The sequence below is a fragment of the Lactuca sativa genome, chromosome 5, assembly GCF_002870075.4.
Source record: "Lactuca sativa cultivar Salinas chromosome 5, Lsat_Salinas_v11, whole genome shotgun sequence".
NCBI lineage: Eukaryota > Viridiplantae > Streptophyta > Magnoliopsida > Asterales > Asteraceae > Lactuca > Lactuca sativa.
This window is the reverse complement of record NC_056627.2, coordinates 271419787-271491875: the sequence shown is the minus strand read 5'-3', so window position 1 is coordinate 271491875 and position 72089 is coordinate 271419787. Positions and strand designations below refer to the sequence as shown.

Sequence of the window (72089 nt, the reverse complement as noted above, 5' to 3'; positions counted from 1 at the left end):
TAGATCCACTGTTTCACAATTACATCTAGACCAAACTAGATATATGCACTGATATCGGTAGGACGCGGAGAATCGGGTTTAATGTGGTCAAGCACATCATAAGCACATGCATGGATGTTAAAGAGTTCCATCCATGAGGCATAATGACCATCAGTTCGATCAAGAAGAATGGGGATCAAGTTCTTGATGTTGTTAACACTAAAAGCAGGATGAAAAGGTGTTCTAGGTGGGTTGGAAGATTCACCTATCATCGTATGAGAAGGTAAGGGCAGAAAAAAAAAATGTCGGCAGAAGAAGAAGATTTGTGGGGAAGAAGAGAGAATTAGGGTTCTGATACCATATAATAAAGTGAATATTGACTGTAATCTTTTCTACCTTCTCATTCATCATAACGTGAATATATATATATATATATATATATATATACACACACACACACACACACACACAATACATATGGAGATGAGATCCTTATAAATAAGGGAAAGATCAAAACCAAAGATAAGATAAATACAATAATGGAAATGATATCTTCTAATAATCTATTTCTCCTCTTCCTACCAGTCCTAAGTCCGCTCTCCTTGACCGTAATTGGAATTGTTCTATGAAAACTGAGTTTAATGCTTTACTTCACCAAAAGACATGGGATTTAGTACCTTGCCCACATAATGCTAATATCATTGGTTGTCACTAGATTTATTGACACAAGGTCAAATCAGATGGTTCTCTTGAAAGGTATAAGGCACGACTAGTTGTTAATGGTAAGTCTCAGGAGGTTGGTGTTAATTGTAGTGAAACATTCAGTCCCGTAGTCAAACCTACCACTATTAGAACAGTTCTCAGTCTGGCCTTAAGCAGAAATTGGTCAATTAATCAACTTGATGTCAAAAACGCTTTTCTTCATGGAACTCTCAAAGAAATAGTCTACATGCATCAATCACCTGGCTTTACTGATCCCTCATATCCAATTCATGTTTGCAAACACTGTAAGTCTTTGTATGGTTTAAAACAGGAACCACGCGCATGGTATCAACGGGTCTCCCATTACCTTCTCAACATCGGGTTTTTGTGTAGCAAAAGTGATAACTCTCTATTCATCTTACGCAGAAACAATGCGTATGCATATTTATTGGTTTATGTGGACGATATCATTCTTATAGCCTCCTCCCTCACACTCAAGGCTGCCATTATCTCTTCTCTTAAGTCGGAGTTTGACATGAATGATTTGGGAAAACTAACATATTTTTAGGTGTTTCAGTTACTTACTCCACAAGTGGTATGTTCCTTTCTCAACATAAATATGCTACTGAAATCATCAAACGAGCCAAAATGGAGAATTGTAAGCCTGTTGCTACCCCCTAGCACGAATTCTAAACTCAGTGCTTCTATGGATGAACCTATCATTGACCCCTCTGCCTATCGTTAACTTGTTGGTGCTTTGAAATATTTAACCTTCATGCGACCTGACATAGCTTACGCGGTTTAGCAAATCTGCCTCTCCATGCATGCGCCTAGAGATCCACATCTTAATGCATTAAAACAGATTATACGCTATTTGCAAGGAACTAAAGCTCTCGTATTACACTTATACTCATCCAAACCATCTCAACTCGTTGCTTATACTGAAGCCGATTGGGGTGGTTGACCCCATACTAGACGTTCTACTTCTGGTTATTACGTGTTCCTCGGTGACAATTTGGTATCTTGGTCTGCCAAACGTCAACCCATATTATCTTGTTCAAGTGTCGAGGTGGAATATAGGGGTGTTCCTAATGTAGTTGTATGTAACGTTCCAAAAATCACATGATAAAAATTTCATTGTTAATATAATCAAAACACTCAGCTGATCTTTATTTAAACATTTGGAAGTTTTTCAAATAAAACAATTATTATAGTGCATTCCCAAAATCACGAATTGTGGAAAACACGGGTGTATGTGCTGCGATCAAGCCAGGCCCTTCCCTTTCGAACCGGAAGTACCTGAAACCATAAACCACAAACTGTAAGCACAAAGCTTGGTGAGTTCCTCAAGATACCTCATACCATACATATCATATAACGGGACCCGCCCAAATGAGATACGGGCCCCACCCACACTCGCATAACGGGCCCCGATCAATGAGATATGGGTCCCACCCACACTCGAATAATAGGCCCCGCCCAATGAGATACGGGCCCAACCCACACTCGGATAAAAATGAGATACGGGCCCGACCTACACTCGCATAACGGGCCCCGCCTACTAAACATATAACCATATAATCATATAACATTCAAACACATGCGAAAATCACAAAGATAGTAGCATACTGTACAATCATCGCCCCCCCCCCCCCCCCCCTTAACATACAAATCATATATGCATAACCTAATACTAGCATACAAAATAGCCATCAGTCCCCGCCCAATAAGCATACAAAACACATACACATGCAAGAATCATACAGACATCTACCACTCTACATAGCAAGCCATAGGCCGACATTGGTGCCTTCGACCTGCTAAACATAGTGAGGAGACTCACCTCGACAGCTAAACCCACAAATAAATCTCTGACCACTGATCCGCTAGAATCCCCGAGATATCAAAAAAATAACAACCAATTAACAATTGAGATCCAAACTGAATCCAATCATCGACATAGATGGGGTAAAAAGACCATTTACCCCTCATCTAGTTTAGTCCAAGACTACGACCCAAACTCACAATCAAAGGCCTACAAACCAAATAATCAACCAAGGTCTACTGGTGGCCTAATTTTCCAAATTGAGCCAAACCCAAAAACACCCAATGGTCAACCCTAGTCAACTGCAAAAGTCAAGGTCAAGATCAACAGTCCATGTTGACCCAACTCGCCGTGTTGCCTTTTGGACATGTCGTGTTCTTCCATCATCCAGATAATCGGGAAATCCCTAGCCAACACGTCGTGCTTGCTTGAGATTCAACATCTTAACCAATAAGCACTTAATCCTTAAATACATGTCCCCAAAACATAGATATGACCTCCTTGAGCTAGATTATCATGTAAAGTTGCCAACTTTACGTCCATATATGACTAAATGAAGCTCTTAAGCTAAAAAGGGACTTAATAGGGGACATGAAGCATGCATGACACCATTCCCAACATAAAGCTTGCACCTTTATGCTCAAGGATACCAAAACAACTCCAGATCTGAAAGAACAAGCCCTTAAACAACTCAACTCATCCAAAGACCCTAAAAGGAGACAAAAAATTATAATAAACTAGCCATGAAGAGATCTAATCATACACAAGCCAAGATGCAAACTTGATACCTCAAAGAAATTGCAAGAAGTGGAGATTTTGGATCTATGATCTTCCTTCCAAGCTAAGCACCTTTAATCTTCAAAGCTTCCTTTGGAAATGAGAAAAATAATTACAAGAATCCACTCAAGGCTCAAGAACACCACCAAGAAAGCTTAAGGGACGAATTAGGGTTTAAGTGGCAATGGAGGCTGGTAAGGAGACCAGCCCTTGGGGTTTAAGGGGATTATATAGGGTGCAATTTAGGGTTTCCTTCCCAGCTGCCAATACGTTGTGTTTAGACACCAACACGTTGTGTTGGTCTTAATGAGAATCGTGCTTGCCTTAACTAGACACGTTGTGTTGGTTCCTCCAACACGCCATGTTCCAATCCCCAAAATAGGATTCATTCCCTACAATTGCTCCTCAAGATTCCGGGTGTTACATTTTCGAAGCTTGTTGGATGCGCAATCTACTTCTTGAACTTCAAACCCCTCTCACGACAGCTACCTTAGTTTATTGTGATAATGTCTCTTCCGTTTATCTTTTTGGTAACCCGGTGTAGCATCAACGGACAAAGCATATTGAAATGGATATACACTTTGTTCGTGATAAAGTAGCTTTTGGTCATATTAGAGTTCTTCATGTCCTTTTCTTACCAATATGTTGATATATTCACCAAGGGATTACCACGATAATTATTCTTGGATTTTAGATCCAGTTTGAGCATTCGTCCTCCTCCCGCTCCAACTGAGGGAGGCTATTTATAGATATGATTATATTTACCTTTGGTAGTTATATTTTGCCCAATTATAGGGATTCCTTGTATTGTATAAATATCAAGGTTCCAAAAATTGGGAACGTATGTCGGTTTATATATATATATATATATATATATATATATATATATATATATATATATATATATATATATATATATATATATATATATATATAAACCGGCATAAATACTTACCCTCACCATTCGTTAGTATTATTATGGAGAGGTTGCAACATATTAGTCATTTGATCACTTTATACTTTGTAGGTATATCTGGAATTCATTCTTTTCAAAAATATTATAAGGAAAATTTTGTTTATATCCTTGGAAATTTTAAATATTACATTTATATTTTTGCAAATTTTAAAATTATATATATATATATATATATATATATATATATATATATATATATATATATATATATATATATATATGTATATGGAAAAGTTCAATAGAGAACCATAATTATGGGTTCTTCAAGGAACCAATTTTTTTTTTCAATTTCTAGAGCTTATTCTTTATCGAAAAAAATCTAAAAATATCTAAATTCATATATTAACATTGTGAATGTGAAAAATATTTTTCGGATTTACCGTGTGAATCCGGATTCACGTTGTGAATTTTCGAAGATTCACATTGTGAATTTGACGTAAAAAAAAAATTCGAATTATATATCATTGGAAAAAGGATAAAAAAGTTATGAATTTCTGTATTTTTAGTTTTTTTTTTATAAAAAATAAGTTTTAAGAGTTGAAAAAAAAATTGGTTCCTTGGTTCCTTGGTTAATTATGGTTCTCTATTGAACCTCACCTTATATATATATATATATATATATATATATATATATATATATATATAGGGGAAAGTTCAATAGAGAACCATAATTATGGGTTCTTTAAGGAATCAAATCTTTTTTTTAATTTCTAGAGCTTATTCTTTATCGGAAAAAAAAATCTAAAAATATTTAAATTCATATATTAACATTGTGAATGTGAAAAATATTTTTATGATTCACCGTGTGAATCCGGATTCACGTTGTGAATTTTCGAAGATTCACATTGTGAATTTGACGTAAAAAAATATAAAAAAAATTGAATTTTATATCATTGGAAAAAGGATAAAAAGTCATGAATTTCTGTATTTTTAGTTCTTATAGGTAGTCAGTCTTTACTTCACTCGATCAGGTCATAGAAAGAAGTCCGAACTCAAAGCCAATTTTTGATAAAAAAATAAGTTCTAAAAGTTGAAACAAGATTGATTCTTTGGTTACATAGTTAAAAATGGTTCTCTATTGAACCTCTCTCTCTCTCTCTCTCTCTCTCTCTCTCTCTCTCTCTCTCTCTCTCTCTATATATATATATATATATATATATATATATATATATATATATATATATATATATATATATATATATATATATATATATATATATATATATATATGAAACTATAAAGCCCACATCTACATCCAAATTCAAATTTTAATTAGATTTAAACTAATTTAATATTAAAAGTTTTTCTAGAATTCAAAATTCCATATTATTATATAAAATACCCTTCCCAAATTAAAGATCAACATTAACCCAAATGCTTGCCAAATCTGAAACGGCCAAACCTATTATGTGTCTACATGGTTAAAAATGAAAAGTGAAATCTTTTGAAAAGGGACGAAGTTGTCAATGACTTCCAACTTTCAGCCTAGGTGGAAAGAGAGATGGGTTATAAAAAAGCTTGAACCTGGATTTCCAAAAAAACATGTGAGGTGAGGTTAGGTGAGGTGGAAGTTCAATCCCTATAATACCTAAAAGGGTCCCTCTTAAACTTGTGGGAAAATTTTCCCTTGAAATTTATATGGAAACTATGTTTGTCTTATAAAAAAGCTTGAACCTGGATTTCCAAAAAAAACATGGGCTATATATGTTTGCCTTATAAAAAAGCTTGAGCCTGGATTTCAAAAAAAACGGCCGAAGTCACTTAATAAGACAAACATATATATTGCCCCATGTTATATCTCTTATAACGATTATGACTTTTGTATCTATCTTATGTGATTTACTTTGCTTTTTATGTTACTTTCTCCTTTTTATACCATAATTTAATTTATTAAAAAAATCAATATCAATATATAAGATTAAACAATTGTTTCTATGATTAGCAGATTAGCATAATGAAGAAGAGGAGAATTGGGTTTAAGCTTCGACAGGGAAGAAATGGCACCAAGAAGTTTTATAATATTTAATTAGGTTTAATCTTAATTAAATTGGTTTAATGCTCACTTTTGAGTTGGGGAGGATATTTTAGTATATGAATTTTTTTTTCTTGATGAGTTTTTAATATTAAATTAATTTAAACCTAATTAAATTATGATTTTAGATATACATGTGAGTTTTATAGTTTGAGTATATATATGTGATTTTAGAATTTATAAGAATATAGATGTAATATTTAAAGTTTTCAAAGATACGAAAGAAATTCTCCTTTATAAGACAAATCTTTTTATGTGCTAACATTTATTATCTAAGGCTCATCGTCGAAAATAAGGATTTAAATAATAAAGGGTTTAGCACAAATTTGCACTTGCATCCCTACACACACAGACATCATTTCATAAACTTAGTAGGGTTAAAACAGTCAATTTAGAAGATAAGGGCATGGCGGTATTATTTATTGAAAAACAATATTTGGATTTAACTTGTAGAGATGTAATTAAATGGATCCAAATATCCGCAATATTTATCGAAATTTGATTTTATTCAAGTGATTGCAGGTATAGTAATAGATATGCTTATATAGGTATTTGTATAAGCATCATTAACATAATTGATAAAACTGTAAAACTACAAATATTTACGCATACATAATAACATGCATAATGCACAAGTATTTACGCATTGTTATTCAAACAAATTCAACACAAACCCTAAACTCGGGTTCTTTTTCAATCACATCATATTCCCTAACCCTGCGATACCCTCCAACCCCACTTCTCGATGACTTTCCGGTCACCCTTTTTGCCGCAGCACACAACACACCACCACCGCCAGTCGCCGCCACTGGCCCACCGGAAAAACAAGGTCGTGATGAAGATGATGTGTAGCCAAATTCAGCGTCATCATGGTGTTTCAGAAGCTCAGACAAAAGCAATACAAGAGAAGCCATAATCGCCTTTTTTATATTTTTTTTCACCACATAACTCTTTTCAATATGTGTACATATATACATGGAGAGTAGAAAGGTTAGCCCATAGTAATAATTAAATATGGTGGCTGATACTCTGTTGGCTACAGCTGTTTTTCTCTTTTTCTTCGGATACTAAAAATTCTAGCGGATTCTACTTAAAAATGGTGGCTGATAGTCTGATACCCATAATTTTTCTTCACTGAAAATTCAGTCGTATACTAATCAATTATCACAGACAGGAATATTCCTCCCATATCGCCATGCACATATTCCTCCCAATCAGGAATATCTGCATTTTCCGTAAACAAAGTTAGAGAAAAGATTCAATAATCTAAGACCATTTTACTCCCTTTTAACTGATATATGTACATCTGTGGTGAAAATTACTTGATTAGTTAAAACACACTTTCAACTGTTTGAGAATATAGACGACCAAAATCAATATATATATTTCGAATTATTTAAGAGAGCAAATTAATCAACATGACGTCGAACCTGAACCATAAACTCTGCTAAGTGCTAAATAGAATATGAAAAGAAAATCAGGAAGAGCCAAAAGTTACCTTGTTATCAAAACTTTTTATTATCATAATCACAAACTTGTGTTACATTTAATACAAATTTATGTACACTACAAGATTACCGTTACCTTCAAAGACATCGATTCAAGGTAGCCCTTCAAGACTCCAATTAACTATAACTGCTAATAAATATTGTACTTAATTAACATTGACCAAATTGCCCTTGTCTAGCTTAATAGCTTATATTTTTCAACATTCCCCCTTAATAGAGAAAAAACCGAGCTTTTATTTCAACTTCTTGAGATCACCAACCTTAGAGGTCTTGATGCGCATTTATGTTGCATGTTTTGCATAAGCAAACACCAAGATCTTTTCAACATCAAAGCGTCATGGGATTAATCTCAAACTTCATCTTCTTCATAGAACTTTTTGTTGTAATAAAGTAGATGGTAACAGGATTGTTCTTCGCTAAGAACAAAACAAACCCTTTCATTAATCCCCCACATCATCAAACTATTAAAAGATTTCAATCATTTGAAGGAATATTGTTGCAAGAAGAAGTAGTATAGAAGCAGATTGTTGTTCTACACCAAAAAAAAACACAAACTTTTCATCTCCCACGTAATCTTCATGCATCACGTATCTGAACACCATCAAACAAAAAACATTTCTTGCGCTTGTTTTTGCAATAATTAGCTTCAAACCACCACAAGATCTTTTCACTTGGTGTCATACTCATAAATCACACGTTGAACAAATAATCATCAATCTCATTTCTTTTTTTGCAATCATAGAAAATCAAGATTTCACCTTTTCTTCTTTTGCTATATCTTCGAAGCCCGGACATCTTTCATACCCCATGACCACGTGATATGATTCTTTTTTTGCCTACATCTTCGAATAAAGCACATACATCAAGATTCAAGATTTCACCTTTTTTCTCTTTTAAGTCACTTGTTGCAGGCCTTTCTTATGAGCCATAGACTTGATTCTTTACATTAATGTACATACAAGTTAGATTTTATCCAATTAAGATTAAAAAAAAAAAAAACAAATTAGATTTTTTTTTATGGATTATGAATTTGGATTTGTTGTATCTTTATTGGATCTTAACCGGTTTGGAAATGTGACATCGAGGATACTTTGTATAATCCTGTTTTTTTTTTCAATACTAATTAAACTCCAATCAGATATAGATTTCTATTAAATTTTATTTTAAAGGAAAATTAAAAATAACTATGAACACCAATACAAAAACATAAAACTAGGAAATGAGGTACAATTTTTATTTGTTGGTTAATTTGTCGTCATATTTGATATTTTCATTTTTTTTGTTGGACATGGTCTAACTCATCATTCTCTTTTTTTAGAAATATCGTCGTCTTTCTCATCCACTTTTATGGTTGGGAGTGATATCTCGAACATATGAAACTTCTTTTTCATGTATTTGTTGTTCGACCGATTCAAATTCGTTTCAAATTTGTCTTCAATGAAAACGACATGTTGTAAACTTTCTAGGACAGCCAAGTATTGTTCAAACAAATGCACTGCTTATATTGATTGGGAGATTAGTCTTGACCTTTGTGCCAATATTACCCTCCTACTAAGAGAAAATGTAAATTCTAAAGCTACCGTAAATAATTGGGTTATTAGTAAATCACAAGACATGGATTAGCGCTTATTTTCTTACAATCAAGCCAAAATATGTAGGTTCTTATGTTCTTCAATGGCATATGTGCTAAAAAAGTCATGCCATATAATTTCTCAATTTGCTAATTTGGGCAGAAGTTAGTTGTCATTTACTAATTTTCCCTTCTAAAATATTATAAAGTTGGATATTAATAAGTTTGTACTGGAGGCAGGATTATCATATTTCAATATGGGGGGTCTTAAATACGCCTATTTTTGCTGCTCGGGACCCAAATTAAGTAAATTAGATCGCTTTCTTGCTTGTGCCAACTTCATCAAACATCACCCATCTCTTGCAGCCACTGCACTCCCTCGTGAGTTATCGGACCACTCTCCAATCACTTTGATCTCTAGCGTTGTGGATTTTGGGCCATCCCCGTTCAAATTCTTTAATTCATGGCTTTTGGTGGAAGGAATTAATGAGGTTGTTACAACTGCATGGTCAGAGTTCAAAGGATATGGAACCGCTGATATGCAGTTAATGGCCAGACTTAGACATGTTAAATATGTTGTAAGAAATTGGAGGAACATGAAATTCAAAGAAGAAAACAAGGAGCTGATTGATCTTAAAGAGGAGAAAGCACGTATGGAGTTAGTTGCTGAGTCTCGACCTTTATCAGATGATGAGTTGAAGGCATTATGTAATGGTGCCCAAAGAATTCTGGAGCTTGAAAAGCTTAAATCGTTGGATCTCAGACAGAAAGCAAGGATCAGATGGACAATAGACGGAGATGAAAATTCGAAATTTTTTCACGGGGTCATTAACAGTAAAAATAAGAGGAATCGTATTCAGGGCTTATCAATAAATGGCAGGTGGACGACTGATGTTAACAGAAATAAAGACTGAAACATTGCGGTTTTATGAGGATAAATTCAAAGAACCTTGACCTTTTAGACCAAAGTTGGTCAGCTCACTCTTTCGCTCAATCTCTTCATCTGATGCTGCTGGAAGCTCCTATATCCATTGATGAGGTGAAAAATGCCATTTGGGCGTGTGGTGGTGATCGTGCCCCAGGTCCCGATGGATTTACTTTTCAATTCTTGAAAATGTATTGGAGTACCTTCTGTGATGGAATAATGGAATTCATAAGATACTTTGAAGCCCATGGGAAAGTTGCTAAAGGATGTAATTCTCCTTTATTACTCTAGTTCCTAAAGTCAAAGACCCTACCCTCCTCGCGGAATTTCGGCCCATAAGCTTAATTGGATCCATCTATAAATATATTGTCAAGGTCTTAGCAATTCGCCTCAAGACTGTGATAGGCAGTGTGGTGGATGATACTCAATTTGCATATGTGGAGGGCAGGAATATCTTGGATGGTCCATTAATAGTCAACGAGATATGCTCATGGGTGAAGAGAGCAAAAAAGAAGGTTCTGTTATTCAAGGTTGATTTTGAAAAGGCCTTTAATTCGGTTAATTGGTAATACCTTGACTCTGTAATGAGTCAAATGGGTTTTGGACATAAATGGCAGTGGTGGATCTATGGTTGTCTCAGTTCATCTCGAGCATCAATTATCATCAACAGCTCCCCCACTAATGAATTTGACATACAAAGGGGGTCAGGCAAGGGGATTCATTATCCCCGTTCCTTTTCATCATAGAAATGGAAGGTCTGAACGTGGCATTATGTAACGACCCAATTTTCACGTCCAAAAATTTCGTTTTAAAACATTACTTTAGAAGACATTAATAATTAAAACATTGTTTGATCAAACCATGATACAACGTAAACCGTGTCTAAAAGTCAAATCATACAACCAATCAAAATATCAGAGTATAAATCCCAGAGAATCTCGTAAATGCGGAAACCAGAGAGTGTGTGTGTGTGTGACATGCTGCTACCGCGCCGACTCCTTTCCCCTAGCTGAGGAGGTACCTGAAACCAAAACTGAAAACTGTAAGCACAAAGCTTAGTGAGTTCCCCCACCGTACCACATACCAAATAATCTCATAACATACATATATCGTCAGGCATAGCTGGGTGCCCGACCTACCCCTTCGGCCCTCTCGACCGGACATTGCCTAGCATATCTGGGTGTTGGCCTCCCCTTCGGTCCTTTCGACTGGATACTGCCTAGCATATCTGGGTGCTGGCCTCCCCTTCGGTCCTACCGACCGGATACTGCCTAGCATATCTGGGTGCTGGCCTCCCCTTCGGTCCTACCGACCGGATACTTCGGGGACTATCTCCCCCTACTGTCACTAGCACATAGCATCATATCATACTAGCACATAACATAACACAGGTAGTGGTAATACCTAGATGAATATCACAGAGACAAACATCTACAAATAACTCCTACTGGTGGGCCGGCATTGTGGCCGTAGACCCACCGCTACTGGAAGGTAACTCACCTCGAAGTAGCTGCTGATCTGATCGGGAACTGACTGCCTGCTGCTGCTGCTGCTCCGGAAATCCTCCGGCTGCAGTTCCCACAACATACTCAATCAAACACTGCTCACTGACCTTTGGGTAAAATGACCATTTTACCCCTGACCATGCCCTAAGTCAAAGTCAGAGTCAACTTTCAATTGACCCGACTCGCCGAGTTGGCTTTCCAACTCGCCGAGTCCCTACCCAAACGATTGCCCTGAATCCCGATCCTACTCGTCGAGTTAGGCGACGACTCGACGAGTTCACCTTCTAAACCAATATTCAAGTCCTTCATCCTACTCGCCGAGTTGTATGAACAACTCGTCGAGTTCATCTTCATCCGACGGACACTTATGCTAAGACTCGCCGAGTTGTATGAACAACTCGTCGAGTCCATCTTCATCCGAAGAACACTTATGTTGCGACTCGCCGAGTTGTATGAACAACTCGCCGAGTCTGTTCTTGATCTAAGGAGATTGCCTTGAACTCGCCGAGTCAGGGCATTGACTCACCGAGTACCTCCATAGATGAGTTCAGCTTCCGACTCACTGAGTCACACCCCGTGACTCACTGCTCACTCGACACTATGAAAAGGGGACAAACTCGGAGACTCGCGAACAGACTCGCCGAGTCATATGAACGACTCGCCGAGTCGTTGCCATGCACCCACTAAATACACAGATTTGCTCGATTCCAGTCCATGCCATTCACAGATCTGGACTTCTAGGACACGAATCACACGTAAAGTTTCCAACTTTACGTGTGGATATTCACCAATATGGATTTTAGGGCTCAAAATGTCTCAAAAGGGTAGATCTAGGGTGAACAAGCAACATGGGGCCATAAAGCTAACAGATCTGAGCTCCTGGAGCTCAATCTTGCCTAGATCCAGAGGCCAAACATCTTATTACGACATATAATGCACATACAAGCTTGGGGATTTGTCCAAGAAAGACCTAAATGAAGTACTAAGCATAGAATCATGGGGAAAACGGGTTATACCTCAAAGGAACTGCTGGAAGAACACAATAATGCCTGGATGGCTTCCCTTCTTCTGGATCTACTTCCTTCCTCCTTCAAAACCTTCAAAAGCACACAACAAAGCTTCAATTCTTCAAAGAACAAGCATAAACGAGGGTTGGGAGTTCTGGGGAGAGAATGGGGGCTGGCCTGGGGCGGATAAGTCGCTTAAATAGGGTGCAAACCCCTGAAACTTAGGGTTTCATCCAACAGTTGTGACTCGCCGAGTCCAGGATATGGACTCGCCGAGTCGCCAACTTAAACGTGTCCTGGGTCCCGCATCCACTCGGCGAGTCGGACCTATGACTCGCCGAGTCCAAGGCTAAAAGAAGGGAAATACTCAAATAAGATTTACGTACCAGGAACCGGGTGCTACACATTAAAGGCAGCTTGCAATCTTGGAATCTACTCGGGGTTGAAGATTCCAAATGGTCGTCCGTCTATATCACACTTATTCTATGCGGATGATGCATTACTTATAGGGGAATGGTCTAAGTCCAACCTTAAGAGCCTTGCTAGAATTCTCAGATGCTTTCATGTGTCTTCTGGATTAAAATTAAATTTCCACAAGTCTAAAGTATTAGGTTAGGGGCTTCGGTTAATGAAATAAACAATTATGCTCGTATTCTTGGTTGTGAATCAAGTTCCCTCCCATTCAAATACCTTGGGGTCCAGTTGGGGCGAATATGAATCTGTGTAAGCACTGGAAAGCAATCATAGATAAATTCAATTCTAAGTTGTCTTTATGAAAATCCAAAACCTTATCCTTTGGAGGTCGTGTAACATTAATTAAAGCCGTCATGGGAAATCTCCCCACTTATTACATGTCACTATTTAAAGTCCCAGTGGATGTAATTGAAACTCTTGAAAAAATACGACGCGGATTTCTTTAGGGACGTGGTAAAGATGGCAACTCAAAAATAAGGTGGGTGGCATGGGATAAGGTAGTTGCCTCTATGAAGAAAGGCGGGTTAGGATTTGGATCATTGCAGTCCCTTAATATCGCCCTATTGACAAAATGGTAGTGGCGGTTACATCGTAATCCGGAGTCATTATGGGCTAGTATTATTACAGGTATTTATCGAATTGGTAGATAAGCCATCTAATTACTTATCTTGCAAAAGCAGTGTAGGTGTATGGAATAATATTGTTGGAGTCAACAAGGATATTTAGAAATTTGGATTGCAGGTCAATGACATAATAAAAAAGGTGGTCAGATCAGGAAACAACACACTTTTCTGGTTAGATGATTGGATTGGTGGGATGTCACTTAAAACAAGATTTCTTGAATTATACCAGCTGGAGTGTACTAAAAAAATGTAAAGTGGCAGATCGCATAAACTCAAACGGATTCGAATGGAATTGAGTGTAGACATTGATGTCATCATACTAACCCCTATCTTATCCTAACTCATCTCTGTGATTGCTCCATTCTCCCATTGCAGTTTCGATGACTCTTGGACCTGCAACTTGGCTCCAGATGGCCACTTTTCAACCAAACTCATTCAATCCAAGGTCGATCTATATCCCTCCTGCTCGCTATGTCCTAGAGTTCTATGGCTGAAAACGATCCCGATAAAGGTCACTTGTTTCATATGGAGAGCTAGTATGGGTCACATTCCCTCGGTGATGGCATTGAAATCGAGGGGAGTCTCAATCGATTTTGATATATGTGGATATTGCAATGAAATTGTGGAGGATTCAGATCACATTTTAGTTGGGTGCCAAGCAACTCGCATCACTCGTAAATGGATTCTACAATGGCGTGGAATAAATGATTGACATTTTACTTTAACAGGTGATTTTCTAGACTTTGTTGCCTCTTGGGGACATTGTCCCAAAAAAAGGAAACTTTTCTTGACTATCTTTTATGGAATGCTATGGTGGATATGGAGGAGTCGTAATGATGGGATATTCCTAAATGTCAAGATTCCCCCTACTATAGTTGCTGATAATGTAATAGCTATGGTATTTTCTTGGTGGAAACACAGGGGGCAAAGAAAGATATTAAATGGGTTGATTGGGTAGCTTCTATTTTTTTATGTTTGTAACTACTTAAACTCTAGTGTATGCTCTATTTTATGCTCCGCCTAGTATCTTGCTAGAATGAGTGTTCTTTTTATGTATATCATTTGCCGTTTCCAAAAAAAATATGAATTTATTTAAAAGAAATATTAAATATGAAATTCTAAATATTTGAATTTTTAATTTATACTAAAAAATGAGAAAAATATTGAACTATTAAAATTAAAGTGTTTTTTATTTTAAATTTTAAAAAATAATTTAGATAAAAAATAAAGGAAATTAATGAGCCTTTAATTTAGTAATTTTGAAATTATAAGGAAAGTCCATTAATGAAATTAATATGCATGTATTATTACATTTAAACTAGACGAATGTCCGCGCATTGCACAGTGGAATAATTATGTAGTTAAATATGGTTATATATATTATGGTAAAATAAATAGTTAACATTCTTTTGAAGCATATGGTTAATTGAGAAGTTATGATTTTAAAACAAATAAGATATTGACATAATGCAATTAACAAAAATTGATATGGTTTAATTTATTGTGAATAAATTAAACATAAAGGTTGCATACGATTAAATAGTATGTATATTTTTTGATTTAAAAATAATTTAAATTAATAAATAATGCGAATTTATTATTAGTTTAAAATTGTAAATTTAATGTTTATGTACACATTAGTATCTAATCTAATTATTCGATAATTGATTAAATATGGGTTCGCATTTGGGGTCGTATACGTTTAGTTTTTTAAGTAAACCCCACATGTGTTGTATTACATTTTTTTGAAAATTATTGAATGTGAAACAGATGGGTACTCAACCATGAAAAATTCTTTCCGACCTCCCCTTCAAATACCATATTAATTCAAGATTGGAATAAATATATTTCTGGAAACCTATCTGAAATGTAAAGGTTTTGATATTCTATCTTGAGACTTTAACTTCCGTAGAAAATATCGTCTTCACCGGCCGATCATTGGACAATTCGGATTCATTTCTAGCGTATAGTATCTGATTTAGTTCATCCTCATTACATATTATCCTAACAAACCTGCCATATATTCATAATCCATGTAGAGTATTTGAAATTGTACAAACTAAAGGAGTGGAAGTTATGAAATGAATGATATAAATGTATTTAATTGCTATGCAACATGAGCACGTTTTGTTTCATCTTTCTTGCCAAAATATTCATCATAATAGTTCATCCCCGGTCCATATTATCATATCACACCTATCATATTTTCATAATCCGTTTATAGTATTTGAAATTGTACAAACTAAAGGAGTTGAAGGTATGAAATTAATCATATAAAATGATTTAATTACATGCAGAAGCACTTTTTGTTTCATTATTCTTGCCAAAATTTTATCGGAATTGAGAAGATATTTATAAGTACGTAGGAGCAAAATCAATTGTTCATTCATACCATGCTCTAAATTGACCATCCATAGTTCTATTCGTAGCTTCAAAATTTCAATTATATAAAGTGTGTTATGTGTGATTAATTACTTTGAAGGTGAAAGGGTGAGGGAGCTTCAAATGCATGAGGTGATTGGAAAAATGTTTTGGGGTTTTCAAATGCATGAGATGATTGAAAAAATGTCTCATTTATAGAATATTCACGCGTTGCGCAGAATAAAATTAAAACTTTTGGTAATCTTATGTTATTGAAAATATTTATATCATTTATATTAACTATAAAATAATAATTATTACATTTAGTTTATATAAAATTATAATTAATTTAAACAATAGATAAAATAACACTTATTAAAATCAATTCATTTAATGGTCTATATTCATGTTTTACGTGTGTATAACATTAGTTATATTTGTCAACTATTTTAATTTACTATTGTTATGATTTATTAATTTTTTAAAGAAAAAATGACAGTGTTTTAATTTCATCATTATGATTATTTAAATTATCAACAACTATTTGTAATCCAACATAATTTAATTTCTAAGTTTCTATTATTTTTAACTATTATTATTATAAATTAATTTGAAAACAACTGAATTGAATTTTAGTTATTATAAAATATAGTTTTCAGACACCTTCTAGTTAATTCAATTCATCAATTTAGGTTTTTTTATATATATATTATATTTAATGTTTTCCTTTTAACTATATATATATATATATATATATATATATATATATATATATATATATATATATATATATATATATATATATATATTGATTTTTTTAAACATTATTTGATATTTTACTTTAGGTTTTAAATTTTACACTAAATTTTTAAGCTTATTTGATATATTAATGTATGTTATTTATTTAACAATATATTAAAGTTAACAAATTAAGTATATCATATTGATAAGTCATAAAGTCTTCCATTTATGATAATGTTTACAACTAAAAACATATTTAAGTTAATAAATTAAGTATATTATATGGAAATATGAAAAGTTAGGAGTTTCAAATGAATGTGGTGATAGAAAAAATGTTTTTTTTATAATATAGTATGATATGATATGAAATTTAATAAAATGGAAAAACGATAAAATGATCCGTGGAAAAAAATAAAATAAAAATAATAAGAAAAGGTCATGTGGTATAAATATAATGCATTAGAAGATGACAAATAACAAAACTATTTTCATTTATTAAGAAGGAAGATTAAGCTAGATGATTCCCTCGTTGATATTCTACTCATAAAGTCATGTATGATATTAGTTTGTGAACAATGTTTGTTTATATAAATGTCAAATAATTTATCAATTGAAAATACTAACTTGAGTTTAGGAAAAATTGAGATGTTTTCGATTAAACTTAAATTATCGAATATTTTATTAATTAAATTGTATATTCTACCACATCTGATAAAAAACAAAGATATTTTTTATTGCATTGGGCCATCCATTTTGAAAAACATAGTATTTCGTACCTCATATCCGTTTATTTATTTGTTGTCATTAAATAAATGTGATTAGGAACAAATTAATATGGTAGCAAACATTTGATGTAACACATGCAAACTGAGGCTAAAAGTTTAACCCAAAATATAAGTTTTTATAAGTTAGATTTATTTAAATATAAATCAGTTATTAAAATTACAAGGTAAATTTAAATTAACTAAACATGGAACTTATTTAACTGTTAGTTAAATCTTTAAGCCAAAAGCTTAGAGATTGAGAGTTAATTTTTCAACATTTAGAGTCAAATGCTAACTTTAAAGGCTAACTTTAGACAAAATAACATCATTTGAACTATGCAAATGATCATCATCTTAAATAGATGGATAACTAAAACTTTAAAAATTTATGGTTCAGAGGGGTGCGCTACGCCTTGGCAATAGTGTAAGACAAAGGCAACGCTTGAAGAACCTCAATAGCAAACTAGTAATGGGCGAATATGTAGAGTTAATTTGGGATTAAGGGGATGCTTGGTATAGGGAATCAGGAGCAGAGAAAAGGAGAGAAACAATTCCTGGGAAATTTATAAAAAAAAAAAAAAAAAAAAAAAAAAAAAAAAAAAAGCGGAGAATTGGGCTCCAAAAAATCGCTCTCACGTTCGAAGGTTCTCACATGATTTCTGATTGAGATTGTTTTGACTTCATAGAGTTCGATCATTCCTCCTTCACATAATTCTTCACCATAAACCCTCCTGATGCTCTGCGACTTCCTCCCTCACAATATATAGTAATCGATCAAACCCTACTCCTGCTTCTACTGTCGATCAATTGAACGTATGTTTTATTTCGTTCTCAGAAATTGTTGCTATCTTTTTTCTTATTTGGTTCCAATTTGAGTTTTTTGAAAACTAATTGTTTCTTAGAATCTCTTATTGTGATCCAGTTTGTGTTATTTGAAGGTCAATTTTGAGTACTACATGCGATTTTATTTGTAACTGGTTTGTGATTGAGTTTCGTGTAGAAAAGCAATTTGTTTTTCACAATTTCAGTTTTGTTTTTTTTTTTTTGTATTTTTTTCTCTTATATGAACAACCATAAAATCTTCATATGATATCGGAATGACTAGATTGTTTTTCTATATTGTAGTTCTCTATATTGACAATGTTTTAGGCTTAAAAATAGCTTAATTGATTAAGATATGGTTGAGTTATACAGCCACAAAAAGGGGCTATTTGGATTTTTGTAAACTGTTTCAGCATTTTTTAGTTTTTTTGTTCAACTTTGAACTATAATAAAATCTTCATACAAGCTCGGAATAAGGCGAATTTTTTTTCCAAGTTGGAGTGCTCTGTCTTGTCTACATACAAGACATTTTAGGCTCAAAAAATAGCTTATTTGATTTAGTATTGGCTGAGTTATACAGCCATAAACATGGGCTGTTAGGATTTTAGTAAACTGTTTCATCAATTTCTAGCTTTTTTGTCCAACTTTGAACCATCATAAAATCTTCATACCAACTCGGAATAAGGCGATTTTTTTTTTCAGATTGTAGTTCTCTGTCTTGTCTACATGTTAGGCTTAACAAATAGCTAATTCGGTTTATTTTTGGCTGAGTTATGCAGACGTGAACATGGGCTGTTAGGATATTTGTAAACTGTTTTAGCATTTTTTTTAGCTTTTTTGTCAAACTTTGAACCATCATAAAATCTTCATACTGGCTCGGAATGAGGCGATTTTTTTTTCAGATTGTAGTCCTCTGTCTTGTCTATATGTTAGGCTCAAGTAATAGCTTATTTGGTTTATTTTTGGATAAGTTATGCAGCTCTGAACAGTGGTTGTTATGATTTTTCTTTCAATAGTTCTAGCATTTTTTGGCTTTTTTGTCCTAACTCTTCCTTGTTTGTATATACGTAGATGAGATGAACACCTTTGCACCAACGGATTGTACGAAATAGACAAATTGTTAGGACATCCGGCGGAAGAGCATTTTATGTAATGTATGTCATGATACGTTGGTGGATGTTGTATGATTTTACTATGAATCGTTTAGAAAAAGCTACAATATTACGAGAAAAAATATTTAATGAGTTACCATAATGGACGTGATAGTATTCATGATATGGTTTATAAAAGTGATAAAATAAATGTGGTTAACATAAGAATGAATAGAAATTTATTTACGAGACTATTTTACATTCTTGAACAAAAAGGGGGGTTGAAAAATAGAAAAAAACATGTTAGTTGACGAGCAAGTTGCTATGTTCTTACATGTACTTGCACATAACGAAAAAAAATAGGATTATAGTAGAAAGATTCAATGGTCGGGTGAAACTTCAAGGTAGTCTTAGATGCGGTATGTCGATAACATAAAGAGTTCTACAGGAAACCTGTGTCAATACCTGATGACGAAACTGATGAGAGGTGGAGGTGGTTTAAGGTTAGTCTTTAGTTATTATAAATTTATTTAATTCCAATATTAATTAAATATTTTGTTTTATGTACAGGGTTGCCTAAGGGCATTAGATGGAACATATATCAAAGTTAAAGTCCCTGCAGCAAAGAGAAAACCTTATCAAACACGCAAAGGTGAGCTTTGTACTAATGTACTTGGAGTGTGTTCGAGAGATCTTCAGTTCATATATGTACTAGCGGGATGGGAGGGTTCCGTAGTAGATAGTCGAGTACTACGAGATGCTATTAGTAGACCACATGGTCTTAAAATACCCCATGGTATGATATACATAAAACATAAAGCTACATAATATTATCAATACAGTCTAACTAAATATGTAGAATATATTGTAGGAACATACTACCTTTGTGATGTCGGTTATACAAATGGTGAAGGTTTTTTAACACCTTATCGCGGGCAACGTTGCCATCTTAACAATTGGTCTCGACCTCCTACAAATGCTAAAGCGTTGTATAACATGAGACCTCCATCAGCAAGGAAAGTAATAGAACGATCTTTCGGATTGATTAAATCTGGATGGGCTATTTTACGTGATAATGCATACCATCCAATAGAATCTATGCCACGCATAATCATTGCATGTTGTTTGATGCATAACTTCATAAGTACAACCATGACGGAAGACCCCCTTGATCAAGAAATTCCTACAAATCACACCTAATTTGGAGACGAACACTATAAGTCACAATAATGTAATGTACTATATATTTGAATAAGCTCACTCGATCGTAACTTGGAATGGATCACATAATTTTAACTTTTTACAATGATAATGATGTTGTAACCCATGCAACGACTTTGTACATATGTCAACCACTTGCTCCTACGAATTTGTTCTGTGAATTTCTTTTAACAACTTTAACTACATTTTCCATCATTTTTAGGTTGTACATCAACCTCAATATGTTCGGTTAGTTCATGAAATAAATGATTTAAAGAAAGTTTTATAATTGAATTGTTATTACACTAAATGTTAACAAGTAACCTTTACCTCATAGTCAATATACAAATTTCTTAACAACTTTAATACCCATAAAAATCTCTTAACAATTTATTACTCGTCAAATTTTATTGTAACATATGACAAAGCTCTATATTCAGACTCATTAGATGACATATAAGTCATTGCATATTTCTTACTTTTACAATAGACTTACAGATTTATTAAAAAAAAAAAAAAGCAATAACAAGTAACATATTCCCTTGTACTTAATAATTTTCTCCAATCGACATCAACATAAACAACTAAAAAAAAGGCCTTTGACATTGAGCTAATGGGGTGACCAAGATCTATTAGTTACAACTAATAGACGGACTTGTATCGAATCAGTTTCATTTGGCTATAGACTAAGATTGAATAGAGAGTGATTTGGCACATCTTTGATTTTCTGGTATGAAAGTAAAGTTGTGTAGGCTTAGTTTTCTTTTATTTATAGCTTTGTGCTTCATTAGTAGTCCTAAGGCATATTAAACATGCAAAACATGAACTAGCCCTCTCTATATCTCTATCCAAGACACCTGAATGGTAGTTATTCTCATATGAGCTTTAACTATTTTTTTTCACCGTTGAACTCCAACTGAAATAGGAATCCCCTTTGGTCCCCTTTTCTATATAGGTTCATTATGTATGAAAACTGTAACATGGGAAAACCATAAAAGTTGGAATATGGGAAAACCACAAAAAACATGACTTATTTGGACTTAATTATATAAATACATTCTCCGTAACTTAATTTTAAGTACTTCAATGCTCTATTTGCTAGCTTGATATGAGATTTACAAGATATATGATAAATTGTCTCAATGTTTGAATATCAAATATATGATATATGAACAAGTGATGGTTAAATTAATAAGCTTACAAATTAACTTCCGATACTCGGTAAAATCATTCAATAACTTGTCATTGTCAATATTATTCATATTAACTATAATAGATAAATCCAAAAGAGTATTTATAAATCCAAAATAGTATTGATAGGAACTAAGTCCATAGTTGCTAGTTTTTATCTAATAGGACTAAGTCTATAGTTGTCAGTGTTTATCTAATAGGCACGAAATCCATTGCTGCCAGTGTTTATCTAATAGACACTAAGTCCATGGTTGTCTATGTTCTACGAGTTTGTCATCAATTAGTCTGGTAGTTGTCACCTATACTTTGCTAAGTGAGTGCATCATTGGTATACTTGTACCATTTATGAAGTCGTGGCATTTTATCATTGCCTACATATTATGACATCTTTCATTACCCAATGTATTATATTTTTAAAATACATATACAATATAAATCATATAAGCTTATCTTTACAACATTTCATCGAACACATAACATCTTTGCACATAAGCACATATAACATTCAATTATCTAAACACTCCATATTAATATGTAAGATGAAAGTAACTATGGATCCACTTGATAAAAGTGGATGCCTCGGAATTTGGGCAGAACTTTGCCTCGGTATTTTATCTTTACTTCTGGCGTGGCCTAGGTTCAATTATCAATAAGTCTTAGCTTAACATTTCTTATTACTAATGATAGGCTAGATTCCTCACTAACCTCAATGTCTACATCAAGATCTATCAAGTAAGGAACAACCAGGTAGGATCATATCATAGGTAGGGTCTGTTTGGTATAGAGAGTATATTGTTTAGAAATCTCACTTTAAACACCTCACTTAATCCAGCCTAGATATCATCCCCATAAGTAGATCAGTCAGTATATATTACTTGGAATCACTAATAAACCTTAATTATAGGTTCAAAATAACGACTATGACTATAATTAAAAGTTACACTTAAATAAAATAAGTGTAGCTTAACTTACATAGTATTTTGATGAAAATTGGGAATTATGCGGGCAAAACTTTGATCTGGGAGCTTCTATTCACCAGCTATTTGACATCGTAGGGCTTCGCCAAAGTGGTCGTAAAACTTAGAAGTAAAAGGGTTGAAAGCTAGAAGGAGTTCCAAAGAGATTTTGGTGAGAAGTGTGAGAAATGAGCTGATTTCCTAGGGTTTATATAGGCTTGAAAAAGAGTGTGCACCGCGCACCATGCCCCCTACGCACCGTGCATCTGGTTGGACATAATGACATGGCGTTCATTCATTGGTGCCACGTGTCGCATTCTGGGTGGAGTGACAGTGTGCACCACGCAAGCTGTCTGTGCGCGCAGGTGCACCTAGTGATTTCTATTTCTTAGAAAACTCACATCTTCTTCATACGAGCTCCATCTTCGATGAGTTTTATATACACGCGTAGCTATTGGCGAGATCTACAACTTTCATTTAAACTTCTTCGGCTAATTTTGACTTTATTTTTAAAGTTATATCTTTAAAAAGCTTAGATTTGTTAAAGTCCGTTAAAAATTCATAACTCTCTCATATGGTATATATTCTCGATTGTCTTTATATCAACGGATAGGTAATGATGAGATCTTTAACCCTCATTTAGATTGTTTTTATTAACAATCAACCGATTTTAATTTCGGTTTCTGAGACGTATATTGTTACGCTAAAATATTTGGTAAATCATAACTTCTCCCTATGAGTCATATTTGAGCGTTCTTTACATGCACACTCGATTTTATGATTACTATAATTTCGTTTAGATTACTTAGGCTGATAAACAATTTATCTCCAATTTGTTATTTACAATGCACATAGCCGTAATGGTTAAATCACGAAAATTCGAAGAAGCATAACTTCTTCATAAGAAGTCGAATTTTTGCGTTCTTTATACGTAAGGGATCCTTGCAGGGGCAGAGTCATGGTTTTTTTAATGAGGGGGCATATATCGCAATAGTATATTAAAGTATTTTTATTTTCAAATACTATAATAAAGTTTTTAATTTTGAAAAAAAAATGACGAGAAAATTAATCTATAAAAAAATACAACGTTTTTTTTATTATTTCATCTATAATCACATTTTTTTTTAAATAAGGTGTGAATCTAAAAGAATTATGATATATATATATATATATATATATATATATATATATATATATATATATATATATATATATATATATATATATATATATATATATATATATATATATTGGCAGTGGAAAGTATGTGTTGGAAGTTATAGAAAAGGAGAAAATATAAAAAGAATAATTATGTAAATTTGAGTATACAAAATAAAAACTCTAATTCAAAGAGATTTTCTCTCAAATGATTTAGTCAATTATTATGGGCTTATTAAAAACATAATAGGATAGAGGATTAGGGGGTTGAGCACCGAGTAGCCTCGATACTCCCTTCGTCACTAGATCTTTGTCACTTATATTATAAATTTGGTTAAAAGTATTTATCTTAAATAATTTTATATCAGAAAGTCAATTTTAACACTTATAATATTCAAATTGACTATCCCAAATCTACGGATGTTACAATATATATATATATATATATATATATATATATATATATATATATATATATATATATATATATATATATATATATATATAGAGAGAGAGAGAGAGAGAGAGAGAATTAGGTTCAAATGTTTTTATTATCTATTGTGTGCATGTATGATTGATTCTGGACCAATCATTTTAGTTATTTTAAGAAAGTAATCAATGCATATTAAATGTTGAAGATTTAATTAATACTCATTATATCTTCAACATGTAATATGCATTAATTACTTTTTTAAAATAACTAAAATGATTGTTCCAGAATGAATCGTACATGCACACAATAAATAGTTAGGACACAATAACCTAACGTATTTTTAAAAAAAAAAATAACTTTTTTTAATTATGTATGATTTCATTGTCTAATTATTTGCACACCACGTTAGCCTTTAGACCTTACAGAGTGGCTTGACATGACATGGTTTTATCCCCTTATTAACAAGAACTTGTCGTTTATACGAAAGATTTAACTAAAGTAGAGCCCAATAAAATTGGAGAAAATTCATGAAATAACCAAAAGTTAGGGGGTGTTTTAAGGAAATAACCATGAAATTTTAAGTTTTGGAAAATAACCATTAGATCCCGCAGAGGGGGCTCCGCAGTACTGTGTGCGGATCATTTTCCAAAACTCAAAATTTGATGATTAATTCCTTAAACACCCTCTAACTTTTGGTTATTTCATGAATTTTCACACAAAATTGACATGACCACTCCCACAAGTCTTAGGACCAAAGTTTGCATGCCAATGAATCTTGTGAAAACTTATGAATCTTTTACACAAAAAGCAAGAATAAAATATTTATTATAATTAAACAAAATCATATGATTATTTCAAAAGAATTGTTAGTAATTAACCCTTGTCAAAAACCAATTAGCAAAAATTATTACCCATTTGATTATTAACTTGTATGAATAATACATTTTCCTCAAAGACATAGACCACTCTAGGGTTCAAGGAAGAACCATATATTGATGTGGTAAGTAAACGGATTAATTCCGTCTTTGCGTTCCCTCCACACCCTCTTGATTCTTGATTGCATCTAATCAAGACAAAATTACAAGAATGGTCCCTATGGTATGTCAAAACTAGCAACTTTTGTCCAAAATGGGTTTGGCTCGCAAAGATGGTCCAATAGTTTCGTTTTGTTGCGAGTTTGGTCCAATTTCCTATGAACTTTTTTATAATGACATATTTGCCCCTTATTATTTTATTTTACATTTTTCTTTTATTACAACAATTAAAAATAAAACAAAAAGAAAATACTCTCTCTCTCTCTCTCTCTCTCTTATAAAATACCCACCGTACATGCACCACCAGTCTCCTTCCCTTATTCCGATCTCCACCTTCACAACCCCCTTCATAGCCATTATCGACTGTCACTGCATCACATACTACCCATCGACTCTGACGACGACGCCACCTCCTAGAAACCCTAGCGCCATCGATTTGGATTACATCTCCCAACCACTGTTGGCTGCTTATTGTCATCATCGACTTGTGGACGCGATAATCACCACCTTTCCCCATCAACTCCCCCTTCTGCCCAGTTCTCCGGCAACAAACCCCACCCTGAACCGGTGCTCCGTTTTTCCTTATCCCCACCAACATCACACCTTATTCCAGTCGAATCGGCCTAGAAAAGTCGATCTGCCCGGGTCAGATCTATTCTTTTTCTCTACCTTCTTTCTCGATTTAGTGTTGATGATTCCACCGGTGATTCTAGTTGTCTTGGCTTCCAGTCAAAGTAGAAGCAAAAGGGGGAAGAGAATGGGGATGGGTGAGATGGGGTGTGGTTAGTGGTATTTATTTCTTTGGGGTGTCGCCGGATCTTTGGGGAGGAAAAAGTGGGATAGGTTTAGTGGTGGTTGAACGACATAGTGAATAGGGACGATAGATAGATGAAATCATCGAGCCTTTTGAAGACCACTGTTGTCTTCTTCACTTTTCTTCTCCCATAGTACCCTCTCTTTGTTACGGTGGTCGCCGATTTAGATCCAAGTTGTATTATATGTTTGATTTGCTGGTTCACAAATTGATTGATTTATTTATTTAATTTTCGGGTTTGAAGTGGTTTTGATAACTAAGTTGAAAGGAATTATGGACTATGTTATTTTTTCTGGATTTGAACATGAATTGGTGCTTTTTCGTCTTGAGAGAGTTGCTGAATGTGACCTTTTTCCGACGAGTGAGATGATGGTTGACGGAAGTGGAGGTGGTGTTGGTAAATGGTGATACGGAGGGGAGAGATAGAGGAACGGAAGGTGAGAGAGCAATGGTTAGACAAAAACAATGGCTACCAGCAGGTGGTGGTAGTGGCAGTGTTTTTTTTCAGTGTAAAAATCAGGTGGTTGACGATGGTTTCAAGATTTTCCAGGTCTGGTGAATTTTCCATGTCTGATGTGTTTTTATGTGATTGGTTAATAACACCATCAAATGTAGGTGAGCAGACGATGGTAGGTGACGGTAGTGATGGTGGCGTACGGTGGTGTCGGTGGCGGCTGATGGTGGTTGTTGTGGCAGCAGGCATGTTCTTCTGAATGTGTTCTTAAGTGTTCTTGAAGAGGATAGAGAGAGAGAGAGAGAGAGAGAGAGAGTATTTTATTTTTAATTGTTGTAATAAAAGAAAAATATAAAATAAAGTAATAAGGGGCAAATCCGTCATTATAAAAAGTTCATAGAAATTTAGACCAAACTCGCAACAAAACGAAACTATTGGACCATCTTTACAAGTCAAACTCATTTTGGATCAAAGTTACTAGTTTTTACATATGACAGGGACGATTCTTGCAATTTTATCTCTAATCAATTGTCTTGGCGTTTAATAAAAGAAACCACCCCATCAACAGCAACGTGCAAACAACAAATTAATTCAAAGACTTTTTACTAAAGAAATTTAAACAACTCACATTTTCCTACCTTCATCTTTAGACACCTCACATCTAATGGAGAAACACTCTTCAATTTCCTTGACATTTAAGGGGTACTTAGCCAAAATTGTTGACTTTAATCATAGGTTCGCACTTTCCTGGAAATTTCCTAGCCTCCCCTCTTCCTATACGACGTAAATTTGCTGCGGAAAAGATGTGACCTACACTCGATTGCTTTTCTTGAAGAAATTTCGCTTACCCACCATGTGTTTGTTGTTTTGTCTGCTTCGATAGTATCCATTCAAGCTAACAAATTACATGTAATTTGTGAACTGATTCCTGGTGGGGTTAAGTGGCTTTTTTTCGGAGTTCAATGGAGTATCTATACTCATGCTTTTGAGCGAAGATTCAATTAACTTCGGGTTCTTGGTTTCTCAACATTATTATCGATAATAAAATTGGGCAATGCTAATAATCCGCAGGTGTTAGGATTCAATCCCCGTATTGAAGTGAGTTCTACTCTTTTTTCCTCTTTTTGACCATGACCATTGATCTTATAAAAGCCCATATCCATAGTCTATCATAAGACCAAGAACCTTATGAGTTTCTCTAACACCAAACTTCTCACAGATGGGCTCGCTAGAGGTGAAGTCAATTATCGAGCCACATGATCAGAGCACATCCACTTCTGCATCAACCAATAGAAATATGCTTTCTATGAAACAGTTTTCAGAAAATTGTGACAAAAAACAACTATGGTGTAAAGTGATAACCAGCTTAAAGATTGCTTTATTCTCTAATAAGATTAATTTACTTATACCTTTTGGCCCCTTAGCTATGCTTGTTGATACCTTGACTGGTAATCATGTAAGTTACTTATATTCGTGATACCCTTTTAACTTTTAAGCCTATTCTGTGTTAATTTTATCTTATTTATAATATATCAGGGTTGGGTCTTCTTCTTGAGCTTATTGGGCATCATACCATTGGCAGAACGTTTGGGTTGGGCTACTGAGTAATGATCTTTTTCATCTTTATTCTAAAAAATTCAATAAAACAATAAACTCTAAGATGAACTTTTTAATCAAATACGAAAGTAATTTTTGGTAACGATTTTGATTAATGCAATTAGTACTCAACTTAGATGATGTTTTTGGCTTCTTTTTTCTTCAGGCAATTGGCTTTCTACACTGGGCCTACAGGTTTGTTCATTGATTCGATAGCTTGACATTGTTGTTGACTTAATGAAAACAAAGATCGTTTTCAATACAAAGAAAAAGTTAATAATTTCTGAAATTGCAGTTGGGGGACTTCTGAATGCTACTTTTGGCAATGCAACAGAGTTGATAATATCAATGTACGCAATGAAACATGGTATGCTACGTGTTGTGCAACAATCATTACTAGGGTCAATTTTGTCAAACATGCTGCTTGTTCTTGGATGCGCGTTTTTCTGTGGAGGAATCTTTCTTCCTAAAAAGGAACAGGTTTTTGACAAAGTAAGTTAATTACCAAAACGAGGTCAAATTTACTTGTCTTGAATCCTTTCAACATACTTGGATTTTTGATGAATACCAATTTGTTTGCAGTCGAATGCTGTGATGAGCTCAGGGTTGCTGTTAATGGCAGTGATGGGTCTGTTATTCCCTGCTGTTCTTCACTTCACACACACTGAATTGCATTTTGGAAAGTCGGAATTGGCCCTTTCAAGATTTAGCAGTTGTGTAATGCTTATTGCATATGGGGCCTACCTGTTTTTTCAGTTGACTACACAGAAGAATTCGTATTCTCCGATCACTGAGGTTGTTGATTGGCATTTATACACCCTCAAATAAAACTAAGGGAAATATTCAGCAAAGTCCCTATATTATGGGCTCATTAACAATTAAGCCATGTCTTTCTTTTTTTTGAACATTAAAGGACAAACAAAAAGGCAATCGTTTACATATTTGTGATTTTAGTCGGTAGTTATTAGAAAAGTTCCTATATTTTGGGCTCATTATTGATAATGCTATGGCATTTTTTTGAATAAGAAAAAAACAGAGAGTAATATTTTACTACAATTGTGCTATTTTATTGTTATGTTATTGTATTATCTCAGAGTTTTGTCTTATTGTAAGAAAAAAATTCGATCCGAAAGTGACAATTTTGTCAGACATATATAATATAGTAAGATTATGGTAAGATAATATTAGACATAAAGATTATATGTCAGAAAAAGAGAAAGATTACATTAAGATTATATGCTCTTTATTAGAAAGAGAGAATACGTCACAAAAAGAGAATACGATATGATTAAAGTAAGATAATAATCTGTCGTTTTATGTTAAAAATAAATAAATGACTTTAAATTTCGTTTATTGAAATCTATATAAACACATTATTTTTCTAACATTGATTTAGAAATATCAGGAAGATAGCCCAAAAGAAGACAATTCAGATGATGATGATGAAGAATCTCCTGATATTTCAAAGTATGAATGTGTTATCTGGCTCAGCATCTTGACACTCTTCATTTCCATTCTTTCAGAATATCTAGTGAACACCATTGAGGTATCCGAATAATTGATTATCTTAAACTAATAATCAATGAACTTATTTTCTAAAATATAGACATGGAAATGATTGCCATTTATAGGGTGCTTCTGTTGCAATGAATATCCCTATAGCATTTATCAGTGTTATCCTTCTTCCTATTGTTGGAAATGCAGCAGAACATGCAAGTGCCATCATGTTTGCCATGAAAGACAAGCTTGTAAGTTATTAGTCATTACAAGAATCATAAATAATTCATTTTATTTATTTTTGTAAATATTTTTGGTTACAATCTTTGCAGGATATCTCTTTAGGAGTCGCAATTGGCTCCTCAACACAAATATCTATGTTTGCTGTAAGTGTTCCTTTCTTTGTATTTTAAAAGAAAATTTAATTTAAAGAACAAATACCAACTTTTATTTTAAAATTTACGTGTTTGTAACTGCAGATTCCATTTTGTGTGGTTGTTGGGTGGATCATGGGGCGTCCTTTGGACCTAAATTTTCAACTTTTTGAGACAGCAACTCTTTTTATAACAGTTCTGGTAGTGGCTTTCATGTTGCAAGTAAGCCTCATATTCATTTTATTTTTACAAAACTTTGACTAAATTAAAATTTTCATCTAAAAATGGTTATTCTATATATTAAAATTTTCATCTAAAAATGGTTATTCTATATATTATTTGTAGGATGGAACATCGAATTACTTCAAGGGAGTAATGCTTGTGTTTTGCTATTTGATAGTTGCTGCAAGTTTCTTTGTACATATAGACCCTCTATCTATACGTAAGTTATAGGCATCTTCTCTTTGATTTGACTTTTTGACTAGACCTTTTTTCTTCTACATTGTTTATGGAAGTGATTCATTGTCTCTGGTTTTGCAGAAGATAAACCCTAAGTGAGAAGGGTGCTTTGAATCAATCATCAAGAGTTTCAAGTCAATTGTATTATGTTCTAGTTTGACTTTCCTTGATGGCATATAGTTATTATTATTGCATACTGTAAATTGTTACAGAAGAGAATAATGATAAAGATTTTGAACAACGGAAGTAATATAAATTGTTACACGTAAAAAGGAACCAACCCCCTTTCCACTAATTGTTTATTCATATAAATAATATTTCTTTACAAAAGAATTGGCAGTTCACATATAAACATATAAAACAAGAGAGCATTGCTACTAAAAATACAAGTAGGTGGAAGTATCTGTTGCATTGTTATTATCCCTGCAAAGAATAGATCTTGCTTCCACAATTGAGCGAGGTGGTTCAAGATCTTTCTCTTGCAGTGCATTTCCTTGCAATCGTTGCATCTGGGAAGCAAATGTATCATCCAAAACCTACAAAAAAAGTTCCTTTTTGTGTCAGACATTTTATCAAACACTTGGTGTGCAACATAATAAAGGAATTCAGATAACTTACTCCAAGAGCATAATAAGATCCATTGTACCAGACACGGTTTTCCTTTCTACCTTCCAGAAACTTCAGTACAATCTGTAAGTCATACAACATTCTTGTTAAAAACACATGATTTTTTTTTATTTTATAAAGACACATTCTTGTTAAGATCTCAATCAATCTCACCTGTCCCATTTTGTCCCATAAACCACGACAACTAGCAATGAATATTTGATTAGTAAAAACCTCATGCAAGTTAGATACAGATTCCACAAGCTGTGAACACAAAACTTGCATCCTGTCTCTCACTTCAGCCTCTCCATCTGCTTCCTTTGTTTCCTCCAAAATTCTTTGAAGTCGTGTGCTTCTACTTGCTTGCATCTGTGTAATTAATCAACACAGTAATTACAACTTACAAGATACAACTCTTGATTGATTATGATTATATGATTATGGTTATTACTTATTACTTACATTACTAGTGAGTTTAACCACTATAGCTTGCATGTAGTTTTTATACTTTGTTCTAAATAACACAGTAACTGCATTCATTTGCTCTCCATAAGTTGACTTTTTGTCCCCTCCATTGACAGGAAGATAACACGCCCATGACTTCAACTTATCTTCAATTCTACAATGCAAAACATCAAGAACTCTCTTGATAGTGTTTAAAAAAGTTCCCAACTGATTAGGAATTGAATACAAGGCTGTTGATTGTCTCCTTGTTAGTTTCTGAACTTGAATCCCAAGCCTCTTTGGAATACTATCTTTCAAAGGTGTCAAAATATCCGCATATTGTCTCTCAAGTGCTTTCATAATAGCTCTTTCCACATTTGCAACAGCCTTCAAATGTCAAACAAAAAAACATTTACAATCACAACATTAACATCAAGACTAAAATACACAAATCCGATAGAGTTATATGAACTTACATTCTCCAAGATCAAAGTGTATTGTGGCCATCGATTGATCACAACTTCATACTCACTCAACATTTCTTTAATTTTATCATATAAATCTTCAGCAAAAGGTGAAGTGGAATAGTTTGTGATCACCCCACCCCATGGGGCTTTTTCTGCTTTGCATAAATCAAGTAAGCAAAGCTGCATATCTTGAACCCAAACCATAATGTAATTATGGTACAAGTTTCTTGAGTCTACACCACCTTGAGGTACACTGAAAAAAAAATCAACAATCTTTTTTTCAGTATTTTGATACATGATTTTGAGGAAATGAAGTTTAATAATAATCCAAGATACCTGATGTTCCATGACTCAAGATTCCTCTCAAAGTCTGCAGTTGCTATAAGAAGTTCATTGACATGAGGTTGGGGGCTTGAAGGAGGCCATGCTGCAAGAAACCCTTTAAGCCTTTTACATAACTCACTGCTGTAAACAGCTGCTGTGATGCTTGAGAGATCAATAGAGCTGAAAAACAAAAAGGTATTATTCTTTTTTTGTCTACAAATTACAAAACATTACAATTTTTTTTTTGTTTTTTTGCAAGTTATGCATGTACCTTGGAAGTATGTGTTGATTATGTATTTTGATATCTGTCTTTATCTCATCACTTAAGTTTATGCACAAATTCTTCATTTTCAAGTATGCTGTAGTAATTGCAATAGAGTCCATAAGAAAACCCTCAGTGTTGCTTGCTACAAACTCATCAGTGTCCACCATGTATTTCCTGCATCTCTTTCTTGCTGCTGCCTGTATAAAGTAAAAACACACAAGTCTATAAAGTTTAAACAAACAAGAAAATAAATATATTCATCACTACACTATATATTATTATGAACCATTTAATTATACGATTTCTTCACCTGTAAATAGTTGGTCAACAAAGTTTGACCATCTGGAGAAAGTATATCATGAATAAGAGTATATAATTGAACAGCTGGCGCTAATGCTGGTGAAGCAGATTCTGGAATTGGAATCAACATGTCTGATAAGCCTGTTGAAGAGCTCTCATCTAATGACTTGTAATTTTGGAAAGAAACTGCAAGAAGACTCTCCATTTGCGTTTCACAGTCCAATAACAAGCTTTTCTGCAAAATGGTAATAAAAAATAATATATGAATAGTACCCAAAAGTACATTTTAGATAAAAAATATAAAAGGGTGACTAGATTAAAAGAACATTTCAGGGTTTGTTTTGTTACCTCTTGTCTTGTGAGTCTTCTTTCAGTTCTAGCTTTCATAACGGGTACAAGTAGTTCATAAATGAGCTCTAAGCAATCTTTTGTAGGCGTAGCAACGTTCATGACATGTGAAAGATGCCTAAACAACATTTTATATAACAAAGTTTTAGTAAAAGTGTTATTATATATTAATAATCAAGAAAAATTTAAGTACCTGAGTTTGGTGTATGATTCAGAGACACCATAATAATCAGCAAACTCTGTGAGTAACCATTTCCAAGGTTCAACAACCCACAAGTTACGTGCATGGAAACATTGCGCTCGCATGGCAGCTTCCAATAATAAATCATACGCGAGTGTTTCCACAACAGGTCCACACTGTCATTTTAATATAAAATTATAAAACATTCGAGAACAACTAATTTTATTTCATTATTTCAAACCTTGAGGTGTGTAGTTTCATCAGATGCAATTGTACTGCTGATTGAAAGCTGGACTTTCCCGATGCATTCATTCTCTTCATAATAAATCGGCCACCATTTGATTCTATCATTCTGTTTTACAATGAAATGTGTTTATATTTTTATACTTATAAAAAAACAAAATACGTTTCTTTTTCCTACAATTTGTCCTTACAGGATTGTCATGTAGGGACGAAACTGGAATAACTGCTCGACCCTGAATGCTCCTCTTCTCCCCTTGCACTTCTACTAAAAGGGCATCTCCTTGATTCTCTGGGAAACTATATTATTATATAATATATATACATTATTATCATCATATTTGAGTACCCTTTTAAAAGTAGTTTTTTAAATGAAACTTACAAGTCATGGGAATCACCGGTTCCGGGCCTTAGGCAAATGCCTAAAGCCGATTCCGATTCTGTAAGTTCTTGAGAACTTTTTAGGTGCAACAAGCATGACACTGGTTCTGCAACATGACAACATCTTTTGTTTATAAAAAAGAATAACATAAAATGTCTACTTTCACTAGATTTTTAGGATAAAAAGTTAAAAACAACAAACCTTCACATGAAAATGAAGAGATTCCTAATGCGTTGATTTTGCTTTTTACAAGTGAAGAAACATGTTTAATATACTCGACTCCCGCTTGCACATAAATAGCACTTTGTTGAGAGTATGTGTCTTTAAGTTTTCGTTGTGGGATTATTCTTATCTTTTTCACTGCAAAATCCAAACGCAAATTCAGTCAATTATATGTAAAAAGATACAAATTCTTTTTTATAAGTAAGAGAAACCATTAATATACCTTCAACCCTAATCTTTCCAATCACTTTCTTTACTTTCAAGGGGCATGCGTTATTATTATTATTATCTGGATTCTCAGTTCGATTACTCGGTTTGAAACCTCGAGGTTGCAATAATAACTTTTGTAGTCTAAAAAAGAAGCAAAAACAAAACTATTTATAAGCCTTGCAAATTGTAATTAATATACTATGAAATAGACAAAAAGAATAAAATAAGTTTATGTACCCAAAAGCATTGCGAAGAAGGCGACATTCATCATTTAAGAACAAAGGTGCTTCTGTACACCCTCTTGCCCATGCGTTTAAGCATAACCGAAAACACGCATCATAAGTAATTAAAGTTTGCCATGGATTTTGACCACTGTTAAAAGAAGCATACATTATTGTTAGTTATACTTTAAACAAGAGCATGAATGAATGTAATTTATATAAAGCAATGATAATAAATTAATAATACCTGTTATAATAAGCTAAATGATCTAGTGAGCTTGCTGTTTTTTCATGAATGGCTTCATGCTCCCTATCACTAACACAAGATTCCAGTTTCACATGATGAACATTTTCTGGCATATTTACTTCATTGTGTGATTGCTCAATTCCTGAAATCCGTGAAGATTCTTTACTTGATTCATCTTCAACCTCGGGAATGTGTTCTTCAAAGATAGGAGGTGCACTTGGAGTTCCCAAATCAGCAATAGGTGTACCCTATATATTTTCATCACTAAACGTCAACAAAATAAACTTCTATAAACTCATAGATTATAGGAAATTTTATATAAACTACTTACATAGGCACTACGAGGTTGTAACATATCACGCAAACGATTGGCAGCTGAAACGGAACTGGGCCCACCATGCAATCCAGTTTCAGTGAGTTTTCTGGGTTTTTGAGGTACTTCGATACAAAGATCGTCTTTTATTATCCCTCTATTTAAAGTAGACTTGTTAGGGGGAAGTGTAACTGGATTGACATTCAAGATTTGTTCATCGAAGGTTTCTTCATCGGAATAAGTTAAGTCCATGTCATCTGAAGCAGATCCGACACTCTCATCATCATGTTCATGTTCATGTTCGTGTTCATCATCATCATCACAATAATCATCATCATCGTCTTCTTCATAATCGTTGGTTTCAAGATTATGAGATCCAAGTATGCTAGAATGGAATTTAAGGGGTGGGAGTGGATTCGAGGATTTGTAAGTTGTGGAATTAAAGGAAAGTGGGGATTTAGGAATAATTGGGTATTCGTGATCTATTGAAGTCTCTCTTAAAGGGGAACGCGTCTCTTGCTCTTTCTGTAACCCCTGTTAGTACCATATGATTGTTATGAACACAACATTCCATGAAATTCAGTTTTTCAATTTAATCGAAGAGGAATTACAAAGAAAAATGCTAAGCAACGATTATAAACCAACACAAACTTGATGAAAATCATTTTCTTGATTTCAAAATCGAGAGTTGAAGTGCGTACCTGTTTAACCCAGTTCAGTGCCCTTTCGTCTAATCCCTCTGTGAACATGTTTATAGAGAGAGAGAGAGAGAGAGAGAGAGAGAGAGAGAGAGAAGAAGAAGAAGAAGAAGAAGAAGAAGAAGAAGAAGAAGAAGAAGATGATGATGAGAATGTGATGTGGGTTTTAGGAGATGAGTCGAGTTCTTGATGGGTGAGGAAGATGAGAGTGAAGACAAAGTGGAGAGCGTTTCAGGCTTTCAGCTTGTAAGTTGTAACGGCTAGTTTGAAAAAAGTGGCTTCATTCATTAGTTGTTTAATGGCTTATAGTTTCATTTTCGCCCTTATACTTTTAAATATGTCACCGACATCCTCTATTCGTATACTAAATTACTAATGCCCAATTACAGACTATGATAGTGATGGTTTGGATTATTTTTATATATTTAAAAACAAACATTCGTTGGCTTGTTGAGAAAGCTGACAACGTTATGGCTTAATTACATTAGAAAACGGTAAGATTGTATCTGTATTTTATTTTATTAGTTGACATTTAATACTTTAGAGAAAATTACATTTTTGGTCCTTATTATTTGGTTGTTTTCTTGAATTATGTCCACTTTTATAGATGTAACACTGACCATTGACTTTAAACAAAATTACACCATTGGTCCCTGTGGTTTGTAAGAATTGGTAGGTTGAGGTCAACTATCACTGCTACATGATTTGTAAGAATTGGTAGGGTGAGACGAATTCTTTTTTTATTTTTCAGAAAAGGACAGGATCATTTTAATGGCCAAGACCTTGACTAAAAATCAACATATAAATCAAACTTTTCATAAACATCATAAATAGAATGAAACTTAGGGTTTAGCTTTGAATCTTAACCCCTTAAGCACTTAATCCATCGTTACAAGGTTTGAATAAGAGCCACAAATTATCCACCATGAAGTGGTGGTGGGTTTGTGGTGCAATGGTGATCAAAACTTCCCACAATATTGTGTTATGCTAAAAAGGGAAAGATACCTAGCTACTCATCTAAAGCCATGGGGTTTGGAAAAACAACCAAAACTTCCTTCCCTTTCTTGCTTCCCTCTTGCACCCCCACCATTTCTTAGCCAACAGTAGATCTTTATCATCATATTTTGAAGCCATGCACACCTCAATCTAATGGGGTCGTTGGGAGGAAAAAACATACTCTTCAAGAAATGAGTTGGAAAGTGTTAAATAGTAAGATTCAGTGGGGATGATTGCATCTGTCATGCATACCTGTAACACCAAATTAAGAAGCATGGTGGCATGACAAGGATCTAGTGGAGGTTTAATTAGGGGGTGATCTTCTCACTAGGCAATTGCAATCCAGAGCGTATGTATGTGTAACTATTGTGTAAGACAAAAATCCATAATATATAATAAGAGGCTTAATTGGTCTGGTATTTAAAATAGTGTCTTATTGCTGTTTTCAGCTTATAAGCTGTTAGAATCGATGCCCATAACATCTACAACTCCAATGTTAGACCATCTTTCTGACTTTTAGTAGTTACTTACAACTACACTATAAATCATTTGTTAATGAGAATTCAGAAATAACAGCAGTAGTTACTAGTTAGTGGAAATCAAACCACAAAAATATAACTTTCAAAACTTATGGATTGGAGGGGTAAGCCAGGCCTTGACAGTAGTGTAAGACCAAGGCGACTCGTGAAGAACCCCAGCAGCAAGCTACTGTAACAGGCCTTCCCCCATAAAAAATAAGATTAATATCGAGTGGGCCGATGGCCCACATATCAGATATTAAACTGATAAGAACAGATACTACACTTGATCTTAGCCAAAAGGCCGAGAAAGGTATGCTTATTCCCTCACTGGGCTTCCTCCTTTATACTCATCTCACTCTTCCCTGCTTCCTTCATTCAGTCGATGTGGGATGCTGTGCTTTTTTTTCTTTTGACTTTCCTAGTGATTGATTATATATATCCAAATAAAAACTATAATTACCGAATCTGCTCTTTTAGTTATATATTACTTTTGTTTAATTTAATCCCTTTACACAGCTTCATCTATATGTTACAACTCTTGAATCTTGATTTGACTATAACCTATATACTTTATACCATTAAATTTTAACTACAATGAAAACGGGTCAAATGAGACCATGCCCAATCTCTAACTTTTATACACAACCTTTTACCTTGTTTCTGGCAATATACTTGTTATAATCATATTCAAAACACTAAATATTCATAAAATTATAGACACACAAAAACGTCTTCAGTGATCTTTGTGTTGGGTAAACCAAACAAAATATTACCATTACTATAAACGATATTACAACCATACGTTGTCAATAATATATATTGGCTCCTTACCCAACTACTATCACACATTTCTTTTCCACAACGTTAATGGCATTTATGCTACGTAAATTCATAAAATTCAGACAAAAATGTTACAAAGTAGGGATGAGATTTAGAACCGGAAAACCGGACCAGGACCGGAACCGGAATATATAGAACCGGTTCCGGTTCCGGGTTTGAAAAATTGGCTTTATCCCGGTTCCGGTTAATCCGAGTTTGGGTCCATCGAGTCCGGGTAAACCGGGTCTAAAAACCGGAACCGGTTTTTGGAACCGGAACCACTTTTAGGCCCGAAACCGTTTTTTTGTGAAACGTTTAAAATATGCATATCTCATTCGTTTCAACTCCGATTGACATACGGTTTTTTCCAACATGTATTTTAGAGTTTGTACATGAGTTTAGACTATAAATTTGCCATTTTCAGTTTTATATTCATTGACTTACAATCCCCCAAAGTCGATATATCAAAGCTGGAAGTTTTTAATTTTTCAGTTTTTTTGTATTCGGTGAAAGTTTTAAAACATGCATATCTAATTTTTTTAAGTCGGATTGACATATGGTTTTTTCCAACTTGTAGTTTACAGTTTGTACATGATTTTAGACTATAATTTTGGCATTTTTGGTTTAACATTCAATGATTTACAGTCCTCCGAAGTCGAGATATCAAGACTGAAAATTTTCAACTTTTCAGCTATTTGTTTTTGTACTTTGTATTATATGAAAATATTAACACATGCATATCACATTCGTTTAAAGTCAGATTTACATGCGGTTATTTCCAGAGTTTATTTTAGAGTTTGTACATGATTTTAGACTATAATTTTGTTAATTTTGGTTTCGTATTCATGAGTTACAATCCCTCAAAGTCAGGATATCAATATGAAAATCTTCAAAGTTCAACCCACTAAGTAGTAAGTAATTACCAAAAAAATTCCGATTTTTCCGGGTTTTCCGGTTCCAACCTACCCATTTTGATGTTTCCGGGTTTTTCGGTTCTAGACCCACTTTACCCGGAACCATACCCAGAACCGAACCGGAACCGGTTCCTATATACCGGTCCGGTTTCCGGTTCTACAAAATCCCGTTAACCAGTTCTGGGTTTTCCGGGTTCGGGTCCGAGTCCATCCGGTCCGAGTTTGGACTCACTTTCATCCCTACTACAAAGTATGTGACCCTTATTTTGTATGCAAATATGTAGAACTATATGTTTCAAAAATAACTCGTCTGGGGAAACAACTTTGTTACTTGTATCATATTTGAATAAGTATATGAAACAACCCCTCCGTCCTTTTTTACTATTAATGTAACATTTTGAGAATTCAACTATTACACTTTATGTGGACTAGGCGAAATGAATTGCTAAAAGTTAGGTATCAAAATATAAATGAATCGCTATGGTTGAAAGTTATGTATCAAGAGAGTTCACCAATAAAGCTCATCGGAGTGGACTCAATATTGATCTTGGCATCCTCAGCGAACACCGAGCCGAGGCCTCGGCTTGCCGAGCTCGGTCCAGCATCTTAGTGAGATTTTACCGATGAGATAGAGAGCGATTTTTTACCCATTAACTCAAATTCATTTTTTTCAAAAAAAATCTTCTTTCAAAAAAAAACACACACACATAATTTTAAAAATATAACTATTTTTTTTTTCAAAATTTCAGATTTTAAACCCTCAACATTCAACTATAAATACCATCATCCTTATTCTTCAGATTTTCTTAATTCAATTCTTCTAACTTTCTTATTTTTCATCATCTTCAAAACTTCATCGCTAATGGCTTGTGTGGCTCGTTTTTGGTCCCTTGAAGAAGAGATTTTGTTGGTTAGTTCATGGCTCGATGTTATAGAAGACTCAATCCACGTTAACCTCCATATGATAACCTTTTGGAGGAGAGTCACCGAAAATACAACCGTGAAGCCCCGGTGCCTCGAGGTAAAGAAGAAATCTACTCCAAATGGAGGCATGCAAACGCACTTACAACTCGGTTTAACATTGTGTTTCGTAGGGTGATGCATGAAGCTTGTAATTGTGAAAATGAAAATACATTGCTACAAAATGATCTTGAGGTTTACCGTGTTGAAACTAACAAAGATTTTCGGCTTGTTGGGTTTTAGAAAATTGTGAGGTAGTCCCCAAATTTTGCTCAAATTTAAACTCATTGTCTTTTAGTTTTTTTTTTCTAGTGTGTTATGTTTTTCAAGTTTAAGTGTGTATTTGTTTAATTTCAAGTGTGTTATGTTTTTTAAGTTTAAGTGTGTAATATTTAGTTTCAACTGTGTTTTGTTTTTAAGTGTAAGTTTGTGATTTTGTTTGAAGTTAATGAAATTTTAGTTTTAAAAAAATAATATGTTTGAAATGGTTTTTTAAATTAATTAATTAAAAAAATATCACAACAAGTGTGACAACCCATGTGATGAAAATGACAAAAATTTCAAGGAGTGTGGCAAAGTTGATGGGGTGTTTATACGGACTGTGGCAAATGTGGCACCACTTTCATCATCCTAAGGTTGTACTAGGGATGAGATGTAGAACCGAAAAAACGGACCGGAACCGAAATCGTACCAAAACCGGAACCGTAAAACTGGTTCCGGTTCCGGGTTTAAAAATTGGCATTATTCGGGTTCCGGGTAATCCGAGTTTGGGTCCATCGGGTCCGGGTAAACCGAGTCTATAAACCGGAACCGGTGTTTGGAACCGGAACCACTTTTAGGGTCGAAACCAGTTTTTGTGAAACGTTTAAAAGATGCATATCTCATTTGTTTCAACTCCAATTGACATGCGGTTTTTTCCAACACATGATTTTAGACTATAAATTTGCCATTTTTAGTTTTATATTCATTGACTTACAGTCCCCCAAAGTCGAGATATCAAAGATGGAAGTTTTAAGTTTTTCAGTTTTTTCGTATTCGGTGAAAGTTTTAAAACATGCATATCTAATTCGTTTGAAATCGGATTGACACGTGGTTTTTCCAACTTGTAATTTACAGTTTGTACATGATTTTAGACTATAATTTTGTCATTTTTTGTTTAACATTCAATGATTTACAGTCCTCCGAAGTTAAGATATCAAAACTGAAAATTTTCAACTTTTCAGCTATTTGTTTTTGTACTTTGTATTATGTGAAAATGTTAAAACATGCATATCTCATTCGTTTAAAGTCGGATTGACATGCAATTTTTTCCAAAGTGTATTTTAGACTTTGTACATGATTTTAGACTACAATTTTGTTAATTTTGCTTTCATATTCAATGAGTTACAGTCCCATAAAGTCGGGATATCAATATGAAAATTTTCAAAGTTCATTCCACTAAGTAGTAAGTAATTACCAAAAAATTCCGTTTTTTTCAATTCTAAACTCACTTTATTTTGTTCCAACCTACCCACTCTGATGTTTCCGGGTTTGAAAAGTTCTAGACCCACTTTACTTAGAACCGGTTCCTATATACCGGTCCGGTTTTCGGTTCTATTCTGTTAACCGGTTTCAGGTTTTTCGGGTCTGGGTCCATCCAGTCCGAGTTTGGACCCACTTTCATCCCTAGGTTGTACGACAGTTTTCAAAGAGACAATCCATGATAAATTAATCAATTTGTATATATTGGTGCAAGTGATATTTTAACGAGGACAAATGTGTATATAGAACCCTAATCATATTATGATATAACAATATGTTATTGAAATACATTATATATAAAAATAATCATTGAGTCCGCACTTTGCCGCGAGTTTTATGTGTTTTTGTTGTGTATTAGGAATGTAAATGAGAGAAAATCATATATATATATATATATATATATATATATATATATATATATATATATATATATATATATATATATAGGATGAGAGATAAACACGAAAGTTTAGAAAATGAAGGGTTGAACGTGACATTTTATAAAGTTAAAGGTGGATGGGTGAAAAATTATATTTTAAAAAGTGAAGGGTTGAAAGATATCATTTTACGAAATCAAGGGGTTGTAAGTGACACTTTACACAAAGGTGGGGGCTGAAAGATGAAAGGGTGAAAGTGTCATTTTATAAAGTTGAAGGTTGACGGGTTAAAGTCGCACTTTATGTATTGACATAGTTATACATTGTGCATTTTCTGTTGAGAGGGACAAAGTAATATTTTCAAAATGAAAGGGTTGAAAAATGCATTTTACAAAGTAGATGAGGGAAAATTGTATTTGTATATACTACATGATAAGTAGGGTACTTTAGAAAACGAAGAGGTGATTTGATATTTTACAAAGTTGAAAGTGGAGGGGGTGAGAAGTTGCAAGTAACGTATTATACAAAGTTGAAGGGTTAAAGTCGCACGTTATGTATTGGCATCGTTATACAATGTGTATTTTCTGTGTTGAGGGTTAAAATAACATTTTAAAAATAAAAGGGGGTGGAAAATGCATTTTACAAAGTAGATGTGGAGAAAGCGTATTTATATATATATACTATAGGATAAGTAGGATACTTTAGAAAACAAAGAGATAAAAGTGTTATTATATAAAGCTGTAGATAAAATGGGTGAAAATTATATTTTTAAACGTAAAAAAAATATGAAAAATATTATTTTACAAAATAAAAGAGTTGAAAATGTCATGTTATATAAAATTAGGGGATTGAAAATATACTTTATGTATTAATTTACTTGTATATTATGCAATAAAAAAAACTATACTTTTAGCTACATTAATAGCCCTTACATACATAAAGATTATTTTGTATATATATTTATAATTTGATAAAGTCAGGTTAAATATATCGATAAATTTGTTTTTGCATGCTATTGGATGTATCGATCTTAACAAGTCAAGTTAAATATATTGATAAATTTGTTTTTGCATACCATGGGCTATGGGATGTATTTAAGTGTTGCAAATCGGGTTATCATGTCGTGTTTTTGTCTAACACCACACGAAACGATGTCGTGTTTTTTTTCAACTAACATGAAAACGAACTGATTAAAAAACAAAAAACACGACACGGCACGACAAATATGACATAATATAATAATTAATTTATTTAATTAATACTTAATCATACATAACACGGCAAACACGACTAACAAATGCTAAACGTGTCAATTTCGTGTCTAATTTTGAACATGAACACAACACGACGTCGTGTTTTTTATACTTGACACGAACACAAATTCGAATTTCCGTTTCGTGTATTTTTGTCATGTCATCAATTGTCACCCCTAGATGTATGATCTTAACAATATATGTTTTTGGTTTCATTGAATGTCACTGGTTATTTGCAAAGTTATTTGTTGTTTATAATCCCTTAAAGAGAAATGATATTTTCATTTAATAAATCAAATACATTCACAAAGTATTTATCGATTTTGCTTTTGTCATAAAAAAATGAGCTCACCAAATTAAACTAATTTCACAATTGCGTGTAATCTAAGGAATCGTTTTTTTGTGAATGATAATGATATATTGATATCCCTTCCACAATATAAATTAAGCAAAATATATTCAACTGAAAAGTTAATCATGCCAAGGTAATTTTACATTTACCATATAAATCAGTTTTATCAACTCCTAAAAATCTGATTATATACTGATGGCATCACACGGCTTATTATCCAAAAACGAACTTTAAGCAAAAAAGTATGATAATAAAATAAAATAAAATCATAACATCTATTTCTTTAAATGTTGGAACAAACAAGAACACGATCTTTCAATCATAACTCGAACATAGAAAAAAAAAACATAGAGACATATTTTTTGCTACTAGGATTTGTTTCTAACCTTGATAACCCGGAAAATTTACATTTTACAGGCCTTCTACTCCTCTTATCAATCAAATCAATCGATCTTCACAGAAGAAAACAGATAATGAACAAAGTAGAAAGATGTAATAAAGCCAATAGTCCCAGTAGCCAACATGAGTCCAATCGCCATAATCAACGAATACCCAACATACACCACAGCCGACACGGGCCCACTCAAACTCTGAAGATCAAAAACCAAATACTTCACCGAATACAAAAACACATAAACCCCCACCGACCCCGAAGCATAAAACGCCTTCCACCACCACTGCCAATCCTCAACACACAGATGCATGTAAGTCAGCACCACCGACACCTCAGCACACACCACCACCAACAACACAAGCACCACCAGTAAAAACCCAAACACATAGTAAAATCTCCCAAGCCAAATACTCGATAAGATGAAAAACAACTCAATAAAAAGTGTCCCGAAAGGAAGGGTACCCGCCCCAACTACTAGCAACCACGAAGGGTATTTTTGGGAAGGAATTTCCCGGGCTATTTGGTTGGTTCGGACCGGGAACTTAACCGGGTCGGCCCGTGTCCCTAAATACCCGCCCAAAAGAGTCAACGGAACCGACACGCAGAAAAGAAGCGACAGGAGAATGAAGTACAACGAGATCGGAATCGCACCCGTGGAGTTACTCCCCCAAAGAATGAAGTTTATAACCGTAAGAATGGAAAACACGATTCCGGGGAAGAAAAACGCGATAGACCAGGAAACGGAACGCCACCCGTCGGAACTCCCTTTTATCGTTCGCCAAAGGTAAACTCCGGAATACCCGGCTCCGGTTCCGAGGAGGAGATACAGAATGATCATTCCGGTCAAAAGCATGCCGCGTGAAGCCGGTGACATGAATCCGAACGCGGCGAATACGATCGTCACGATTCCCATTCCGGTGATTTGGATTCCGTTTCCGACCATTACGGATAACAGTTTTGAGTGATTCGGCTCGCGAAACACATCGCCTACAACGAGTTTCCATCCGGATAATTCTTCGTTCATTTGTGCTTGTGATTCTTTGTCGAGTTCTTCGTATCTTGTGAGATCGCGTCTTACAGTTCTTAAAAAGATAACAAAAACAATTCCAGCTAAAAAGAAGATCACCATTAGAGAATTTAGAATTGAAAACCAGTGGACACGTGCTCCTTCCATTTTCAAATACGCATCCCAACGCGAAGGCCATTTTATATCACTTTTCACAAACTCAACTTCATAACTGAAGGAAACTTTTTCTTGTTCTCTGATGATTTGAGATTTTTCAAGCTCTAAAGGACAGTTTAAAGATGGGACTTCATCGTATTGATGAAGTTTCGCCATTTTTTCAGGGTCGTATTTGACACTACAAGGGAAAACTTCAAACCCCACAATTTCATATCCAGAAGCTTTCTTTTTATCATCATTGGTTGATATCACACCCATACCTTCTTCCCCTGTTCCAATTATCTGCACCCCTGTGCCTTCATATTCGTGGACAAACACTCTGAATTTCACATGGTTGATGATGTAATCATCGTCTTTCTTGTTGGGATTTGTGAACCCAACTGGGAACCCTGTCCATTGGATTTTAACCCCGTTTTGATTCGCAAACCTCATTGCAGGCAAGTTATCAAGAATCATGTTGACTTGATATAGATCGTGTGTTCTTTGTTTTAGAAGCTTTACTTCGTGTTCGTTTAATGGATGTGTGGTGCATAAGAAGACAGATTCATTGATGTTCATACGAAAACGATAAGGGGAGTTGTCGATTTGGTCTCCCATGAGGAGTTCTCCTAAATTTTCAGCACTTTTCTTGATTCCTCCAGGGGGTGTACAGTATGGAAGACTGTAGTAACTAAAGGGAAGCTCTGTTTCAATGGATGTTAATGAATTGACTTTGGCAAATATTTCTTCACCTGTTGAGTATGTACGCATGTAGCTTCCAGGCAAGTAGAAACCATTGGAGAGATGTGAGAGAAAAAGTAAATAGGTGAAGAGGAGGAATGAATAAGTCCCTTTTGAGAGGGATGACAAAGCCATTGTGCTAAGAATGTGATTGGGATTCAGAGACTTCAATCAACTCAGCCACGTTTATCACCAAACCTACAAGATAGAAATTTATAGTTTCAGTATTTTGCTTTTGATTCATATCAAAGCTACTATGGAGGTTCTTCTTTAGAATTTAAAATCGGTTTATAATTTTTACAATTATTCAGAGTGTCCATATACAAAATCACATCACGATCAAATCTCTCTTGTCAATCCAACATAACTATCCATTAGTCTGTTTAGTTCAATGAAGCTGCACAGATTTTAAAGTGGCTTTACATGTTTTGAAGATTAGAATGTATTACAGAACATACTGATTTAAGTATGGCCTAAATCTAATATGCTCACAGCATAGATTAAATCAACAAATTCCACACCTAAAGCGATATGCAATGAAGTAATGCACGGGTTACCGGATTTGAGCATACATCTAGGAATTCGAATAAACAGATCTGACTGATCTCGATAAGGAAAAAGGAAACCCCATATCTACAATAGTAATAGATAGATCTGGATGCAACAGTAGAAATTTTGTCAATAACAATAAAAATCGCGACAATACCTAGTTTAGTTCGTCCTTTTCCAGCATTAAAACAGGGTTTAAGAGGGAAAGAGAAAACAGAAACGCACCATTTGTAGATCTGGGGAGTCGACTGAGATGATACTGCCGGTCGGATTGAGGTCGTTAGGGTTTCCACGAAGAAGACGACGGTAGACTACCGGAAGAAATGCAAAAAGCTTGTGAGTTGTGAGGGAGTGTAGTTGGATTGATATTTCTGGGATTTTGGATCTACTTTTGCGTGAGTTCCTATTATCATATATCGCGTGAGCTTTACCGTTACACTTCTTGAGTAAAAGATACAATAGTATTTGATTTCATAAGTTAACATTATATATGATTATAGTAATCGACATATGTTATCACTTATTGTTTCTGTCAAATCTATTTTTATTAAATTTAACAAACTATTAAAAAAATCGACACAGCTAATAGTTATCAAGGGGTTTGGTAAACATTCATGATTTTTTCTTTTTTGAAATGAAACTTCTTTAAGGATTTTGGGTCAGCTTTTGCACATCTACTCTAATAAATGAATTTTTTTTTGCCACATGTCATCTTCTCATTCATTTTGATACATGACATTTTATAGAATTTTTAAATTTTCTATTTTCCACTTATTATTTTATTGTATTTTTTCATTTTATTAAATTAAAATTTCATATTTAATATGTAAGGTAATATACATGGAAGGTATTTATTAAAAATGGTGTATATATATAATGTATTCAATATATTAAAGTCTCATTAATTTTAATAATTCAAAAAATTTCTCATTTTTCTTACAAATTCAAAATTTTTAAATTGTTAAAATTTCATATTTATTATTTTTTAAATAAATTCATGTAATACATGGATCTCACACCTAATCAACTAATATTTTGTTGCAAACATGAGGTTATGTTTCATGCCCTAGAGTCACTACATGCGAACCTCTATGACCACATAGGCTAAGCAATGTCAAGATTTGAACATAGATTATCAATCATATCTTTCACATGTGTTACCAAGTAACCACAACTCATAAAAAAGTGTTTAGTAAACATTAACTTTTCAGTGAACAAAAAAATGAGTTTTTTTTTTTAACCAGGAATTCTTGGCTTTTCCAAAAATTCAATAAGGAGTTTGAGAACCAATCCCAAACACGCCCTAACATCCAGATCTTGGTAATCATATCTTGATCATACAAACAAAAATGATTTCAGTCTCATTAAGATTTATCTGAAGCATAATCTATAGTAAAATCTTAGGATCTGGCCAGTCTTGAACATTTAAATATCCCCAAATGCCTAAGACGAGCCAGAAAAAAGACCTTTATCGTTATATATATATATATATATATATATATATATATATATATATATATATTCGTAAATATCATATGTAATTATTGTCGTAGTAATATAAATAAATTACTTTCATATGAAGAACATATTATGATAAGTCTATCATAATTACATATCAAATGTTCAAAATTATGTTATATTTTAAATATGTTGTGTAGGATACACCAACAAAAAAATAATAGAAAATAAACATAATCAAAATAGAAAAACTACAATCAAATAAATAAGAGCATTAGGTGGTTGAACATATAAATAAAGATGTTACATAAAAATACATTAAATCAAAAGAAAAAACTAACATTCGTCAACTTTGCTCAAACAAAAAAACCTATATTCATTTTATGAATCTTCTTTCTTCATTTAACACCATTCAACCATAGAAACTTGATGACAATTCTTCATTAACCTGCAATCAAAATATTTTTCTTGAAAAAGAAGAATCAGAAAGATATTCCAAGCAAAACATTGATGTTTGGAGAGTCACATTCAAGATTGAGTAATACACACAATCACATATAAAGGTTAAATGAGAAACTGAATATAAAGAAAGAATGGAAAAGCTTCATTTGTTTTGGTTGAAAGAAAAAATCATATTACAATTACCATCGATGCGACATAACCAATTTCTTCAAATCGTCATATTTGGATCGTGAATGCTTCAACTATATGAAAACTTTTGAATCACAATATCTTCAAATTCTTCTTACATGTAAGATTTTATACAACACAAAAGACACAAAAGATTGACCTTTTTATAGTAAACTTTTCACTAAATGCTAATTAAACATAATATAAGTTATAAAATTTTTGAGTGTTAAATCATAATTAAGAAAACTTTTGAGTTGCATTAGTTAAAAAATGGGGTTTCAAATGAATGTGGTTTGAGAAAGTTAAAAAAGGGGGTTTCAAATGCATGAGATTCAAGAAAAAATGCTAGCTTTATAAGTATGTATGATAAGACAAATCATAATCATCTCTCTTTCTCTATCTCTCTCATTCTTTCTTTCTTTCTCTCTCTCTCTCTCTCTCTCTCTCTTTCTATATATATATATATATATATATATATATATATATATATATATATATATATATATATATATATATATATTGGAAGACTACCATTTGATCAACAAATATTTTGTTCTCAGAGGGTTTGTTAAACAATTATCCAAAACATTTGTTGGGATATCCATCGAGATAACACAACTCTATTTCGGGTTCTAGATTGTCGAGCGCTTCATGACGAGCATACACCTCATAATTATGGACTTTTATACGTGCTATTAAGAGATCAATCATATTCCACATCTTAGAGAGTGTCTAAAAAACATTCTTAGTTGGTGTAAGACCAAGGACTCTTGTAACACCATTCATGGAACGATCCATGAACTGTTGGTAAGCATACTATGGTTTATCCAGTACCAAATCAACAATAATTTGTTTCTCTTTCCAATTAACATTCTTTATGGCAATGTTTTCGATGGAGCTAGCCTGTGAAACTCTTTCACAATTCTTTAGATGATCGATAAATTTTGGACTAAGATGCTCACTATTCCTATTGGATATGAGTATCTCATCCAATTTGCTAGTTGATTTCTAACTTCTTTTTACGAGAGCTCTAAACACCTAAGAGTTATTAGACTTATGTCTTACTCATATAAACATGTTCATACCTTTTGAAGGCAACAAAGCTAGTCTTACCATGTATTACGGTTAATATGAACGATCTATTAACGTGAACTAATTCCAATAAATATTCATATCACCTAGTGATGTATTCATCATCTATCTTGATAAACAAGATTTACATTTATCATAAGATTTATGGTCTAATGCTATTCAAAATTCAATCCTAATGGATACTTGGTAATACATTTCTTGTTTGTATGTTCAAAAGTATGATTCCACAATTAAATTTTACCCAAACATTTGATGTATTTGAACTGGTACATATTGCAATCAATCTAACAGTCCATTAGTTGAACTAATTCCAGAAAAAAATTATATTATAACATAGTGCTTTCGTCATCTATCTTGATGAATGGGACTTTCATTCATCATAAGACTTGTGGTCAAATGAATTTCAAAAACCTATCCAACTGGATATTTTGTAATGCAGTTCTCATTTGCATGTCCAAGAAGATGATTCCACGACAATACATCTTATTCAAATATTTGAATCAGCTTTGAACAATGTTGTAAAAATCGGCCTAGATGGCCATTTAATCGATCCCTAGGCACTAAGAGGTCTTGACCCGTCTACAATTAGTGCTAGGCAGCCTTCTTCTGCGGTCTTGGTCATCTGGGCGGTTGTAATTTTCAAAATTTTCAATTTTTAAATTTTCAAATATTACACCAAAATTTTCATATTTTCAAAATTTTAAATATTATACCAAAATTTTTGAATTTTCAAAATTTCATATATTTATTTTCTTAAGATACATTAATATTTGAATAATTTTTTTAATAGTTAATGGTAACCGATTAATCTCTTAACCCCGAATCGCCGACTAGCTAATGTCGACCGTTTTTTACAACCTTGGCTTTGAACTATTGTTACTATACTAGTTTTATAGATTTCATGACTTTCTTCTATTTCATATTTGTGCTAATATTCGTGAGTCTACTTTCCATTTGTTCACCAATTGCACGGCTCGTGTCCCTTTGTGAAATTGGATAGTTGTGTGGCGGGGAATTCCATTGCCGAAAAATAACATGGTGTACAATTTCATTACTTGGGTCGATTCTTCAACTTTGTCGGCTAAGAGTAAGAAGAGTTTTGATGTAATGGTTATTTTTATGTTTTGTGCCATATGAAGTTTTTCGTAATAAGATGATTCTTAGAGTGGAGAAGTGAGACGTCCCCTATTTTCCAAAACCTAACACTACTAGAAAAACAGCCTTTTACGACGCTCATTGTGCGTCGTAAAAGGCTCAAACGACGCGCAAATGCGCGTCAAGGAAGGCCCTGTCATAAAGAGAGACGACGCACTTTTGCGCGTCCTCTATAGACGACGCGCATTTACGACGCTCATTTACGACGCGCAATTACGACGCGCGTTTACGACACACAATGTGTATCAATGAAGGCCCTGTCATAAAGGAAGACGACACGCATTTGCGTGTCGTTACCTTACGACACGCGTGTTAATGACACGCAATGCATATCAAGAAAGTCCCTGTCTAGAAAGGCCATGTCATAAATGAAGATGACACACATTTTTGCGTATCATAATTTTAAATGTTTTAAAAAAATATTATTTATAGATTTACTAATTTTCAAATTAAATAATACATTAAAAATCTCATAATACAAAATAAAATACCATAAATAACAAAGATAATTCATTTCACTAATATGTTAAATACAAATAATTATTCCAAAAGTGAGTAAATGTTATAAAAAAATGAACTCATTTATATACAATTGCATCATCTAGCTTACTATGTGCCAACAACTCTTTGTGTATTTACTTTTGCTTGAGTCTTGTTTCCTCCAAAGCTTCTAGCCATGCCAAAATATGATATCTTGAGTCTCGTTTCAAGAACCAAAATCACCTTCAATCACCCAATTAAACTCTAATTTTGGTAGACTAAGAGTTCCAGAATCAAGATTACATCCATCACCTTCAATCACCGAATTAAACTCTAGATCTTTTGTTGTTTGAAAGAAATTGGTGTTTGTAATCTATGAACAAAAAACGCAAAGACCAAGGTTAACATTTATTATATAGAAATAGCTATCAATCAAACAGAGCCAAAAGTGTTTAATGATAAATTAATGCCCCCCTGCAACAGTTTGTCTTTGATTCCTCTGATTCACATGACATGATAACTCAGCAACAAACTCATGAGCTTCAGTAGGTTTTGAAGCATACTTATGTTTCATGTGAAGTACACCCCCTGGTCATCTTCCTTGTATCCAATAACTAAGTTAGAAAATAAAATTTTGGTCCAACATATCTTTTTTGTGAAGCATAATTTGCCCTTCCTCCAACATATCTTTTTTGTTCAACTTGTAGCTTATTCATATGTGCATCACAACTGATTTCTGCTCAAAACAACATTCATGAGTCAGTTGGGTGATAAAACAAGAGAGTAGTATTCTATATTGAATATTAAAAATAAATAAATAAATAAATACCTTGCCATGTTGATTTTTGGTGACTCGTAATTTCTGTGTTATAGAACCACTGGCCTTTCTAGGAAGAGTATTACTGCTAGCAGGCTCTAAATGCAGCTGTAGGAACTGTGTCTGTGTGTGTGGATTGTAAATGAGACAATAAGTTAGAAAATAAAATTTCAATTTGGGACCTTAGCTGAATTTTGCAATTTTGGTCCCAAAAGCCATTCTACTTGGACAAAGGAACAAAAACGTTATAAAAAGTCTCAAATAAGGACAAAATTTGCAAGAAACCAAACCAAATGTATGTATATATATATATATATATATATATATATATATATATATATATATATTATAGATATATGGAGGGAGGGAGCAGATATAGTTTTTACCTTGGGCACTGTTGCATGGAAGATGAAATCTGTATAGACCTGGGAAGACGTGTTTGTGAATTTTGCTTTAATTAAAGTTATCTGTGGACTTCCAGATTAGTTAGACAGGTTGAACATTAGGCTCAATGCACCACCCTCAAATGCAACAATTGGTGGATATGTATGCCCATTCTCCTCTTCTTCTATTCAATGTTCATGCATCAAAATAAAATCTTATACCCTTTTACCTTTTTCCCCTCCTATTGGCTTAAAATTGATGGGTATTGTGAAATTTGTTTTTTGGAATGTAAGGGTAAAATGAACAAGATCGAGTCAGGTAAACTTAATTTATTTTTTCCTAGCAGTTCCCCAAGTGGTAAGCATCATTTACCCGGATCGAAAAAATAATAAAATAATAATAATATACTTACTAGGTGGTGGCGGTGGTGTAGGATTTGGACCGGATCCGTCTAATAGATCCATCATAGGGGAAGCACCAGGTGTAGGTATAGGTGATGAAAGAGTATCCAAAGCACTAAAAGGTGAGGGTGAGGGTTTATTATTATTATTATTATTATTAATATTATTATTATTATTATTATTATTATTATTATTATTATTATTATTATTATTGTTATTATTATTAAGTTGAGTCAAGGATAAGAGATTAGATGTACATGACCTTTTTTGAGTAGCAGGAGCAGGAGCAGGTGGTGACCTGCTTGACAATACATCCAGCAGAACATCTGTACCACTTTTATGCCCATGCATTGTATTTCTACCTCCTGAAATCAAACACACACAAGTACATCAATATTAATATCTAATCTCTATTATGCACTCTATATTTTATTGTACATTTATTCAATTCATGTTTTCCCCGTGCTCTGATTATTATAACATCAAAGTTTAACTTTTTATAATAAAAAAAAGTAATAAGATTTAACCTGATTAATCATCTAAAACAAACAATAATAACCTTCAATAATTCATAAAACAGTAACATACCAGTTTTCTTCTGTTCATTTGCAATTGTTGGAAGTCTTTAAGTCTCGATAGATTACTGGTCATTCAACATTGTGAAGGAAGGCTAAGCCTTTTGCTGCCCCAAAAGCAATCATCAGTCTTCTTGGCCATGATAATGGCGCACTTGTTTATGAGGATTTCAAAAATAAGTTAACACTACACAAAATATGGTGTTGTTTAACAAGTTTTTTAGTCATTTAGAATGTTAGGAAGGCTAAAATAGTCATTTATAAAATTTTAATGTCTTTACTCTTTGGTAATCTTATTTGTATTAACAGAAATATATAAGCACGTTTCCCACATACTAAGCTATCAACAACCATATGGCCTTAGAAATATTTACAATAATGAAACAATGCTAGATCAGTATTAGCTTTGACATATTTGTGATCAAAATACAAACATGACAAAATGATGAAGCACAATTGAACTGTTAAAAGGGCAAGAAAGACAAAAACAAGTCAGATATAATAAACAATTTTGACCTAGATGCTAAAACATAATGAAGGGATTGTCACCCTTCCTCTCCCTCTTCCAATTACCACTAAATCACTAATAGTTCTAATACAGTTACCAAGAAAGGCTTTTTATGATCATTGTTGGTATTTAAGTTGGTATTACAACTATCATGGCTGAAAACCATAAATGGGCCCAGATCTTCCTTCACATGGGCCCCATGTTTGCCTTGTCTAATTACTGAAAACCATAGTTGAACAAGAAGGTCTGTGTCCATTATGCATTTTTCATTCAATAGTCAAAGTCTTGAACCAATCGATCATCAAAGAATTCTTGATAGTCATCAAGAGGGTTCAAATCTGTTTCCTCTGGGGAAACGATTGGATCAAATCTGTTTCCTTTGGGGAAACGACTAGAAACCATATACGGATTAGGGTTTACAGAGAAAATGAGAAGGAGAGATTGAAGGTTGTCGGCTGGTGGCGTGCTTTCCTTGATCAACGTCGACGACCGGGAATGGCAAGTAACGATGGTCGAAGTGTGAGGGAAGAAGTAGGTGGCAGTCAATGTCGGCAGGGGGAAGGAAGGAGCATCGATAATTAGGGCAAGAGGGAAAGGAACAAAAAGGAAGGCGGGGATTTTAATTTTTTAGGATTTCATTTTCCCCCTCAGCTACTAAAGGATGGAAGGCGCGTTTCCATTAAAATTTATAAAGCGACATCCTCAGACGACACACGTTTTATTATAGGCGCCCTCCGTGTTTTTTTTAGACACTAATTTAAGGGTACGCAAAAATGCGCGCCCTAAATCCTTAAAATTTATCGAGAGATGACATTATTTTTAGATCACACTCGTTTACGTATCGTGAATCAATGCGTATCATAAATTACGCGTCGTAAAAGGCTGTTTTTCTAGTAGTGTAAAAAAAATATTTACGCTTTAAAAATCATAATATATTGGTTTGCGGAAAATCCCATTATATTAAAATATTTTGAGCACAAATGATTATCTCAAACTAAGAATGTCATAATAAATACGATACATAAGTTACAACGTAACGACCTAGTTGTGACATGGGGAATACGGGATTTTAATGAAGAACTCGCCGAGTTAGTGTCCAAACTCGTCGAGTTAGTGTCTAAACTCGTCAAGTTGATGTTGAACACTATAAATAGAGTCGAAAATTAGCCCTAATGAGAGATCTTACACCCTAGATTGATTCATGCGATTATAAACCCCTAAGAAGCCGTTTTGAGGGTCTAGGAGGAGGGCGAAAGGTTGTTAAGCTGATATGGAGCGAAGATCTGAAGGATTGGAGAGCAGATTCATGTTGGTAATCATGTAGTTTGTTAACGTGAACATGTTTAGCATTCCATTATGATTCTATATGCAATTACTTTCTGATTCGGGTGTTAAACCCCTTTGCTTTGTGTTTATGATTAGATGAAACCTTTATTTGTGGATTAATTGCTATTTGGATTGTTTTATTCATGTTTAACTTATCTTGTAAGCTTGTTAAAAGATCCTCATGTGTTAATGACAATTATTTTTTGTTAATAACCAAGTATATTGAGTTATATGAACATCTTCTTAATTGCTTGAATCATATAGTTTTGTGAAAACAAGATTGTATGCTTAGTATTGGTGAACATGAACCTAAGGTTAACTAGAAAAAAAATAAGTTAATGTGTGAGCATGTGTGATGACCAATCATAGAATAGTTAATTAAATTAACAAATTTAATTAACTATTATTACAAGTCTTGCTTGATACGAACTGAACACTAGAAAACTTGTTAGTTTAATCAATCGGCCACTGTTTAAATGGACTTGTTTGCTAAAGGATTAGTAATAGTGAACACAAACCTAATCGTTTTAGAAATCGGTGAACATGAATAAATAAATTTGTGTGTGCAATTGTCTATGATTTCAAGATGTAATTTGTCTAAACCAAAGTACCTAAAGAGATTTGTCTTCGGTCAACTTATCGATATTTGTTATTTATTTGTTTGTTTGAGATTTAATTCCATAAAACATTTCTTCACTTCTTTTGTGTGTTTTGTGTAACCTATAATCGAACATTTTAAATTAATTCCCTACCGTTCCCCTTGTGTTCGACACCCTTGCTTATCAAAGCATTATACTCGATCTGGTTCACTGCTTGTAAGGTGTGGTTTAGATGTGATAAAATAGGAATTATAAATAAAAATGGTAAATTAGAAATACATATCAAGTCAATATCATGAAAATAGGAGGATGTGCACAGTCGGGCCTTTTCTTTCCCATAATCCTCTAAAGTACCTGAAACAATAAACTAAAACTGTATTCTAAAGCTTAGTGAGTTCCTCTAAGGTACCAACACACCACATAACAAACAAAGCATGCAAATATGATCCTTCAGCCTGACTGGACCGCCTTGTAGGGCATACATCCTATCAGGACCGCTCTACGAGTCTTCAGCATGACTGGACCGCCTCGTAGGGCCTACAGCCTATCCAGACTGCTCTACGGGTCGCCATCCTGACTGTATCACCTCCTAGGGCCTACAACTTATCTTGTGACAACCTAAAATATTTGGATCAAGCAAGGTATAAATTTCAACCCTATTATGATGAAAACCTTGAAAACCATTAGGGCATAAGTGCTTGTGCATGGAAGTATACATTTTAGAAATCACATATAGGGTAACCTCTTGAAAGTAAACAAGTTTAGCAAGACAAAAGTGTGAAAAGTAAGTTAGATTTTCAAGTTGCCATAAGTCTTAAGTAAACAATGCAACCCAACAAGGATCAAATGATGTTAACACAAGAACTTGTAATTATGACACAATCTTGATCACTCAAACTATTAGGCCAACATATTGGAGTTTCCTATTAACTAAGGCCTTAAAAGCAATGACTTAAGCTAATATATATGGATATAAATGTGTAATAAGCTATGTGGAACCATGATTTAATGTATTCTTGTCAAGACAACAATCTAGCACACCATGAGCATTTTCTTTATGAATTAAATCCTAGAACTTTACTTTGGCGTGAACTACCCTAGAAACCCAATGTATGGCCGTGAACACCTTTGATGGGAAGGTTTTGCCTGTGAACCCATTTGGTGGACCATATTAAGGTGTAAACACCATACTAGGAAGGGTCTTAGGCGTAAACACCATCCTAGGAAGCATCTTGGGCGTAAACTACCTTAGGGACCACACATTGGGCATAAAACTCCATTATAGGGGACATTTAGGGTGTAAACACCACCATTTTAAGGTGTTTACGGATTTGAATCAAGGAAAAAGACAAATACATATGACTTTAAGGTGTGACATTTCTTCCCTTCCCAAGGAAAACACGGGTAAACACATATTAACCATCAAACAACTAAACAAAACCCTTCAATAACCTAAGCAAGCATCATATCAACTTTCACCCTCTTATCAAGGAACGTAAACCCTTCCTTCCACCCCACATTCTTCTTATTCATTTACTGAGAACTCCTAAATTTTCTCTCTGAAGATTCACACTTCAAGTTCTTAGAATACTAACTCCTTCAAGACATTCCTTAAGCCCCTGTAAGTAAGTCAAAACTTGGCTAGTGATTTTATACCTTATCTTGACAATCTCTTTTATTTACACATAATTTTATGTGTTAAAAACTCTAGGGTATCATAATCTCCACAAGTTCATCAAACACTCCAAGTGTTTAGGATCAAAACTTTCCTCTCATCACTTCAACTACACCCTTCATCAACTTAAGGTGGGCTTCATACCCCTATATTTTCAAGCTTACAAGTCAAACTTTGTTTATTCCACAAATATCTATAAGTTTTTCACCTCTATGTTAAGGACAAATTATTGTTCATACAAGTTATGGTATTCTCTAATTTTGATATAGATATTGTGATACATATATATATATATATATATATATATATATATATATATATATATATCAGCAAAACTAACATGACCAATGTTATAAAACCATAAGAAAAGTTAAGATCTATAAACTACATGCTTTTGGGAACCTTTAATAAAAGATAGTTTTTACTAGTAAGCTTTGATACAGTATAGTCATTTACAAATCTAGTTGGTTTAATACCTAAGTAATATGTTTTGATTTCATATCTTTCATGTTAGAAGACACATTTATATTTATATAAAAGAGTATATAAATAATTTCAAACCAATAAGATAAATTATAATCGGTATAGTTTGGAAGTCATGAACCATATTTTTTCAAAGACACGTTTAATCATTGAAAGGTATAACTATCATGTTTTTACAAGTAAAGGAGTCATAGTTCCCGTAAATCTGTTAAGGCTCTTGTGAGACACCTTTAGTCGTACCTACCTAGCGTACGTGGTAAGTCCTGTTAGTTATAAGCAGAGTCTCCTGGAGGGAGAGCGAGAGTTTGTGTATAGATCTATATGGGGCTGACACCCCACAATGGAGCTGCTCGCTACAGCTAGACAGGCCAGTCTAGGGTGACAAATATCTTCTCCGAAACCAATGCCTAAGAACGTCAAGACAGGCTCTCCGTCATATTAGTATGGTTGTAACGACTCACATAGGGATAAACAAAAAGATTTTTGATTTACGAGAAGCTTATACTTCATTATTTTTATTAAGAGAAATGACACAATAAACTATTTTTTGTATGATATTCACCTCCATCTTGGTCTTGGGATTTTAAGACCTGGTTTATGGAAAGCTTATACTTCATTTGCTTTTAAAAGAAATGAGGCTATAACTATTTTCCGTACTATACTTTCTTCCATCTCGATCTTGGGGTATAAGACCACAGTTCACCTCTAAGAAAATATTGGATTTCCTGGAAAGATACTTTATTACTTTATAAGGAAAAGATACAAAGGAATTACTTTCAACAACAGTTCATCTTTAAGGAAAACTATTGCATTTTCTAGGAACACACTTTTACAAGTATAACCAAAGAAACAAAGGATATGCAAGCATTCATTCACGGTTTTAGAACGAGACTGCAAACGTCCTTTTTATAGAAAATATCGAATTTTCTAAAAATACTACAACAACTATTCTAAACATGTGTAAAACTATTTCGTACAAAAATGCTTATGAACTCACCAACTTTTTAGTTGACGCTTTTCAAAACGACTTGTATTCTCAGGGTTCTAACATGCAGGTACTTAACCCTTCTTGAGGATCAGCGTCGTCATTTCATGTTATTTACTTTTCAGTTATTTGTATTCGACTTCCAAACAATTGTGTTTGTAAACAATGTAATACTCTAAATCTAAATGTATGAGTGTTTGTGTTGTTATGTTTCACTACTATTTAATTGTTATGATACTGTACATGAAGTTATTCCATCTGCCCCAGACGTTTCTGCCGTTCTGGTTTGGGGGTGTGACATATCTAGACGTCCCTGGGTGTCTTGGCCTTCAGCACAAAGCATGACCACCTCAACCTAACCACAATATGTCGACATATGTAACAGATTAACATAAACACAGAACCAACAAATACAGATAATCATGCAGATCTACTAATCAGCCATATATTATCATAATACTATCCTATAACCAAGATATATAACCTAATGTGCCTACATTGGTGCCTTCGACCCATAGGTACAGTGAGAAAAACTCACCTTTCAGTCTGAAAATATATCTAGTAGAACACAACTCCGAATGACATCTCAACTAGTCACCTAAACACCAAATAATGACCAAAGTCAATTACCACCTTGAATACCCAAAATACCCTTAGGTTAAAATTGGTTAAAGTCAACTGTCAAAGTTAAAGTCAACTACAACAGGTCTCTATGTTGTGGCCATCCTTGGCCACATCATGGCCACCAAATGATAAAACAGTTGAGTCCCAGGCCAGTCGACATGATGTGGAGATATTGGTCGCGTCGTGGGTACTAAGCTCCCCAATAGTTGAATGGATTAAGTCGGTTTGCTTGATCTTAAGGGATCCAAAGCCTCGATTTGGTCCATTCTAAGGTCCAGGTGGATAAAGTTTCCAACTTTATCCCTCTAGACTCTTTATGGGCTAGGGATCCCGTTCTAGACCTCAAAAGAGGCAAGAACAAAACTTAGCTTAACCCATTAAGCACTTTCTCTTGAAGACTACAAGATCCCTTAATCCAAAACATTTCTATCGTCAAATAACAACATAAAAATCCTTAATTTCTAGACATGCATGTCCAATGCATGTCTTGGACTCTATTAGGTCAAAATGAGGGTTTTTGGCCAAATCTTTCATGCATGATGCTAAAACTCAATTCTAATCTAGATCCAAAACATATAAGGTCCAAAATGACCTGGAAATTCATAAAGTTTTCAACTTTATGGGATATCACCACCAAAAGTCAAGGCCATGAGGTTTAAGGCATAAAACCTAGATCTATGCACCATAAACTAAAAAGCTTGGAACTTGGGGACTTACAAGAGTCCAGAAGATGCACAATGAGACGGCGAGAAGAGTTTCTTGCAAAATCCAAGCCTAGAAGTCACCTCCTTCTTCTTCGATTCCCAAAAATCAACACCAAAAAGCTTAGAGAGCAAAAATAGAGGCTAAGGTTTGCTTAGAGGCTGAAAGAGTGTGATAGAGGTTGAGGGTGAGCAACCCTAGCCATCACATTCCCTTAAATACAACGCAAAACATGGGGATTAGGGTTTCTCATTAACCAACGGCCACATCGTGGCCATAGACTGCCATGTCGTGGCGGCCATTTAAAACCCGCGATACAATGACTATTGTCACGTTGTGGGATGCCTTCACCATGATGTGGTGTCGCCCAAAATCCAAAATATAATAAATTAAAGTACCTCCAAGAATCCAGATGTTACATCATCCTAATATAGAGTATGGCTATACTATTATCCAGCTTAATTAGATCTAAATCATCCTTTATATGTTTTAGTTTTGAAACTAGACTAAACTACAATATATGTAATCTACTTCCAATACCAACTCTATTTAGACAACACTATCCTAATTTAGTGTATATATTTATCACAAAGTATTAGGTATTTAAATATACATTAGTCTTCTCAGTAATGATACTTCTATTAAGATTATCATGTATAATATATTCATCTTAGCACATATATAACCATATCTGGTTAGCATGCCATATATCATCAAATATAGATCTAAACATATATTCCTGACTATAAGCATATAATGTGCATATAATTCACATATAAAATTTCAAAAACTATTTAATACTTATAATAAATATTTATATTAAAATCATGTTCATGAAAGTAACTATGCACTCACCTGATTAAGGTGGAAGATCCATGGGAAAGCTAGCTCTTCGGCTAATATTTCAGTTTATCATTTTTAAATGACCTAAATATGAATATTATTATGCTTCATTATTCATTTGTATTTATAAAACTATAAATTATTTATGGATTCTTTATAAATCCCAAGAAATACTTCAAGTTCTATCAAATAAGGAACAACCAGGTAAAATCATATCCGAGGTAGGATCCATTTGGTATACATAGTATACTGTTTGGAAATTCCACTTTAAACACTTCACTATATCTAGCCTAGACATCACTCCGGTAAATAGATCAATCAATATTATGACTGGAATCACTGATGTCACACCCCAAAACCGGAACGACGGAAACGTTATGGGGCGGAGGACGTCATGTGTAGTATCACTAAAATTGTATCATAGCAAGCATAGTAAACACAACCAAACATTGAATACATATATGAATAAGGTTTACATTGTCTTAGTACATAGTTTTGTTCATATCCAAAGTAAAATAGAAAGACGTGACTCTAACGCTCTGACTTCTCCAATCTCCTGAAAGTACCTGTCTACTAATCCCTTGAGAATACAAGCAATTTTGAAAGAATATCGGCATAAAGCTGGTGAGTTCATAAGCATTTAGTTTTGGTGGAAAATGTTTCTTTGATCCTTTTGAAAAGCGTTCCTCAAGAAAATCCTATATTTTCTTAGGAAGAGCGTGTTTGAAAACTCATTCCTTCCATGACTTCCCAATTCATACAAGGTATGTACAATCCAAGGATTTGTGGAATGAATATGCATATCCGTTAGTTACATGTAAAAACAAATACGTTAATGAGAAGCCGAGTTATCCTGGGAAAATCCAATATTTTCCCTAAAAACAGGTTATCCATCCTAGAGGTAGAGATGCAAGTTCAGAAATCCCTGATTACTATCAGTGTATTTATGAAAATAGTTTTATTACTCAAAATAAAACAATGAAGAGTAGAGTCCGTAAACCAAAATTAGTTTATACTTATTTGCGAGTCGTATAACCATACTTGATATGACCGAGAGACCTTTATAATGTTCTTCAGGCGTTAAGCTAAATGACATTTGTTCACCACAGCCATGCCTGCCTAACTGTAGCTAGCAGTTCTGGTGTGGGATTGTCAGTCCCGTATAGATCTATTCACAAATCTCACGCTCTCCCTCCAGGAGACTCTGGTTATACTGCAAGGATTTATCCCTGTCCACCTAAGGGTACAATATTGAAGTAGCGCCTCACAATTCGGTATAATCTAGTTCACTGATGGGAAACATCATAAAACAATGAAATAATTGTATTCTATACTCCTGAGAACAAAAACTAAATTTGTCATAGTTTATATATATTCATTCATGAAATCTGATTTGGTAAAAACTGCCTAGAGGCTATCCCAAACTATACCCATTGTAGTTTATTAGAGTTGATATAGAAATTGCTTTGTAAAAACCTTTTTGAAAGTTGTGAAGTTAGATTTCTAAATTAAGAGTTTCCTTTATGCTCAATATATTACAAAAAGGGATAAAATATCTGAATATGTAATTAAACATAGAAATCATTAACTGTATTAATAAGTTTAAAACTTAATAAAATACTTTGAGTTTGGCTTGTATTCCCACCCCTAAAAACATTAAAAAATCGGAAAAATGTAGGGGTATGAACTCACCGTTTGACGTGTGATTCGAATGTAAGATCGTTAGGGATGTTGAGTGTCAAGTGTAACCTCGAGCACAAACGAACCCTATTAATCATATAACGATACATGTATGGACATAATTAGTGTATAATACAACTAATCATGATAAGTGACACCCTACGGGACTAGGAAACACTTGGGACAAGTGTTACAATCATATATGATTGTATGAAGGGAGTGTAAGGCCACCCAAAAGAGTGTGTGGTCGGAGTGTGTTGTCGTAATGTGTGGTCGGAGTGTGTGGTCAGAGTGTGTGGTTGGAGCGTGCTGCCGTACACAGGTGTGTGCAGTCGTACACCCCACACAAAGATGTCCAAAATGCCAAATCTAGGGTGTAGCAAGGCTAGTTTCATGTCTAACTCGAATATGGAAGTCCAACTCTCACTTTGGAGGGTCTTTTAGGAGTGTGCGGCCCACCTTATGAAGGTGTGCGGCCGCACTCCTTCAAATAATGAAGAATATGATGATTCAAGGCTTAGATCAATAGGTCCTTCATGTATGATGAGCTAGGTGATGGAAAACTCACGTTTTTGAGGCCTTGGGAGGGTTTGCGTTTGAAGACTCTTGAGAGAAAAGGAGTAGTGTGCTGCCAAGGAGTGAACTGAATGAAGGGGAGGGGTCTACCCTTTATATAGGATGGGTGTGTGGTCCTAAAGGGTGTGTACGGTTGAGGAGAGGGGAAATGAGCCTCATCTATATATAGATAATGGGTGTGCGGCCACACACTCATGTGTGCGGCCATACACTCGGGTGTGCGGCCTCACACTCATGTGTATGGCCACACACTCCTTTTTATGGAGTTTTTGGCCTTTTCGCAACCCTAAATCTTAAACTAACCCATCCCTAATTCAAACTTTGGTTGTACGAGGCTTTTGATCATCCAAACATGCTTAAAACAATGCTGAAAGATAGCTTAAATGAGTTTAACATTGATAGAATTGGCTAAGTGTACAAGATAAAAGTTTCGGGTTGTCACAACTGATAAATCTTATTTATAAATTCATAATAACGATTATGAATAAAAATATAAGTTACACTTAAATCATAATAAGCGCAACTTAACTTATAGAGTTTTCTAGTGAAAAACCGGAAAGATCGCAAACATAATTTTAACTTTGAATACTCTTTTTCGTCGGGCTTTCTGATGCTCCATAGCCTCACTAAAATACTCCAAAAAAAGCTAAGACAATCGGGCTCAAATATGGGAGAAATATAGAGAGAATGAGGTTTGAATATGTGAGCAAAATGAGCTAAATCCGTCACACATATATAGGATTCAAGGAGGCACGCTGCGCCCTATGTGGCTGGCATTAGGTGGAGTCGCATCGCCTGAGAGATTTGGTCCTTATTATGTCACATGTTGAATCATAGTGGTGCCATGTCGCCTTTGATGATTGGTCTCCAACCATGCCACATGGCACCCTCCGGGTGGTGCCACGTCATCGCATGCACGAGTATTTTTCTCAATCTTCGAAAAATCATAACTTTCACATACGAGCTCCGTTTTCGACATTCTTTATATCCACACATAAGTATTTCCGAGTACTACTACAATTTTCCTTTAGACGCCAACAACTAATTCTTACTCTATTTTAAATTTGTATTTTTATAGAGATTATTGATCGGTCTATATTTATCGCACAATAAATTGTAATAAATATGTTGAATTGATGCATAATTGTCCAAGAATGACACTACTTTGATGAAATGTTGAACATTATGTGCAAGCAACTACTTAGTGCTAAAGTGGGTGGAACCTGCAAGAAAAATAAGCAAAATGAAGCTAACAAGCATGGAAGACGAATTGCTAAAGGAATGAAGAAAAATGGTGTTGAGAAATTTGACCACTCTTCAGTGTTTTGATCATATCTTAAGATCTAAAGCTCTGATTGACATGAATAAAGAAGTTGTGGAAACTAGACAAAATTTCATACAACTGTCATGTTTTTCGCTTTTACTGAATCTACCGTTTTCATCACCAAAAAGGGGCAAAAAAGATGAGGGACGTCCTATAACGCGTCTAAGACGCCCCCTAGGACGCCTATCCGTTTTAGGCCATTTTCAAGTGAAAATCAAGGACGACAGAAAGCCTGTAAAACGCCACGAAGGAAGCCTAGACGTCCTATATGACATCTAAGACGCCCACTATGACGTCGACGCGAAAAACAGCTCCGAAAATCAGTTTTTCAACACCTATTTAATGGAGATTTAACCCTAATCGAAAGAGGACTTCTCCCCTGTGATTTTCACCAGTTTTGGAGGGTTCCAAACCTTCTCCAAACGCGTTCTTGATCATCAATTTCCGAATCAAAGCCAATAAATCATCAAATTCATTATCATTCAACGTTTGAAGATTGTTCAACCAACGAATCTACATCAATTCCATCAAGCTCCAGATTTGATTACTTCATCCCCAAGGTTTCATCGTTCCATAGTTTATTGATCATTAGACTTCATTGATATTATGATTCCAAGTTGGTTTGTGAATTTTAGCATTAATTCCATTGTTTATATTAAAGTTATGTGTTTTGTTAATAATATGGAAGGCTAAACCACCTAGGTTACTTCCGGGAACGTTGTAGGATGTTAGGATGAACACATTTTGATTATTACTTTTATTCTAGTCAATTTCAGTTATTGTTTCATTCTTAAAGTTATGATTTTTACTTATAGTAATTGGAGTTGGGTTTTCTTATTGTGTGATATTGCAACTAAGATAGTGTATTGTTAATTCACTAATCATTATGAATTCAAGTAGTTTAGGAACTAAGATGATCAGTTGAACCCACATACATTATTCTGAATTTGTAGTATTATATATTCAACATTGTAATAGGTAATCGTAAGACACATTATCGCGAAACCACTAGTTGTTCCTAATCCAATTAGACATAGGGAGTAAGACAACTAGTTGGGATAACATATTGTGTGCTCAAAATTATTTGTTGCAAGTTAATCAACCTTAATTATGTCTAGGTAATTAAATTGGAATTTAAGGGAAGAAAAACGTGTAAGTCCAACCATCTAAACAACTGAACCGAAAGTCTTGTTTTTTTTTTCTCTTTGATAGTAGTTTGTTTTAGTAGTTCTTGCATTACCAAGTTTTTAGCTTTTTCATCAACTTTTAGTTTAAATAATTTCGTGACAATTGCTAGTAGTTTTTCATTAACTATTTTAACACAAAGTTTGACCACAACCTCCTCGTGGATTCGACCCTTACTTACCCTAGCTATCTAGTGTGTGAGAGGTTTATTTTTGACCGAGACAACGACCTCGATCAATTATATGGTTAAAATTCATGCGAAAATCATAACTATTTCATATGAATTCTGTTCTCGACTGTCTCTATATCAACGAATGCGTATTTACGAGCTCTTCAACTATTGTTTACATTGTTTTGGTTAACAATCAACCGGTTTTAATTTCGATTTATGTGTCGCACACCGTTGTACTGTGTCGCACTAAAACTTAGAAAAACTATAACTGATTCATACGATGTCAGATTTAGACGTTCTTTATATGCACACTTCCGTAATTTCGATTACTACGACCTTCATTTAAATTACTTAGGCTAGTAAGCAACTTATGTCTGATTCATATTTTATGACGCACTTAGCCGTATATGGTTGAATGCAAAACTTTGAAAATCATAAATTGTTTATACAAAGTCAAATTTGAATGGTCTTTATACCCACAAAATCGCCATCATGACCACTACAACGTTCGTTAAGGTTATTTATCTTAAATAATATTTTATTTTTAAACGTTTATTTAACATAATTTGTTAAATTTGTAATATGTTTTATATCATAAACCCATAATATTTTCTCTCATAAATATCATTTATATAACTCGTATTACGTACGAAAGATTTTTATTTATTTATGAATATCCTACTCGAAAATTTAATTATTCAATAAAACAAATATTTATATTTTATAATCCTTAAAACGTCTAGCCAAAATTCACAGACGTTACAAGAAACCTAAGAAAGATGTTATTTTTAATGATATAGTGTTTTTTTTTATTTGTAATAAGCGCAAAAATAGTAAATTATTGTGGAATCCTTGGTTATGTAACCCAAAATTAGTTTTTTTGTAATTTTTTCTCTAGTGTCAGTGTCTTAGCATAATAAAATTCTATCCTTCCAAAAAAAAAACTAGAAAATATCCAACATTAAACCAGCCAAAAACATAAATAAAGTTTTAATCTAAAAATAATATGAGAGAAAGAGAGAGAAAATGACATGATAGCCTTCATTCTTCACCACACTACTTCCGCAAGACACATACAGAGTGGTATTACGGATGAACTTGAACGGAACCGGTACCGAACTAGTAATCCTTAGTACTGAAATGGGTGAAAATATGATACTGAGTATCGACTGAAACTAACATTACTGTACCAGCTGGTTTGGGGTGGGTTGAAGATGCCTTTAGTGGCTATGCATGCGAAATAAACACTACTCATGGTGCGTAATGTACATACCACATAGCCTAAATGTGATAGAGCTTGAGTAGTGAGTGTGACTTAAAATCATTGTAAAAATCGGAAGAGTTCGAAAGTGGTATCATTTCGTTTAAATTTGCCAGTGGTACAAGACTACCCTCACTACTGCTTGGTAACAGCTCTGATTTTTGTTTAAAATTTTTATTTTATTATTGTTTAAAATAAGTGACACTTTAATTAGGGCTGTCAAATCGGACAGTCGTGACGTGTTTTTATCTGACACGACACGACACGACAAAGTTTTGTATAACGCGAACACGACACGACACGACACGATGTTGTGTTTTTTTTCACTAACACGAAAACGAACAAATTAAAACACGACAACACGACATGACACGACAAATATAATATTACATAACTATTAGTGTATTTCGTTCATACTTAAAGATATATAACACGACAAAAACGACAAACACGAAAAACACGACAACTACATGCTTAGTCGTGTCAATTTCGTGTCGATTTATGAACACGAACACGACACGACACGACATCGTGTTTTTTAATCTTGCACGAAAACGACACGAACAAGAATTCAAATTTTGATTTCGTCCTGATTTCGTTTCGTTTCGTTTCGTGTATTTTGTCGTATCGTGTAATAAATTGAAACCCTAACTTTAATAATATTAAACACTTTTATTCTATACTAAATCAAATATCATATATTTGAGTAAAAAATATTTATCTATATTTTAACAAATTTATGTGTTAAAACACATATCCAAAGAATTATAAAAGAGGGTGTTGTTTAATTGATCAACATTCCTTTCGATAGACGGGTTGTTCCACATATAGTTTTTTATTTTATCAATTTACTAGTTATACTCAAATGTGTCTACAGTACGCTTTTGTACACATATATACAAGTCTAGAGGTAAATACTACATACCACATCATAGTATAAACTTCTTGCATGGCAACTATGGGGTAATTAACAACATTCCACGATGGATTTATTTATTTATTTTTATTTTTTTGTAAGTAATTCTTTTGTGAACAATCCCTTTCGCTGTAGAATTTGTTTTTATAATTACATTCTTTATGTTCAAAGTCAAATTGATGGTAATGTTATTGGTTATTATGCAATATGTACTTGAATTTAACCACACATGCGCAATAAACAAAAGATCATACATAAAGATTAATACGAAGCTCATTATTTTCATTTAGCAAACCGACATGATTACAAATAAATCTAAGAATCAAGCAAAAAGAAAACCCGCAATGACAATATGACATAACTCGCTCTTCGACCCTTTAACCCAAAAAATTGGTGTCGAAATTATTTGATATCAAATTTAAACTTAATTATCAATAAAAAATGCATTCAACGATCTCATCGTCTTCAAAAACACAGTGCGATAATAAATCAAAAAGAGAAAGAAAGAAAAGGAATCGATTGCTCAAGCTTATTCCGTCTTAAAACTGTGGGATTCAGATTGAGTCCGGACTTCATAATAATGCTACGAAAATTTATTATAAAAGCGAAAACTTTAAACCAAATTTTCATCTTCGTTGATGGTGGCGAGCACCACCATTAATGGCCGCCGGACGACCACAATGAGCTGCGGCGGAGCAACCTCGAGGACGAACCTGGGTCTTGGGGTGATTGATGTTATCATGATTTGTGTTGGGAGGAAGAAAGGGGGTAAAACTGGAATTTATAGAGGTGTGTCGTGTGGAATAGGTTGTTTACGGTGGATATTGGCCGCGCAACCTCATTTACAAAAAGCTGCACACCGTCCTTTGCTTTTGCCATTAATTGCACGTCTTTGTCGTTTTAAAGGTCGGAAAATGAACTTACAGCTCGTGCACAGTTGCAGTTTGTCGTATATCGGTTAGAATAGTAACAATTTTGATAAAATCATTTTTTTATGACATGAGTGAGTGATGGTAAGTTGTAACTTTGACGTACTGTTGTTAGAGTGTTTCCTATCTATTTCTATTTTTTATTTTTTCTTCTATTTTTCTCCAACCATCATCACATCTGAAAATGAAAATGGTGTTTTACTTTAATTACAAATAAAAATTTTGTTTGTGAAAACGGGACGTTACATGGACTGTCTTTGGAGATTCGGATGAGGTGGTCAGAGTGTTAGACGTCATTATGATGATCAATACATGATTGGTTCTTAAACTGAATATCAAGAAAAACGAGATATTTTAGCCTTCATGAAATGATATAGCTTCATCACAGTGTATTCTCTCTGGACATTAGAATGTTATTATTGGAGGTAACTTTTCTTTGGGGGTTGTGAGCATCACGGATGAGTTATAAAACTGGAAAACCGGACCGGAACCGGTATAACCGGAAAATGCTTAAACGGTCCGGGTATTGGGATTCAAAATTACTTTTATCCGAGTTTCAGGTATTTCGGGTATGAGTCCAACGGGTCCGGTTAATCCGGGTTTTTGAACCGGTTTTGTTTAAAAAACCGGAACCGGGTTTAATGGACCAGGTCCGGGTTTAGTGGGCCAAAGAACCGGTTTAGGTTAAATGTGGAACCGGTATAGGAAACGTTTTTTTTAGCTTTCTCTGTGGACGATCGACGACAATTGAGGGCAATCAACAAAAACATTCCTGTCTTGTGCTTCAAATCCATCTCAATTAAACTTCAAGTCGACGATCATCAAAACATCAACTTCCATTTATTCCCAATTGAACTTCTAATCGATCTCCTACACTTAATTAAAGACCAATGGTGAACAATTGGGTAGATAACAATAAAGATACACAAGTAAGTTGTCAAGAATTTTGATTTCATGCGACAATGAATGGAACGAAACTGCTTCTGAAACTCTTTTTTTTCTTCTCTTACTTTGATTTATGAAACTCTTTCAAGATTTATATTATCCTATCTTGCTTAATAGCAGTGGATATGTTACGTCGTTAATTCTTGTTCTTGAAGTGAAGTAATTTTAGCGCCGTTGCCAAATAGAATAATCAGGGGGATTTTTGTGTATTGTGCAATGTGCAGTGGAGAAAATAAGATTTTTGTGTATTATGTATATGTATTGGTTCTTACTTTTTATTTCCAAAATGTTGTTTTCTTTTTTTCTTTTAACTGTTTTTCTTTACCTGAGAATTGGTTTGATTTTTAGATAAAAACACTAAGCCATTAGTTGGTTGTTGAAATTTAATGGGTTGTTTAATTTGGTTGGTAATTTACATTGTATCCTCTGTCAATTTGCACTTCTAAACCCCTTTTGCGGACCATTCTTTTCTCCAATTTACCAAGATACTCTTATTCTAAAATCATCGAGTTGTTTACACCAACAAAAGGAGGGACAGGTTATGTCCAAAACAACTTGGGAATGATTAATCTAATTGCTTGTCTGTTAGAAACATAATGGATACCAACAATTCTCCAATAGTCAAATACATAATTTTTTTTTGTTTCAAATATATGTTAAATGTAATTTTTTAACCCAACTTTATTATATCACGTTACTTTAAAAAAAAAACAAAACAATGTCGTCAATAACCTAAATGTAATTTTTTGTTTATTAATTTTTTTATAACGGTTGAAATATTATGCGATTGAGGTAATTACAAAAAAATCCCGATTTTCCGGTTCTAAACCCATTTTACCCGGTTCCACCTTATCCACTTTCCTATTTCCGAGTTTTTCGGTTCTAGACTCACTTTACCCGTACCGTACCCGGAACCGAACCGGAACCGGTTCCTATATACAGGTCCAGTTTCTGGTTCTAACAAATCTTTTTAAACGGTTCCAGGTTTTCCGGGTCCGGGTCCATCCGGTCCGGGTTTGGACCCACTTTCATCCTTAGTGAGCATAGATACGAGCTTTATTAGTGGATTATTAATGAAGAGATATGTCAACACTATTGATTTGTTATGCCATTTTTGTTATAGTTATGTAACCTTCATAGTAAGCTCCTTTTACTCCGATCTTATAAAAGTATTGCCAAACTATTTTTTGGAATGAGGACATGTCAACCCTTCCACATAAAGTAGACACCATTTTCTTTGAGAAAGAATTACATGGATTGATTGAGGACATGGTGGTTTGTGAAAGTCCTTTATTTAGGGACATCCAGTGGAAACTTTCTTCATTACCCATTAAGTTTGGTGTTATGAGTATATACTTGGCATTAAAGGCTCTTTCTCCTATCCTTTTGTGGCCTCAAGGGCCCAATCATGGTTGTTATAAGACCACATCCTATGGGATAGTGACATATATGGTATGAATTTTGATTATATTTGTGCATTGGCTTGTCT

General features: G+C 34.0%; 4 protein-coding genes and 1 non-coding gene across 8 annotated transcripts; 2 read left to right on the top strand and 3 right to left on the bottom strand.

The window, feature by feature from the left end:
• The first annotated feature begins 9626 nt into the window (after positions 1-9626).
• Positions 9627-10283, top strand: LOC111912494 (uncharacterized). Its single transcript, XM_023908232.1, has one exon. The coding sequence runs from the start codon at positions 9627-9629 to the stop codon at positions 10281-10283; it is 657 nt and encodes a 218-aa protein (XP_023764000.1).
• Positions 10284-26741: 16458 nt separating this feature from the next.
• On the top strand, positions 26742-31089 carry LOC111912474 (vacuolar cation/proton exchanger 3). The gene is made up of 14 exons (XM_052763685.1): positions 26742-26865; positions 27084-27167; positions 27968-28020; positions 28142-28378; positions 28459-28526; positions 28685-28713; positions 28814-29010; positions 29101-29313; positions 29924-30064; positions 30150-30266; positions 30348-30401; positions 30495-30611; positions 30735-30831; positions 30930-31089. Exons 1-14 carry the CDS (start codon positions 26742-26744, stop codon positions 30941-30943), a joined length of 1545 nt encoding a protein of 514 aa, XP_052619645.1. The 3' UTR covers positions 30944-31089.
• A 6-nt stretch (positions 31090-31095) lies between these two features.
• Positions 31096-36589, bottom strand: LOC111912473 (uncharacterized). The gene is made up of 19 exons (XM_023908210.3): positions 36320-36589; positions 35637-36152; positions 35306-35553; positions 35075-35209; positions 34851-34978; positions 34607-34765; positions 34406-34511; positions 34218-34323; positions 34025-34135; positions 33796-33959; positions 33603-33720; positions 33265-33489; positions 32961-33151; positions 32702-32869; positions 32375-32618; positions 31917-32285; positions 31629-31823; positions 31467-31538; positions 31096-31384 (listed from the first exon to the last, which is right to left on the bottom strand). Exons 1-19 carry the CDS (start codon positions 36365-36367, stop codon positions 31226-31228), a joined length of 3462 nt encoding a protein of 1153 aa, XP_023763978.1. The 5' UTR covers positions 36368-36589; the 3' UTR covers positions 31096-31225.
• Positions 36590-37950: 1361 nt separating this feature from the next.
• On the bottom strand, positions 37951-38147 carry LOC111912501 (U2 spliceosomal RNA). Its single transcript, XR_002857181.1, has one exon. It is a non-coding gene; the product is annotated as a U2 spliceosomal RNA (small nuclear RNA).
• Positions 38148-44285: 6138 nt separating this feature from the next.
• LOC111912472 (transmembrane 9 superfamily member 12) lies at positions 44286-47327 on the bottom strand. Of its 4 annotated transcripts, none has more exons than XM_042902880.1 (3): positions 47101-47327; positions 46848-46980; positions 44286-46524 (listed from the first exon to the last, which is right to left on the bottom strand). In XM_042902880.1, exon 3 carries the CDS (start codon positions 46459-46461, stop codon positions 44473-44475), a length of 1989 nt encoding a protein of 662 aa, XP_042758814.1. In that variant the 5' UTR covers positions 46462-46524; positions 46848-46980; positions 47101-47327; the 3' UTR covers positions 44286-44472. The 4 variants fall into 4 exon arrangements, with proteins under 4 accessions (XP_042758814.1, XP_042758815.1, XP_023763977.1 ...); XM_042902881.1 differs by having other exon boundaries at positions 46884-46980; XM_023908209.2 differs by having other exon boundaries at positions 46899-46980.
• Between the last annotated feature and the right edge of the window lie 24762 nt (positions 47328-72089).

Coding starts and splice junctions, on each gene's coding strand:
- LOC111912494 (XM_023908232.1), top strand. CDS start 9,627: ATGGGGGGTCTTAAATACGCCTATTTTTGCTGCTCGGGACCCAAATTA.
- LOC111912474 (XM_052763685.1), top strand. CDS start 26,742: ATGGACTATGTTATTTTTTCTGGATTTGAACATGAATTGGTGCTTTTT. Junction 29,011..29,100: donor AGGAACAGGTTTTTGACAAA/GTAAGTTAATTA, acceptor ATTTGTTTGCAG/TCGAATGCTGTGATGAGCTC. Junction 30,065..30,149: donor ATCTAGTGAACACCATTGAG/GTATCCGAATAA, acceptor TGCCATTTATAG/GGTGCTTCTGTTGCAATGAA.
- LOC111912473 (XM_023908210.3), bottom strand. CDS start 36,367: ATGTTCACAGAGGGATTAGACGAAAGGGCACTGAACTGGGTTAAACAG. Junction 34,324..34,405: donor ACCGGTGATTCCCATGACTT/GTAAGTTTCATT, acceptor ATAATAATATAG/TTTCCCAGAGAATCAAGGAG. Junction 33,152..33,264: donor TGTTGACCAACTATTTACAG/GTGAAGAAATCG, acceptor TACTTTATACAG/GCAGCAGCAAGAAAGAGATG.
- LOC111912472 (XM_042902880.1), bottom strand. CDS start 46,461: ATGGCTTTGTCATCCCTCTCAAAAGGGACTTATTCATTCCTCCTCTTC.